Source organism: Asterias rubens, chromosome 3 (assembly GCF_902459465.1).
Source record: "Asterias rubens chromosome 3, eAstRub1.3, whole genome shotgun sequence".
Lineage (NCBI taxonomy): Eukaryota > Metazoa > Echinodermata > Asteroidea > Forcipulatida > Asteriidae > Asterias > Asterias rubens.
This window is the reverse complement of record NC_047064.1, coordinates 1,859,684-1,919,541: the sequence shown is the minus strand read 5'-3', so window position 1 is coordinate 1,919,541 and position 59,858 is coordinate 1,859,684. Positions and strand designations below refer to the sequence as shown.

Sequence of the window (59,858 nt, the reverse complement as noted above, 5' to 3'; positions counted from 1 at the left end):
TTTATCACACGGCAACGCCTGCCGGTTTTAAACGGCCGTTTAAGAATTCGTCGCTACCCTTTTATTCCCTTATTATATATTACTCAACAGAGAATGAGGTGAAACTCAACACCCATGGTGTGGTGCAGTACTAGGTTGTTGAAATCTTAAAAGACAGGATTGTGTACACTTCCGTCCTATATGACAGCAAACATACGGGGTATACAAATCCGACCCATACTTCCACGATTCAAGACTACAAACGAATACCTCAAAGTATAAAGACTAGTAAGGTCTGAGGTGAAATCAAAGTCTCATTTTAATATTTCTCAACAGCTTCCTAAATGAACCGTTTGTCTCCATCATCGAGCGAGCTGAGAGCGGCTGCTAAGTTCACAACTTGACCTCGAGCTGCAAACGGATACCCGAGCATGTAACCCCACTGCACATGACCCGCAAGATTTACCCACAAATACAAACCTAACAGGAACGAGTGTCTGACTGAATCAAATTATGGACGGGATTATTTGGGTAACATATAATGCCAACGATAGAGAGTGAGATAAAGAATTATAAATCTTCCTTCTATTTAAACCTTTGTTTTGTACACTCAAGATTACGTTGAATGCTCTGGTCGTATAGTGCAAGTTATGTAGCGCCACCTACGATATGAATCCCTCAATTTTGTGATCAGTTTTCAAAGAATTGACGTTGGCTTTCTTTAGCACCAACAACAAAAACCGTACAAGTCGGGAAAGAGACACAACACAGGCTTACATGAACCTTTCTTTGTGATGCAAAGTCTTGTACCATTTGCAGGAATGTCATATAAACAAATGTATGTTGTCTAAGAATTGCTATACCCGGCATCGTACAGACATCCAAATACATATTTCGGAAAAAAATATGAGTTTGTTAAAGGTTAATTTGTGATTAATTCATAAGTTGATTGTTTTAACCAGTTCCTAAAATGTAGTTTCAATAGATCCAAGTAATGTCAATTATACTTACAAATGGGTAGTGCGTCCTGACATACCCCACAAGGTATATCCCAACAAACTTGAACAAGAAATCAACCATGGGTTCAAGAGGTAGCACGTGACTGGCGGGGTATCTCTGCTTGTTTAACAAGCGACCAATTATAAACAAATTATAAAATGCAATGTTTTGACATCTTCCTGGGGGCATGGTCAAGTTTTCTCTTGAAAACATGTTTGTTGCTTTTTGTGGAGAACGAACATGTTGTTAAGCAGCTCTATAAAAATGAACCCCGGTTGGATTTATTCCAATGAATTAACAATAATGTGTGAAGTAGGTGGCCCTCTGTGTTTGCAACTCTCGTGCATTTTATGTATCACATGCGACTGGGACTGCGCCTTCCTTAGAACCAGGCCCAGCAATTTATCATCACCCCTCCCCCATCCCCTCGATGAAAGAAGCTGACCCAGATCGTCCCTTTCATTCAACTTTATTTTTAGTTGAACACATTCTATAATGTTCTGTCTCTGAATCTGGTCTGCTTAAGTTGCCCCGGTCGTAATTGTTTAAAATAATACCAATACCAATACCAACAAAAGCAAAGGAAGAAATTCATGCTCCTCACTAATTTGTTTGTTCAAGTTCAAACAATGTTTACTGTTCATATTTCCTTAAATGATATAATATTTTCACAAGGCTTACATTTTTTTTTTACAAGCACAATTTCTCATCCGTCATTGCCTCGACGCATGACTTCTTACGGTCTGATTTCATTAATGAAACGCGTCGTGTACTTCACGCTTCATCGAACCAGAAGTACGTTGCACTAAATTGCAAAATGCAAAATGATTAAAATTATCCTAGCGCAGATGGTTAAAGGGTTGCACATAACATTGTAGGTTTTTCGGGGAGCGGGGGTTAAATTAATTCAAAGTGCTTTCTTTTGAAGAACCAATATTAATTTCATCCTGTGAGAGTTGTTTTTTTGGAAAAGATGGTCGTGTATTATTAGTATCTATTAGATAATTAATTATTTAACTGCATTATAAATGAGGAGATACGAAGTCAGATTCATCACAAAAGTAAAGTTTCTCGAGTTTTTTTTTTTTTTTTTTAACGTGCACCATCAGTTAGCTTCATGAATTACCAAATAGTATGTTTTATTTTCTCCAAACATAAGCGAAAACACTAAAGGTATAATGGAAGAATATAGTTTGTGTTGAAAGTGTATGCTTTCTTTAATTTAACTGTCTATATCCGGCCGGAGCGGTGTGTAATGGTAACAATGACTTATGGATGTTTCGTCCGGACTGGACATTGTTTTAGTTGGTGGTCAATTGGGATTTACATCCCATTAAAACATGAGCATAAAACACAACAATACAATTAATCTGAAGTTTTGTGGTAAGCACCACGTGTAAATCTCTTCTGAGTATACTGGATCTGAGAAGTTGTCAACCACTGGTTCTTCTTAGAATGAACACTACTCAAAAGAGTTTTACACATAGTGCTACGGCAAAACATCACCTGATTACACTCCCACCAACGTTTAAATTCCTACTTAAGAATATAGTTGTGTTCATTATAGTGTGGAAGTTTGTTAAAGGGACACACCGGCTGAATTGGGCTATTTGGGCTACACATTAGACTAATGCATGATTTTAAAGGACTTCCTGTAATGGAGAAGAACAGGGCCCAATTTCATGGCTCTGCTTACCGTAAACACGGAATCGGCGCTTACGGAAGCAGGGAATTCTGTGCTTACGGCAAGCGTATTTCACGGGTTAGCGGCAAATTTGGGCTTCTGCTCGTGCGTACTCCACGTTACTAGGCATTCTACGCTTACAAGGCTAGCGCAGAAATTCGGCGCTTGCACGTAAGCGGGGAATCGTGATCGTAAGCGCAGAATTCGGCGGTAAGCAGGGCCATTAAATTGGGCCCAGTCTTTTTTTTAATAAAATTTAGCCATTTTCGAGCACTAACAACTACTCATCCGTGGTGGCTGTATACTCTAACAACATACATGTCGTGCAGTACCGTAGAAGGGATAGAACCGCGCCTACCCCGGGTCACGATTCCGTTAATTCAAGTAAAGCACCAGCCTATAAAATGGATTAGCATAATATTAGCGAGTAGCTTCACTTTGTAATGATTAAACTCATAAATATGGTATTACATAAATATGCACTATTTAGATCGCTAAGCTTGGACAAAAAGACTTTGAAATTAATATGTTTGAGTAGACGAACTGCCTGGTAAACAAATGTAGGACCAAGGGTTACTTCTCGTTAATTCTATTACATGTCCATTGTGGTAGTGGGATTTGGAGAAGTTTCAGTTTAGTAATACTTTAAAATTAAAGCAAATAGCACAAGTATGTTTTCTTGGCATTATACCTTAAATGGACACGTTTCCTTGGATCGGTCGAGTTGGTCTTTGAAAAGCGTTTGTAACCGTTTGTTATAAAATGCATATTGTAAGAAAGATGTTTTAAAAGTAGAATACAATGATCCACACAAATTTGCCTCGAAGTTGCGTGGTTTTCCTTTTACTTTGCGAACTAACACGGTCGTCCATTTATGGGAGTCAAACATTTGACTCCCATAAATAGACCAACTCGACCGATCCAATGCAACATGTTCCTTCAACGATATTCCCCTATCCTACAAGACCATGTTTATTCTTTTACATTACATGACATGTCATGGCAGACGAGATACTACACTGGTCATAAAAGTATGGGACCTGTTACATGTTGTGTCATAATTTCAAAAATTCAAGAGTTGTAAAATTAACGACTATAAACCCGTATTGTAATTGGCCCCCTGTCTTCATACGTAAACCGGTCATTTAGCGTCACTGCTCCCACTCTCTGGAACAATCGCCAACATCACCTCATTTAAAACATACAGATGTGCCCTGAAAACCCGCCTTTTCTCTATACAACATTAACTCAGTCAATGGTACATAATTTAACAGGTTATTCGTTTGAGTTAATTGTAAAACGCTTAGAGATAACTGTATCATATATAGGCGCTGCGATAAATCGCTGATATTATTATTTATTACTATTCATATCAAAGTTAACCACACGGTGCAATCTCCGTTCAATTTAGTATGATGTGATGCATACTCTTCCGTGAGATGTACAGGAAGTATCCCCCCCTTAAAAAAAATTATAATAACAAAAATATGTTAAAAAGTAAATAAAATAAAAAACGAAAAATCACCATCTTCATTCATCATGATTTCATTCATCATTATAATAACGTGATACTGGTAGCAGCAGGTGTTTCCCCAACCCACGATGAGACCCCGTATAGGTGGAATCAGCTTAATCCATGTTGGTATCGGGAGTTCCCCATCTTGACAATGATACTAGTTTCCGTATAAAAGACACCCGTTCCGGGCGGCGTGCGGTGGGGTTCCGGCTCCCACACACTGACTGTTCTGGGCGTGATGTTGGGTTCCGTGTAGAATAGACCCCATCTGACACATGCAGCTGAGCACCATAGGTTCCGGGCGTGTGGCGGAGTTCCGTATAACAAACACCCCACATGCGATGAGCACAATTATGTTCCATACGTTAATGAGACCTTTCAGAGAATTGTTTGCAACCAGTGAACGAAATTTGCATCACAATATTATTATACTTGCTAATATTTGGAGACCTTATTTTATTTAACGGTTTCTTATCAATGCCAGTGCATTACTTTTTTTTGAAACTACCCGTAAATCTGTTAACCTTTATTTTGTTAAGATTTGTTAAAAACCAACGTTATTTTACCCACTTTCTGTTTTGTGGTAAAATAATTCAAAACTGGGTCACCACAATGTGTCCGTGTGGTAGGCCGTACTATAAGCCCGGTGGACCTGCCCATGGTTTGGGTGAAGACAAGTATGTCTACGTTGACAGAAGGCTATCACCTGTGTATATAGTAACTCTTTACTTAGGAAATTCCAACGCAACAGTGATGGTAGTGTACGGTTTATTCGAAAACGATCTGCAAAAGTTTACATGCACTTATGTTTCAAATCTTGCGTTTTTTTTATTATACATAAAGTTAATACTGTACTGGAATTACAACGGATTTTATTTGGGGTGGGGGTGATGGGGCAAGTTCCCAAAACTGATGTGAGTATGCGCCTTCCTCCCCGGTGCCCGACAATTTGAAAAGAACATTATTGGCTTTTAATTTCAAAGTTACATGAGTGTTTGTGTGTGAACCAGAAACACCGGGTTAACCCCTACTCTTCGATAATAATAATAAGTGATCCGTGTTCTTGATATGCACCGTAATTTCAGTTACTGTGGCAGCCCTTTTCACACGACAACGTCAAACTAGGGTCCTTGGTCCCCGGTGCCAGTAGTCTTGGCCAAGGACGTTGGTCAAACTCAAACAGGACCTTTCACACGGCGCAGAAACCAACGTCCCGTGTCTCAGAACATTCGTCTTTTGTTGTGCTAAAGGTCAACATTGTTAATTGTCCATTTCACTGATCCGCATCGCCAACGTACATGTATGTACCAAACATTTTCCTGCATTGTCGTGAATCGACGGCCCCTAAAAAAAAGATTTGTTTTTGGACGAAGAATGAACGGGTAGTTGTGATATCTCAACGATTTCATGCTAAACACTGAAAACTTGCTCTCTTGAAGGAGTCGTGCACACACGTTCTCATGAACATGCTCAAAGGTTTAAGCATGAACATGCTCAAAGGTTTAACGTTAATCTTTATTTTCTTGCACAACGTGTTTCTTCTTGCGCGCATGCGTGGTAGCTCCAGCCACACCAGGGTCCTTCGTTACCCAAGCAATGTTCATTCACACAGCACACACGGACGATCGTGGTATAATTTTCACAACTTTGTGTTTTTAAGACGGGGGTCTGGACCTTGGTCTTAAAAGGACCAGGGACCCGTGCCTATTTAAGCTGAGGTACCTTTCACACGATGTGGATTAAACAACGTTGTGTTCTTAAGACCAAGGACCCCTGCTTATTTTCCTCGTGTGAAAATGCCTTTAATATACCCTTCGAAGGACAAACAGTTGTGGGATCACAAATTGCTTATTGACAAAGTTGTGAAGACCGAAATTAAAACCCACACCCTGCTCAACAAAATACTATAGAGCTTGAGTCCGATGCCCTTAGCCAAGTACACCTTTATGCAGGTACACTGGACAACATTATTATTGTACACAACATATATATAGAATATACGAAATAAAAACTCTGAAAAATAAATCCCCCCCCACCCAATTTGACTATTAATAGCATTGATACAAAGACGTCATCACATCAGGGACATTTAGAGAAATAAAGATTGATGGGTCATAAAGGCCACCTTCATTTCCGATTCGTTCCTTGTATTATTCCCTTCTATCTTGGCACGGTCAGTAGCCATTAAGAAACCCTTAATGTCCTTGGGGATGTATTCTTCACATCGATGACACTCTTCGGACTCCTTATCTTCGCAACGAAGCTGTCGAGATGCTGTTTGAAATCGGTGGGATCTGTGCTCAATTCAATGTCTGATGACTCGATGATGTTTGTTTCGTCTTCTTTCCTTTTCTTGTTAGCCTTTTTTATTTCGTCTGTTTCGAGTTTCTCTTATAGTACTTTACACATTTCATTAAATTCACTGTCTTTTTTTTTTTTTTAGTGGGTAAATTTGCCAAACTCAAAGTTGTTTGTTTCGTCTTCTTCAATGTTCATGTTTTTTTTTCTCTTTCTAAACTTACCTATTCTTAGTTTCTCTAGGCCTATGTAAATATTTTTGTTTTCCCTTTTTTCCCATTCAATTCATTTTATTTGCTTGTATATCCTCAGTTAAGGGAAGATACACGTATGGTAATTACTCAAAACAAATATTAACTTAAAAACTGACTTGGTAACGAGCATTGGAGAGCTGTTGATAGTATAAAACATTGTGGGAAACGACTCCCTCTGAAGTAACGTAGTTTTTGAGAAAGAGGTAATTTCTTACTAAAATAATAAACGACTTCTAGTCTTTTATTCTTATCTGAAAGCACACAAATTCGTCCAACAAGGGTGTTTTTTCTTTTATAATTTTCTTGCAACTTCGATGACAGATGGAGCCCAAATTTTCACAGGCTTGTTATTTTATGGTTATGATGGGATACACCAAGTGAGAAGACTGGTCTTTAGCAATTACCAGACGTGTACCTTCCTTTAAAGATGTAATGTCATTCATTTCATTTTAAAATTGGTTTGGAAATGTAAATAACAAAAGTAACAACAATATTCTCCCCTGTCTTCTTATCCTTCTAAAAGGGTGACAAAATAAAGAGTGCATACCTGTGTCGACAACTTGTTTACTTTTCAAGCTCAAACCAGATTACGTGTTTTGTTGCACATTGTTCAACAACATCTGCTAAGAGGAAACGACTCAAACAATTAATCGTAAATATTTAATTTAAAACTAGGATATTTTTGTTTTAACTGTATTATTGTCTGTGAGATAATGGTCTGTCTCATCACGGAACTTAGATCAGTGCGTACTTCCAATTTCTCATCATTAAAAAAAATCAAACAAGCCAGAACAAAACTTAAAGAGAGGTACAGTTTATGTATGTTCTTCGAACAGTTGAAACTACGAGAACTTTTGCACAGAGGACACCCAGGTTCGTAACACCAAAGCTACCCTATTTGAGGGTTTGAGGGGGGCGGGGGGCAACCCATGCTCCCTTGTAGCCAATCAAACCTGTATAATGTCAGGTTTTCAGCAAACCTTTCTCATTCATCCACATTATTCAACTCTGACAAAAGAAGAAAAAAACACCACAAAAACGAGGTCAGATATATCGCTTCATCCGCATTCAGTTTAAGGCCCCCAGGCAAAACAATATTACAATATTGAGTGGATGAAATATTGCCGGGTCATAATAATGATAGCGTATAATCTGGATAATAGCTACGGGCGCTGCGAGCCGATCGCCCCGTCCCTGATTGGCCTTGGCGACGACTATCCCGTCACGGGTGAATTATCCACTAAGACATACAGAGGACCTCCCGGAGTAGCGGACCTCTAGCTCATCACAGCTACACGGGAAGTACGTCTCGCCTCTAAACGCCAACTTCATCCAGCCCACCGCTCCGATAACCTACTGTATTTCTCTTTTTCTTCGTGACAAGGCGTCGGAGGTTAAAAAATTCATTGCCTGAGCCTTGACGCCAGTACTTCTTTCTATAAAAAAAAACCTCATCTATCTACGGTGTAGACTAAAACAAAAAAAAATTAGAGAGAAAGAAGAGACGTACACGGGAAGCCATCAACAGCTTCGGTTCGTTTAAGTGAAATTATCCACGCTCTGATGCCGAAAGCCACACCGTGTAAAAACCCTGCCAAAATCTTCACCGAGTGACCAGGACAAAGGTGTGAAACTTCTCGCATTGGGTTCATATTCCGAGTCCGATGGGATTTTTCTTTTTTCTCCTCTCCCCACTTCAGTGACTTGGAATTTATTCACGACTTTTTCCTAGACACTGTCTCTTGACATACTTGAGTCTCTAATACGTTGCTTATTGTAATGAAGGGATTCCCAGTGGTATAGACGGGTGAAGAAATGTCCCCTTCGCACCGTCAAACATTTTGTTCGGTTCGTAAAATCTTCACAGATTTGGAGAGCTGAACTATTGGACCGTTAACAGATTTGGGGAGCTGAACTATTGGACCGTTAACAACAAATGTTGGTTTGGAATGATTGTTTTTGCTGGAAATGTTATTCAGATTTGATAATCAATAAAAGTTGAGACTATGAGGTGTCAGACGAGCACTTGACCTGTTAATAAATATTGTTTTAAAGCAGGTTATTATTTTTTTTTCAAATGAATATTTATTTCATATGAATACCTGAAAGTTTTTACTAGGAAAGTTTAGCAAACCGTTGTTCACTGCCACAGTGCTTTGATAACACTTTCTGTGAGAGATTTCCCATTGTGTGTTTTCGAAATTAAGGAACGGACACAGGTTTGTCTCGTGGAACTACGATTCATACAAATCAAACTTGAACTTCTTTTACAATTTTGTCGCAATGTCACTTTTTTTTTAGGCATTGGACACTATTGGTAAGTACTCAGAGTAATTGCTATTTTCTAAGCAAACAACTTACATGGTAACGAGCAATGGGGAGCTGTTGATAGTTTTAAACATTGTGAAAAACGGCTCCCTCTGAAGTAACGTATCTTCTCGCTCAAATAATAAAATACTTCAGGCCTGGAGCCCTTTTATAGGCATCTGAAAGCGCACGAATTGATTTTGCAACAGGTTCAATTTTATAATATCTTGCAGTTTCCGATGAGCAATTGGGAAAGCCTGACAAAACACCGCTGTAATTTCTCAGTAGACATCGTTGATTCGTTCAAACCTGTACTCAAGTGGCCGCCTACAAACCAGCACTCTGCCGTGTTGATCATAACGGTCACCAACGTGTAGATGGTGTCACTTTGGGATAATGTGTAAACGGCGCGTGTCTGCCCAGCAGGCATTGTGTACCCATTGCACATGACTTGGTTCTGATCAAATCAAACATGAAATGTGTTTCCCCCGTGGGTGTTCCAGTGTCAATAATGTATTAGTACGCCTGATTTGCGATTTAAAATTCGTAACAAGATCCATATTATTTTCGCTTGTTTGGTTTTTATATTGACAGCAAGTTTTATTTCTCAGTTTCCGAGAAGCAAGCTGGATTGTTATTATGCTGACAATGTTGCGTGGGTTTCACTGTTATCTCCTGACCCACTTAACGTATTTAAGCCATTTTTTTCTTTCACAGTTTTGCTGTTGTTATGTAATAAATTTAATCAAACATAAGATGAACACTATCTGCAACTATTTTGTGTCAGCTCAACCAATCTTCATCATCAAAGCTTACATATTTACAATAAAGAACATATTTTATCCACCAATATTCAAAACGAAAGTTGGCTCTTATCAAAAATACTGCATTACTGTTATTCAGAAGACGCAGTTAGCAATTATATTATTGATCCCAATCAATACCAAATGCTTAACAATAAAATGCACGGATTCGGGCGAAATGAGCCGATGACCAAGCGGAAGCGAACTATAACCGATACACGCGCTTCTACCCCCGGGCTAAGTTAGAGCAGTCGTGCCGACTCTTTGGTGGAGAAGAGGGTGTGCGTGTGCGTGGGTTGGGGGTGTGTGTGGGGGGGGGGGGGGGGGGTAACGTTGCCCAAAGTTCTGACAACCGAGTGTCCATGTGGGTATACTTGGTCACCTGTGGTCCACTGTGGACAGCATCAATTAGACAACTTGCCGACGGACGATGCTCGGGGAGCAGCTACACCACAATAAGAACGGTTGGTGTGAGTGAGAAAATTATTAGAACAAATAATTTATAACACTTTGTGAGGAAAGCCATGGGCCGACTGTTATGATTGCTCGGCATTCGTGAAACAACCATTAAACTACAAAAGAAATATAAATATAAATTATTATAAAAACAATGCCATTCTGCAAAAACAAAATAAAGTTGTAGAGTTGTGTCCTCTCATAATTATGTCTGAGTCCGCTCATATGCCTTACACAAGTCTTTTTGTTCTCAGATTTAAGACAAATTGATAACAATTTCTAAAGAAGGTCGGGGCCCGACTGTACAACAAATAAACTACAAAGGAAGTATACATATAATATATATAGGGCAATTATAATGTACATGTCACTGGGGTTCACTCAAACTTTGGTCCTGGTGTGGATTTCACAAAGAGTTAGGACTAGTCCTAACTCTTTGTGAAATCGACCCCTGGTGTGAAACCTAAAGTCCATCTACATTTGTTGTGTAGGTGAAAGAGAATCAAACGAAATCAGCAAAGGGTGTAAACAAAGTTGGCTATCAATTGAATAAATCAACAAATCATAAAAATGGTACTAACAAAATATATATATAATATTGTGCTAAGACAAAACATCAGGTGATGCAACTTTGAGGAGATTAGGTTTGTTAAAGCCATTGGACACTTTCGGAACATAATTTGTTTTTTAAGTTCACAGATTTACAAATAATGTACAGGGTTTACAGAAGGTAATGGTGAAAGACTTCTCTTGGAATATTATTCCATGAAATGCTTTACTTTTTGAGAAAACATTAAAACAATATCAATTATCGGTATCGATAATTACGGATTTATTTTAAACACATGTCATGACACGGCGAAACGTGCGACAACAAGGGTGGGTTTTCCCGTTATTTTATCCCGACTCCGATGACCGATAATATACACGAAGTGTGGGCCTTGGACAAAACTGTTTAGATAAAGTGTCAAATGAGTTTTAATTACCTTGTCTCCGCATTTTGTTTAAATGATGGAAAGTAAGTTTAAAACAATTGTTTTAAAACATGCCTCTCACTACCAGTATGAAAGGGGAAGGTAGACATGGAACAGTGTGAAAGAAAAAATACTGCAATTTCCCTTTTTAACATACACATGACAACGATTAATTTATTTTCACAGACTTTGGTGACGACATGATGACGAAAATTTACAACTTTGTACTTGATCAACTGTTTATAACAGTTACATTCAAATGAAATAATGAATGATATGTATATAATTATATTATAATATATTACATCAAATGACTTGTTTAAGTTATGTACAATTTCAGGTTATATTACCGTTGGACATGTTTTAGTAAAATATTCAGTTGGATCGGGAAAACGTGAATAGATCTAGGACTAATTCATTTGAATTATTAAGCATGGTTTAAAGTGAAGGTATACGTAGTGTAATCGCTGTTAAAATAAACGGCAATAAAAACTGTCGCTTAGCAGCCTTCAAAAATAAAGGCATTTTGGGAAATGTTAAACTTCAAAGTAATGTTCTTATGTAAACAAGATATAGTCTTTATGCCTCAGAATTTGAATATGAATCCATAATTTGAAAACACATGTAAAAGCCATGGATACAGGTACCACTCCACATGATAAATGGATACTTTCAATTTGATCAATTAACATTTTGATGACTTACAAAATCGACATGGCTTCCATGAACTGATGGGTACACCTTTGGTAACTGTCACAGACCATTCTCACTTTGCCTACAATGACCAATCTCGGACAATTTTGTGCCCAATTGGTCATTGAAGTTACAAGAAAATAACGAAAGAACAACCCTTGTTTCATAACTATATGTGCTTTCTGAGAAAGGCTTTGTGTCTATAAAGACTTTCCCGTATTCAAATTTTGGGGTGAAAGTGATCCCTTTCTCAAAATTTTAAAGAAATGTGTAGTTTCAACCAAACACCACATTACCTCAAAGTGGGTTGTCTCTAGCAATGTTTGTTGACATTACCAGCTCTCTAGAGCTCTTGATCAAGTAAGTTATCATAGTCAGTAATGTATGAGACTATGTGCCCTCTTCCAATACATTGGTGCAATCAAAATCAGCCCAATGTGATATTGACTCTCCAAATCTTTTCACACAATAGTTACATCTTGTTTTATGAAGCACATCAAGCAGAACAACAAATGAATAAATTAAGGATGTACAAAATTGGGCAGATGGAATCTATTCTTTCAAAATACATGGAGGTTTTTTATTGAAATTGATGAAGCACATTATGTACCGTCTCTTTCACGTAGTTAATCATAACTGTTCATACATCATAAAGTTTGCTCATTATTGTCAATATTGATTTCAGTTTTCAACAAGTGATATGGAAACGGGTTGGTTTGTATTATGTTAAAATACATTTACTTGGTGATTATAACAAGTTAACAGACTACACTAAGAGGTATTGCACCACTGAAGATGAATAATTTTAAACCGGTTAAATGTAAAACATGTTGGTTGGCTTCTGCTAATAGCATACCTTCTATTTAAAGACAGTGGACACTATTGGTAATTTTTGTCAAAGACCAGTGTTCTCACTTGGTGTATCTCAACATATGCATAATATAACAAACTTGTGAACATTTGAGATTAATTGGTAGTCAAAGTTGCGAGATAATAATCAAAGAAAAAACACCCTTGTCACACGAAGTTATGTGCTTTCAGATGCTTGATTTCGAGACCTAAAAATCTAATTCTGAGGTCTCGAAATCAAATTCGTAGAAAATTACTTCTTTTTCGAAAACCAAGTCACTTCAGAAGGAGCCGTTTCTCACAATGCTTAATACTGTCAACCTCTCCCCATAACTCGCTACCAAGTAAGGATTTATGCTAATACTAATTTTTGGATAACTACCAATAGTGTCCACTGCCTTTAACCATGATAGGAAACACGGAATATTATTTGAAAAGGCGAATGAGACGGAAATATCAGCTAAGTTTATCAAATGTACGATTGTAGGACAATTTATTGAGATGAAAAGAGCTCAAATGACACCTTTGAAAGACACCACATTTTCCGAATTTAAATATGTTTTGAAAAGATGTGTGTGTTTGAAAGAAATTTAACTGTGTTTTGGTTGGAGAACATCAATCTCAGAATTTTTTTTTTAGATTAGTTAACAAACATAACAAGTTGATGTTGTTGCTGATGTGGTAGTATGTTGTTGATGTTGTTGTTGTTTGCGTTGCTGTTGTGATAGTTGTTGGTGATGATGTTGATGTTGTTGTTATAATTATTGTTGATGTTTTTGTTGTTGATGTTGGTGTTGCTTTGGTGTTGTTGTTGCTGTTGTTGTTAGTTTGCTTACCTTGATAACACATCATAAAGTATTTATTCTGATGAGGTGGTTTCGAATGTCTTTGTCGTGACAGGTGGTTCCGAATGTCTTTGTCGTGACAACGTTAAAACAATATTTAACGTAGATATTCACTGATTATTGGAAAGAGATAAAAGTAGTTAGCAATTCGAGGAATTCTTTGTGGGAAAAGACCAATGGAAACCTATATTGTCATCGTGATAAGTCAATGGCATCGTTTCTTTTTATGTTTATCATTGGGTACAGCAAAGCCATTCCTTAAACTATCCCCCCAAACATTTAATCAACCCTAAAAACCAAATCGTAAAATAACACGATGACGTTATTGAAGATAATGTCCAATACGTCCATTTCATAAAATTAAACTACAATTATTATGATTCTGTCAAATGACAAAACACGACAGTAAAATACCGGAAACGACACCTAGCCAAAGTCACGATGAGTCGCTGCTCATGCTCTCGGGTGTGTCTTGCTTGATGTCCACTACCGGGTTAGCTTCGAAGTTTGCCGGGCCAGCTGGGCGTGTACCGGCATGGGTGGTGGTACCGGCTCGCGGCTTGGTGTTCGGTAGGTTGTGGTCCTTCTTCCACTTCATCCGTCGGTTCTGAAACCAGATCTTAATCTGCCTCTCCGAGAGACCGAGTGACTGGGCGATCTCGATGCGTCTCCTACGGGTAAGGTACCGATTGAAGTGGAACTCTTTCTCTAGCTCGAGTAACTGCTGACGAGTATAGGAAGTCCGGGTTCGCTTGCTGTCCATACCGGACGCAGTTAAGCGACTGCCGACCGCTGAAAGAAAAACACGGTGGGAGACTTCAAGATGTGCACGCTTAAACCTCGTACATTCTATACCCACACACTATGCGACCCATATTGCTCCTGGTCAAACTAGATAATTAATGAATGTATTGCGATCATTTGTCACACGTGGATCTGATGAAAGAGATGTGCAGTTTAACTATAGTGTGTGCTGAAATATGCACTTTTCATAAAGTACTCAATTTGTTCTGAGAAATGTTTCCAATAAATGATAGTTTCTGACGTTTGTTATAGGAAACCAAGTAGCTGTTGGTTCATACGATTTTGTCCGGGATGTTTGATAAGTTTAAAATTCAAATGTTTTTGTTTATAACTTACACTATCATAACCGGACGAGAAGTTCAGGGATTGTTTTGTGCATTAATTTATATAGGCCTACCAGCACTTAATGGGCTGTTGACTTATAAACAAATACTTGGTTGTTTTGTCAAAGTTTCAATATGTTGTGGGTTTCTTTGAATGACTTTCACTACATATCTTTTGAAGATCGAAATGTAGACATTACATCAAACTTAAATGGATAGATTCCCTAGCATTTTAACAACACATATTGGGTCGATTGTGGCATGGAACAACACGTATGAAGACAGAAGGAAGTGTGAGTAACACAAGTCGAAATTTACATAAATTTGCATTAAGGTTCAACTCTAACGTCTTGAGAATTATTCAAAACGTCTAAAGCTTGAAAATGGCTTAGTATTCACCTAATAACAAATTTAAGAAAATAAGTGAGAATTTGCTAAATAAAAATACACTCTGCTTCGAGAAAAAAAACGTAGAAAATAGAATTAGCTGTTGCAAACTGCTTGTAAACAACACAAACGACTGTGCACAAGAACGGTCTGACGTTTCGACTCTAGCTGAGTTGTTTCGAATGCCCAACAGTTGCAAGACAATAAATTATAATCAAAGAGCAACACCACACACCTTGTGTGTCTTTTAAAACAAAACCTTGAATCGTTGGCCTATTTCGCTTATAGCAGAGGCATAATATTCACACAATTTTAACAAAATAATGCATCGCTCCCTATTTGTTTCCAAAGAAAAGTGTGACTTTCAGAAAGTTGTAAAGTGGAATTTTAAACTTTAGCATAGTGAAAAAAGCTTTGTCGGTATCACTGTTATAACTTGGGGTTGTCTTTGAAAATACCTCGTGGTGAAAACTCGACGTTTTGAACGTACACCGTGGCTGGTCTTCAATGGTTTATGAAACTCACTGATAAATAGTTTGGTTTGTTTGGTTAAGAAGAGGTGGGGAAGTTGAGAACAAAAACTTACCCGGATTGACGTGTATCCTCTTCATCCATGGGTATAACGGTAACTGCTGTGCTGGCATTTGAGTATTGCTACTAAGTTTTCCACTTCCCCTTTGTTTATACAAACAGGGACTACTCGTTCCAATATTCGTCCAGCCATTGTCTCTGTCCCCGGTAGTTTGGTACTCTCCCCAGGTATCCGTGTTCCCCTCGCCTGCCAGAGCCGCCGTGAAACTGCTGAAGTTATGCGATAAGTTCCCGGCAGTTCGGTTCTGGTCGCACTCGGTGAAGTTTGCCCGGTATTTCTCGTAGTCCAGATGGAACTGCGAGGAGGCGATACCGGTGGAGGAATTGGTTTCAGCGAATCTGTGGTTATCGTTTGAGAAGTGTGAGCCCGCATTATAACAGCCGTTTGTTGGAATGTAACTGGACTGTGCGTACTCCTCCAACGGGGGAAATTTGGGATCGACGCCGCAAGCTGTTGCAGTGGCAGTCATCATCTCACGGTGCTTCTAAACTAACTAATTGTCAAATTTGAACTGTTTTTGTTTTGTTATATGGGTTGAGTTTGATACGGTTCATGCAAAGCGTACAGTCAGTCCGTAGCAATACATTACTCATCCGTGGCGTTCACTTTCCCCCCGTCTGAAGCACGTGACCTTGATCATCCAATAACTGACGTGCTGACAGGCGCAAATGGGATCATATAGAGGCATTTTTTTTTTTTTTTTTTTTTTGCTTTAGGAGGGAGACGAGTTTTGGCCGTGGTTGGATGCTTGGCTTAATTGGTCTCCGATTGTGAAACCCCGGCGCCAAAAGATAATTTTCCGCAGGAACGCTGAAAGAGAATTTGTGCTTCTTGGTTATGCATGATCAGCCCCGTGCCCCCTTCACCAGCTCACCGTCTAAGCCCCGGGTTGTTCGTTGAGTTTGGCCCGGCGTGGATGGACCCATCAACCCGGTGTTCCTGATGGGAGTCCTTGGTTGTCAAATCCCCCCAATATCACCGACCAGACGTCAGGGCTCACTTTGTCTCCATCTAAATGGACAAGGCCCCGATTTCTGAGTTTATTATGGAAGATTATGATATCCATCGGGGAATTGAATAAAGCCAAAAAGATCATCAATATTTTAAAAAGATTGATTTGATATGCAAATGAGGAGACACTGTCAAATTCCAAGGGGGAGAAATCTATATCGATGAGTATGTTATAGATATTGTGTTTCCAGGTTTTCGGAGATTTAAAATGATTAAAATGGAAAAATGACAATTAGCGTAAAGAGTGCAGCCCCCCCCCTCTTTTCCCGCTGTAAAGGGTGTAACAACTTCACTTAAAGTTATTTTCATTACCGAATAGTCAATATTACTTTCAAAATTTGAATTGGTCGTTAACACCAGGAGGTAATGACTTGAATGAAATTATAAAGGAATGTAGCCCCGAGTTCGAGTTTTACAAAAACGTCGTCAAGACAAATTGCTGGGTATAAAGTGAAGAGTTGAACGTATACACAAAGTACAACCAACTTCCGAAACGGCCTGACGGTGGATGATATCCAATTAAGAAAACTTAATTCTTAGATGAAATACTCATCTTACAGGGTGTATAAGATGCTTCTTTGATGCAACAAACTTTTCATTTGACTCAGTTTAACTATGATGTTGAAGACATGGTGTCTCTGTTGATAACAGGATGCATATTATATATGTCAACATTATTACCATTGGTAATCAAACATGTTTCAAGCAACAATCACCGTGAACGAAATATACTGCATTCATGCCTTAATCCTTAGACTGGGTACGTGTTTGCTTTCTTAACAAACATTTTTTTTTTTATACTGTAACTTTCATCGACAGCCTTATTTTGGCAGATTTAAATATGTGCATATCATTATGATGTAAACTGTTCAAATCATTGGCATAGCTCTTTTATAACGATTCTTACAAATAATAACTTTTTTCAAATTGTTCCAACAATTGATCTTAAAATGGATATTTCGAAAAATGAAGGATTCATTTTATACTTTCTGCATCTCTAGGCAAACGTTTTGGTAGCAATAGTTTGTCAAAATGTGTGAGATGCAAAGCTAGTTAAGGTTGGTTTGGTGGGGATGTGGTCGTAAATGCCAATACTAGGAATGAGTGCGATTCAATACTTTGTGGAGATGCACCTGTACACAAGTCTGAAGAATAAATGTTACAACTGACACGTTGGGTGTCTTCACTTATAAAGCTACACAACAACAATCAAAATTCACAACAAAGGGTGTAAAAATAACCCCTAGTCTCTACCAACGCAACTGCATTTGTGTTGTGTTTACTTTCTTTATGGTGATCAATTTGATTTCTTATTGGATATCTATCATACTTTACAACATACATGTTGTCAATTTTGACAGCCCCGTTTGTGCAATGCATCTTGCGCAATTGCTTTAGGTAACACATTACTGAACACCATGCTTTGGTCTCAAGAATTCCGAAATCTACTCCGCGGCATTAAATAAATTACCAACAAGTTCTCAAAGAATTCATCCAGTCAGAACAAAGTACATAACAATTGTTTACTTTACTGTGTAGATGTCTGTCACTATCACAAACTTAAAATCTGTAATCATTATACAGTTGTCATTTAGGTCTCAAGCATGCTTGCAGTACTTTTACATGAATGTTGCATTATGGTGTCCACGTGTACAGGTCGAGATGGTCACCCCCATGCGGGTAGCAAAAGTCATGGCTGGTGCGCCGACCGAGAACAACATGTTACGCATCACAAACACACCCATATGTAGCTTCAGACAGACTGTGCCACTAAACAAAAATATGGGGTTAAAAAAAAAATGGTGAGAAATTACTTAGGTATTTAGAATGAATCTAAATTCTACGGGAACCTGATGTAATCGTCCTGTGTAATGCAAACGTATGGTCAGTGTACTGGGCTTATTGTTTATGGTTAATACAAATTATGGATTTGCAACGAGCCATTTACAAAATAACAACCAATTATAGAGCACTTTTTAAACAGTTGTTTCCACCAACATAATTTCCCTATCTGGAAGTTATGTTTTATCTTTTTCGTAGCAGGGGAGGGGGGGGGGGCACATTTTTGTTGATGACAATACTTTGACCTTGCCTTTCTCTGGGTGACCTCTGCTCGTAATAATTGTATTTTCCTAATAATTAAAATACAATAAAAACATAAATAAAATCTTAGTATATCAAGGCAATGTACAATAATCTCACCAGCATATTAAAACCAATTGGTACTTGGTTATTTCATATTTACTGATATTTAAACTTTCCCTTTAAAGGGGCTGGACACTATAATATTGATAATTATTTAAACAATTAACCCAATCAAAATATTTGGTAGCGGGTAATGGAGAGCGGTTGATATAACACATTGTGAGAAACGGCTCCCTCTGAAGTAACGTAGTTTTGAGAAAGGGGTAATTTTCACGCAAATATTTAATGACTTCAGGCCAACAAGGGTGTTTTTCTTTCATTATTCTCTTGCAACTTCGATGACCAATTGGGTCAAAATTTTCACATGTATTTTATTTGATGCATGTGTTGGGATACACCAAGTGAGAACACTCGTCTTTAACAATTACCAAACTTGTCCAATGCCTTTAAAAGGTTGAAAGTCAGGGATAAAACTCGCCCCTCCATGAGCAACCGTGGAGGCGGATTGGAACAAAGGCTCGGTCCCGATGAAGGATGATCGTACTCACCGCCTAAGCGTTAGTGTTAAAGACCATTCTCATGTAAATAAACGCCGGCGATACCAGCATTTGCCTCCAGAAAGTAGCACAGTATCAACTTTCAGTAAGTAGTTTCTCTGTCCTTACTCTATGGTTACTCACACAGGGGGCTGATATTGGTCGTGAATGTAGACTAGTAAATGAGGCATACTACAGTAAGGACATGGGCCCGATTTATGGGTTGTTTAAGCAGCAGAAATTGCCTAACAAACTTCTGCTTAGCAGAAATGAGCATCCAGTCGCAAATTGTACATGTGACATGGTAATTTGGTTGGTAACCTTAAAATTGTAAGCATCATTGTGGTGTGCTTAGCTAGTTTGTTTGTGCTTAAGCAGCTCTAAGAAGTTGGGCCCAGTAGCTTCTTGAGAAAACAAGCCTAGTTTTAAAGCCATTATACACTTTTGGTACAGAAACAAAATTAAAAGTTCACAGATTTACAAATAATTTACAGGGTTTACAGAAGGTACTGGTGAAAGACTTATCTTGAAATATTATTCCATGAAATGCTTTACTTTTTGAGAAAACATTAAAACAATATCAATTCTCGATAGCGAGAATTAGCGAGATTTATTTTAAACACATGTCATGACACGGTGAAACGTGGAGAAACAAGGGTGGGTTTTCCCGTTATTTTCTCCCGACTCCGATGACCGATTGAGCCTAAATTTGTACAGGTTTGTTATTTTACATATAAGTTGTGGTACACGATTTGTGGGCCTTGGACAACACTGTTTACCGAAAGTGTTCAATGGCTTTAAAAAAAAAAGAATCATATTTTGTTGTTGAAAGCCTTAGTAGCACAATTTGCTTTGATTCTGAGGTCGTTGGTTTAATTCCCGCTGCAGTAAACTGTATTTTGTGCAACCCCAAAATCATTTAAATTTACCTAGTTTGTTTCCCCTGTAATTTATCATTTAATACCATTAGTTTACCAAATAATTTTGCTTTGAATAGAGATAGGGCGGGACTTGAACCCGCGACTTTTGATTAATGTGTCGCGCTTAACCAACTGAGCTTGCTATTAGCTCTTATGTTGGCGGTCACACACTAGCGCGCTAATCCGGAGGGGTTCAAGTTCAAGTCAATATATGTTTTTGTTCACAAACAATTATGTTGTTATCTATCAAATTTCCCTCCACGGTTTAGTGCTTAATAAGTATTGAATTAATTTTCAAATACTTTGAAGATGATTTTTAAGGCTATTTTTTAAATGTAAGATTGGTCATAATGATAATGACTCTGGTAAATTTTTATTTTTATATTTAACAAATAAAATAAAAAATCCCATATTGAATGAAAAGAGTTTAAAGTTTAAACAACAACTAGGACAAATCACCATTGATACAAAACAAATATCTAAATATATATATATATATAATGAATAGGGTAGATGGCCTTAGCTTTCGATCCAATCCGGACCTTCTTCAGAGGCATAAAACAAGTACAAACAAATACATATCCATTTATAGAAAAAGAGAGGGGGAAAGGGATTAAGGAAAGGATCCAGAAAGAAGCGGGGAAATAACAGCCAATCAAAGTTCCTATTGCAGAAACAATATTGGTGGCTATGAACCAATAGGAGTGAAGTGGCGAGGACAAGGGATGTTTAGAATGAAAGGAAGGGTTACTGGACCATAAAAGTGGTAAATGTATTGTTCGACAACAATGCAGGGAGACATGAAAGGGTAGGATTAGAGAGCAAGTTGCATCATGATGCAACTAACGTTGGTCAATTAATAAGAATAGCAAGATCAAAGGTATGATGATTTTAAAAATAGGTATGAGGGACCTGTGGAAAAAGGGGGGGGGGGTTACTTACATCAGATAGTTACAGTGATGAATTTATAAAAACAACTTTAAACTAGGTTAATTTATACTTTATGTACAGAATATAATTATACAACATTTAAGTTCTTAGGCAGAAGTGAAGTGGAGGGTAATGAGAAGTTATTTAACACCAGTGTTTATGTTAAGTCCAAAGGGTCAGACATCCAATACAATTGAGCTTCAGGAGGCAATGTTTCAAATTGTTTTCTTTCAATCATTTTTTCTCTTGTTAACATTTGAAAACTGAATTTCAATTTTCAGTCTTTGTTTTCATCCACCCGCACACAATGTTCGACATTTAAAATCTAAAAATGAAATATAAAACTTTGATCACAGTTTAAAGTATGCAACTGGTTAATTCATCAAAAGAAGAAAACTATTCATTTTATAAATCAAAAACTCACTGGCTGCAAGGTTTATAAAATAATTTTAAAAGGTAAAAAGAACAAAGACTTCTGTCAACAATACCCACACACATCGATTTTCGAGAAAATAGATTTTCTATTGCACTGCACAGTTGCACAGTGAGTTGCTTTTAACTTGATGGTGCATAGTAACATGTCATATTACTATGTTAGTAATTTATAAGGGGTAAAGTTGCGAGTGAACGATACTCTTTGTTAAAGTCCATAAATGTTTGTATACAAAACTGCAAAACTTCATACTGTATGATCCCCTATAATAACATATTCCGCTGGGCTCTTGAACATAACTTAGTAAACACCAAGTACTTTGGGCAGTGAGTAAACAGCCATACGCCGCTATCGGCAGATGTTGCTACCGAATGTACGCAGTGCGATTGTTGACGTTGACAACTGTAACCATGGGAACAATTTCACATTCATGTTTTGAGTTAGACTTGTAGCCCTGGTAGTCATGGGTAAACAAGGTAAATCAATATATATATATATATATTTTCAAAGCCTCATTAATAACCAACAAAATAAAAATAAACTATATCTGCAAACTGATAATTCTGTCAAAGAAGGTTGATTACTCATCCAAACTTTATATGAATTTAAATTGTTGTTTTAAGTGTAGGCGTTTCAGTATTGAAACCCCCCAAATGTGCCAATTTAGTTTGTCAGAGGCAATAACTAGACCAACTTTAATTCCGTGATTGCATTGAAAAGTAATCCCATTAGACCCAAATTATACATGGAACTAAACCAGCCAGAGTCGGGTGAAATTCGATCTTGATGTAACGTTTAGATTTCCCAACACAAAGTACAAATTGATGTTGCGATTTAAAAACATAGACAAAGCGCCTTGGAATCCTCCACGGACATGAATTGAGATACTTAAATTATTCATGAAAACTCAGACCCAATAAGCAAACTGGCTGGCTTAACGGGAAGGTAATCTAGAAACTTACGTGGTTATAGAAGTATAGCAGATTCCGATAATATAAAGCATTTCTAGATTGGGAGTGACGTGTATGGACAAAGCTGTTAGTTTTTATCCCAATTTTTGTTTTAAACTGAGATGCGTTTCTCGGAATATGTTTTTACAATTTGCGGATTATTCATCCAGTGCATGGACATAACCTCTCCGAATTCCTTCGACGATATCTCAAGAACTCGACCTCTCTTTGAATCGAAATTTTCACAGGTTAGCTGTATTGTATAAGTTCACATTCAAGCAGGAATAAAACAGCCAAACGGTAAAAACAAAATGAATACGTGCCCTTTAAAGGATGTATGTTTGATCGTACATCCATCATAAATAAAGGTCACACGTAAAGTAAAGTATATAGCGTTGCTTTTAAAAACGGCACAACCATTTTTGTTATTCTTTAAACAGATTGTTACTGCCTTCGACAATGATTTATATTTTACATTTTATTTGTTTAAATGGTACCTGCTGAGAAACGTTCATATATAAATACATGTTAATATTGTCATATTAATATTGTGTTTTTGTTCATTGATGGAAACTTCATTGAAAGCAAAACGTATTTCCAACAAGTGGTAATACTGCTGCCTAGCGGTGTCCTGCGAACGTTCATAGTTCAAAATATGAAATTTGCAAAATTAAGAAATCTTTAGTAAGGTGTTTTGATTTTTTAAAGTTCATACAAGGATTTTTTTACTCTGTTACGTTGAGAATATTTTACGGATTAACCCTTTTTGTTGTGCTCGTGATAGTAAATTTCAGTTTGTGTAATATTTTTAAAGACCTGTATTCCTTGTTATTTTTGGTTGAGTAAAACAAACAAATGTATATTTGGAAAATAACCAAAGCACTCAATTTTTGTCATTGCGATCCATGGCTTAATAATATTAGCAGGCAGTCATTGCGATTTGTTTAGAGGCAGAGCACGAACAGCTAGAAGAAACATTTAGTTTCTTCACTTTCAAGCCGAATTATTGACGTTTTTATCCATACAAATATTGTTATACAAGTTTTTTAAACGTACTGTCTTAATTAAGAACACCCCAAAATGCTTGAAACATTGGTTGTGAAACTGTTTGTCGTATATTTTAAATAAATTGGGTCAATAACTTAGAGTCCGCCTTCTTTCAATTCTGAAATTAAAAAACAACATGATATTATTTTATTTAGAAATAGTACAAAAGGCCAGCTACTATAGTCAATGGATTGGAAGTCAATGTACTTTGCGTGTTGCCAAGTCTGCTATGCAGTGTATGACGTGTATCCAGTCGGTACAGTTTAATTCAGAACACAACAAAGTCCCCTACTGTTTATCTTGAGAATAGGGACATGTCATCACTAGTGTTATTCACTGACAAGTGAAAATAAATGCAATCAGAACTATTTATTTGCACAGGCCATTATAATAAATCAGCGCGGTTAGGAGGCGATAGACCCGCCGTAATATGCGCCTTTACCCCCGGCGAGGGTACGCCTTCTTTCGGCTTGTCGCCCGGTTTGTCAAAATGTTTTCCGTTGCGACGTCCGAGCCGATAATATTTATCACTCGGTTAAACAAAATTCGCAGTTTTTGTCTGGTTGGATATCATTGCTGTCTTGGTGAATTAACCGTGGTGGTGTATGACTGCTTAATTTGGACAAGCAGTAGCGGAGGAAATCAGGGTCGCCATAACGGAGAGGCTTAGCCGGCCGAGTTGTACCGTGGAGTCGGCTGAAATGACGGCGCGACGCGTCACCGGTGATGCTTTCTTGGTTAAACGATGATCAGATATTGCTACATCGGCGAAGTTGTAGGTCGTAGACACGCTCACTGAAAATAGGGGGGGGGTGCACAGGGAGTATTTAAACATCAATGAGTCATCTTGACAAAGCTTGTTTTCATCTAATAAGGAGAGGACCAGCATATGCTGATATCAACAATCTAGCGACGGCACTTCACTCAGACTCGAGCCGATTGAAAGAGCACTATCTTAATAAACACAGGCTTTTCAATCCATATTGTTCCAACCTTTGACACGGACAAATTTATCAAATTTTGGCGAAACTAACTTCTGACTTCATTCACAAACACACAGTTTGGGTTACGATGTATATACAGTTTATTTTGTGTAGGTGTAGTGACGCGGAGAGGATGTTTAATTCTTTGGAGACAAATCGTCATTGGAAACAACAAGTCCTAAACAAGGGCAGTCACAAAATCTGTTTACTTGTTCCACCCAAAATCGTGTGAAAAAAAAAAAGAAAAAAAAAAAAAAAAACATTTTTGTATTTTTTAGTTTTGCTGTGTTGTTCATCATCAGAGTAACCCATGCATCATACTAGTTGGCATTGTTCATTATAACACGATACGATCACAAGAGGGCACATCACCGTCGACTTCCCGCCCATTTTTAGATGTTCCGTCTTATTCTTGTGTTCCTTCCTCCCCCCCCCCATTATTCGGTCTTAAATTGATTAAATTTCTTATTCTTTTTGTTTATAATTTTACAATTTTAATGAGCAAAGATATTTATAAAATTAAACCTCAAAGAAAAATGGTTTCGGAATAGCTGGTCCGAAAACTGCATAATGTATTTTCAAGCAAAATGCAATGGAAAGGTTTTGCTGCCGTCCAAGATTGTGGGATGAGGAGGGAGGCCTGGAGATCGGGAGATTGAGAGCGGATCCACGGGAATCTTCAACGAGATTAGCGGCGAATATATCATGTATCAGCTCGTGCTTTCTTTGAAACCCCAAAAAAGCCTGAAACTTGTCTCTCGAGTGGCGAGAATACAACATTATAAACCAGGGGGAAAAAAACGATGAAATTGAAAATAGCAAATCGTACGCAAACAGGAAATTCAAGATGCATCGAAGAACACGTTCTCAATCTGCGTCAACTCCGCGAGGTGGAATTGAGAATCTGGAGTGCGCCCTCTTGATAGTTTCATACATATTTTCTTATATTTTTATTTAAATAGAGGTAGGAACTATAAAGCATTATGTGACACAACAGACAAGTTTTAGATATGTATTTTTTTAAATGTTTTTATAAGTTTTGTTTGTTGAATAAACTCCACTCGAAGAAAAAGGGGGGAAAAAAACGGTTGAATGTTGGTAGTACGATGGTAGTACAAAGCCAACGTGAATCGACCGGTGTGAATCAGCACCCTGACTGTGGGAATCATCACAAGAGAAGGGTAGTGAGGGTTGGGGGGGGGGAGGGGGGTGTTACAACCCACGAATTTCACTACAAGTTCGGCAACAAAACAATGTCTCCTTGTGATGCAATACTCTGCATCGTTGTGTATAAAATATATAACCTTTCGTAATTTAGTACGTACATCGTATGAACCTCGAATCGATCCGAGGGCACGTTACCCTTACCTGGATGTTTAAAAACTAAATCTGTAACAAAACGTGTGTTCGTTATTTTTACACCAAAGTATTCCAAACACTGTTGACTCAGCAATATACCTTCCGCATCAGAGGGAAATTACATGCAACTTCTCGGGTGGGATTCGAAACCACGAACCAATATGTAAATTAGTACCGCCATTGTTCCGTTAGTAGTGTTGGCTTTGCTGTTATTAATAAAATTATTTTCGACATGCTTCTGCACTATGCCATTTCGCGTTAATAACACAATCCTGTCAATGAGTTTCGTTGAAAACGAAGTTTTGAAGTCTTAAGTTTGAACACAAATTGTAAAATTTGCTAAGTCTGTCTTCTAAAAAAAAATGTTTCAGTCGAGAATCTAAAAATAGAAACACTTGACGTGAATGTCATACTTCTCACCAAGGTATCCTTCTCCCCATGCTGTCTGATCGTAGAGAAACCTGAGAGAAACCCCGTGCATGGTCCAGTGGTCCTCGTACTCACAAACCCAAACCCCGTGCCTGGTCCAGTGGTCCTCGTACTCACAAACCCAAACCCCGTGCCTGGTCCAGTGGTCCTCGTACTCACAAACCCAAACCCCGTGCCTGGTCCAGTGGTCCTCGTTCTCACAAACCCTCACCTCCCGTGGAGTCTTAAAAAAAAATGGTCATAGCGCCCTCTTGTATCATAAAACTTGTGATGATTTCACAATCTACGTTATCACTCAAAGTGTGTGTACGGCAGTCTCCTGACGATAACTATAGCAAGCTAGTCGAGAACTGACTCCGAGGTAGAACAGTTAATCACGATCCTACAAACCCTCACCTCCCGTGGAGTCTTCAAAGAAATGGTCATAGCGCCCTCTTGTATCATAAAACTTGTGATGATTTCACAATCTACGTTATCACTCAGTGTGTGTACGGCAGTCTCCTGACAATGACTATAGCAAGCTAGTCGAGATCTGACTCCGAGGTAGAACAGTTAATCACGATCCTATAAAGCTAAAGTAGTAGTTCTAGCCAATTTTATATATACCTTCCGCCCTGGTGTAGTTAAAAAGCAGGACAGTTCTTTTCAGAATTGAGAAGTCTCCCGAACATCCGCTAAATCTACTCCGCGGTAGTGTATAATAATTATGCATAACTCCTTCAAGAAAACGTTTGATGACGTCACAATCTAAGTTACCATTCTGATAAGTTGTGTTTACATATATAATAACTTCAAATAAATTGGTACGGGAGACGAGCAATCAAAACGTCAATCGTGAAAACAGTCATTCAATGACGCACTAAATGTTTTAGTATCATGCTTCAAAGCGAAGTTAAATAACAGGTGCATACGACGAGGCAAAATCATTTGAACATCATCCATTTATAAATGCAATGGATGATCATTTGCTGTAAATGACCCGGGAAAACTACTTTTATATATAATTTGAAATAAAAGCCGCATTCCTCTCCCGCTACTTTCCGGGTTGGGTCGAAAACTTGGGTGTGATTACTAGCAACACGCATGAATACTTTGATTCTGTTGAGTCTTAATAGATGTTAAATTTGCATCGAGGATAAAGAATATTAATTTTGGTTTTTACCCATACACCGATGTGTGTTAGCACTGTATACTCAGTACTTTCCGAGTCCTGTGAAAAAAATATATCAGGCATGTTACTCGGGTGGGATTCGAACCCACGACCTTTGCAATTATTGATTGTTGAGTCTTGCAATGTTGAGTCTTGTTGAGGAATACAATGGCCTTTAGGAACATGTTCTATTTCCTCTGACTGGCACCTCAAAGATAATGACAGCATTCGAGGACGGCTACCAACATGGGAGGGCTTAGAAGCTAAAGGTTACAGCGCCGGCACGTTTTAAATCCGGAGGTCCCAGGTTCGAAGTCCACTTGCAATAAAACTTTGTTCAAACCTAACTTATGTATAATTTACCTTGTAAGTTTCCAATGTGGTTTAAAGGCAGTGGACACTATTTGGGAATTACTCAAAATAACTATCATCATAAAACCTAACTTGGTAACGAGTAATAGGGTGATGTTGATGGTATAAAGCATTGTGAGAAACAGCTCCCTCTGAAGTAACGTTGTTTTCGAGAAAGAAGTAAATTTCAAAGAATTTGATTTCGATACCTCAGAAATAGATTTTGAGGTCTCGAAATCAAGCATCTGAAAGCACACAACTTCGTGTGACAAGGTTTTTCTTTCATTATTATCTCGCAACTTGGATGACCGTTTGAGCTCAAGTTTTCACAGGTTTGTTATTTGATGCATGTCGAGATACACCAAGTGAGAAGACTGGTCTTTGACAATTACCAATAGTGTCTCTATTTTGTAAACATAAACTAAACCGTGGCTATTATTTTTTTTTCAAGCCTATTTGACTTTTGTCTGGCAGTATCACCTCCATTTCTGACATACCAGTTTATTGGTCCTTGTCAGTGTCTGTGTCTGTGTCGTTGTCTTTGTCATTGTGGTTGACGTTGTCTTTGTCATTGTTGTTGTTGTCGTTGTCGTTGCCGGTGTCGGTGTCATTGTCGTTGTCGTTGCCGGTGTCGGTGTCGCTGTCGCTGTCATCGTCGTTGTGGTTGTCTCTGTGATTTTGGTTGTTGTTGTCGTTGTGGTTGTCGGTTTTTTTTCTGTTGGTGTTGTTGCTGTTGGTGTTGTTGTTGCGATTGTTGCTGATGTTGTTGATGTTGTTGTTGTTGTTGGTGATGTTGATGTTTTTTTTATGTGTAGTTGTTTGTTTCCAGAGAATGAATCGGCTGAAGTAGAACTGCTGTACTTTTTGCCTCATAGGTTGTCTACATACAATTGCATGCACTGCACGTGAGGGAGGGATACAAACCCAAACAAGTTTTCACCTCCCCAAAACAAAACTGAAGAAAAAACTGATGATAAACAAAATAAAAACAAACAAACAAACACCAAGCTTGGTTAGATGAACAAAGCCCCGCACTTGTGTCATCGCCCTCGGCATGTTCAGTGAACACAACACCAATCGTCTTGTATATAAATCCCCCTCGTCACGCTTTAGTTCACTTTTATATGAGATCCTCTAAATGGGCGTTTTAGAAGGGAAATTGCCAACAAATCATTTCAGACAACATCGTGCATTGCACACTCCTCATGCCACACGGTCTGTTTGCACCCAACCTGGTCTCTAATCCACTGTAACTCTGTTGTAGTTTTACGACCACCGTTTGGAGAAAATTTCAGCAACCTCAGATTTAATACCAAGTTAGCTCGCAGCGCTTTCACCAATTTAGGAATATTCATTTCATAAGAATCTCCGTTCATTCGCACGTTTTGTTTACGACAGTGGGCGCGTGTGTGTCACGTGACGTTGGTGTTTAGATCACGATTTGAAACAATCACATAGACACGTGGCGCACTCCCCTTGCCCGCCATACGCACTGTTGATGCAAATACTTTTTATTACACAGACCACCTGTCAAAATTAAGCGATACTATTGACATCAGATACAAAGAAACCACATTGACAAACTTCTTGTTTTCAAGTACAAGAAAGTTAGTTTTGCTTATGGGACGTAAGGTATTGTATGGTGAGGTATCAATAATGGTTTGCGGTAACACCATGTGTACTTATACTTATGCTGGGCAGATAGATGTTCGTTCTACTAGGTTGTAATTCGTACTATTTATTCAATACTTTGTAAATCAGTAGTGAATTTATATCAGGATTCACCCAGAATGCAAAACACACGCATTTGGGACATGCTTTAGCCCGACTCACAAAATCAAAGGAGAATGATGCCCGCATCTTTTATAACAATTAGTTGTCAACCGTGAATCTAACTTGCCTAGCGCCCTCTATGTTCATATCATATACTGAACTCTCGACACTTGGACTTCAAACTCCCCGCTCTTGACCTCTTAGTCATGGGGTTTCATAATGTCGTAAACGTAGCGTATTCTGGGGACATATTCAATCTTTCCTGTATTACAAATTACTCACGGGATCGATTTCACAAAGAGTAGGACAAGTTTTGTCTCGAGTTCGGTAAGGACGAGTTACTCGTCCTAACCTAGGGACTATTATTAAGTTGCGTATACCTCCTAGTTAGAATAGTCATAACTTTTTGTGAAATCGACAAAAGGTTGTTTTTAACTATAGCAGACATACAAACTATTAATAACATCCACAGAAACACAGATTTAACGTATGATATTTTGAATTTATTATTGATTCAATCACGGACGAATAATTTAGACTGAACTTGTTCTGTGGATACTGAATGCCAATTATCGAACGGAAATTGTTGAGTAGCAACTAATACATTTCGTGCAGCATTTCCCTAGATACATGGGGAATCGTTCACTGAGAATGAGCACAAACATCAGTAAGCCTTTAATGAGTATTATTAATTTGTCTGCCTTCAGCTTTGATGACATTGTCTTTGCTGTCGTATAAAATATGGACTACGAACTGAGATTAGCAAAATATGTATGCATGCTTAATTTCATTGGCTAAGCCATGTGTTTTTGCGACTTTAGTTGTGCTTCGCCACTGACGAAATTGTTCAAACCAATCTTCGACTGAGTTTATACCTCGTTTGGCCATGTTTTCAAGATGGTGGATTCCACAATTGTTTCCACGGAATTTATTTCAAATACGCTAGTCAGAACATTATACTATGTTTGTTTATAAACAAGCTCCAAATTCGTAAAATTAAATTATTTTTCAAATTTCAAAAACGTAAATTTTCAAGATAATTTAATTAAACACGTTTAAATTGTCCCTAAACCTTCCCATCGCCATGTCAAGGTTGTAAATCTTACCTGGTAACCAGATCGCCCGATAATAATTTTCTCTTAACACTGATCAAACAAAGTACCATCCATTGACCTGACCCAGGTCATCCTCATTCACACAAGGGTTTGGTTTGCTCGAACCCAGCAGTGTTTATTCAATGGCAGAAGCCGTAAACACGAAATCCGTTTATACCCCGGCATCGACTAAACCTGAATAGTAGATATTTACGAAGCGTGTTGACAACATAACCTTAGTTTGACCTTGCAACTACATGAACAGAGAGCTAAAGCAGAGACACGCTTGCAGAAACGACTGATTAAACAAAGCTATTGCTTTGCTCTGAAAAACTCACACCAACACGCGGCCAGCCTCCATAATCAGACAAAAATATTTCAATTGTGTTTCTGATGGAGAATGTCAATACAGGAAATTTGTCCTCATAGAGTATTTGCAGTCGAGGATGAATGGGTGACTGGATGAAGAGCTTTTTTTTGCGCACAAATCTTTAGCATTGCTCGGTTATACTGTACGCACAAAGGATAATAATAAAACCGCAATAAATGATTTAAAAACAAACAAATATGTATGCACCAAATTACTATGAAAACGAATGTCCACAGGTATTTATGAGGTTTATTTCCAAACTTAATTATGATAATATTACTGTACATCTACCTTCGTTTAACGTACAATATTTAATGTATAAATCATTCGCTCCCCTTTTTGCTATAAATGAATATGCTTTTGTGTGTGTACTTGTTTATGCATCCGACGAGGGTCCGGTTTGGATCAAAACTTAAGGCTATATCAGCTGCTACTTATGTTATTTTCTACAAATACCAAGTTAAAATAATTTAATGTAATTTAGGGTCTACACAAAGTAAATTAGAGGAACTTGTGTTTAAATGTCCATTCATCTCTGCCATTATTATAGACCCTGGACACTATTGGTAATATTGTCAAAGACCAGCCATTTCACTTGGTGTATCTCAATATATGCATACAATTACAAACCTGTGAATATTTGAGCTCAATCGGTCGTCGAAGTTGTGAGATAAAAATAAAAGAATGAAACACCCTTGTCACACGAAGTTGTTTTATTTTAGATGCTTGGTTTTGAGACCTCAAATTCTAAATCTGAGGTCTCGAAATCAAAACCGTGGAAAGTTTTTTGTTTCTCGAAAACTACATTACTTCAGAGGGAGCCGTTTCTCAGAATGTTTTATGATAACAACCCCTCCCCACTACTCGTTACAAAGTAAGGTTTTATGCTAATAATTATTTTGAGTAATTACCAACAGTGTCCACTGCCTTTAATGACCATAATATCTTAATTGACTTATGGTTGCAGATAGATCCCTTGAAAAACGATTCCCTTTAATGAAAAAAAAAAATGCTTTTTCAGCAATATCTAAAAAACGCTACCACATTTTGAAATTAATGTTCACATACTTTTATTGTGTGTACAAAAGTACATCGGATTAAAAAAAAAAAAAAAAAAAAAACATGCAACCACACATGCGAAAACAAACGAGTGTGTTAAATTATTAGTGTGTTGGTTGAAATTATGCAGAGACAAAATTAATAGTAAAGCTGTATCTATCGTAAATAAACGGCAACATGACCATATACAAAAGTTATCAGCAACGAATATCAGTACGGGTAGCATTTAATTATTATAATTCAAACTAGAAATTTAACAACCTTTATTTTCCCCAATCTTTCCTGGTTTCAAGAAGGCTGTTTTTATCACCAGAGTGGCTTGAACAAACACAGGAACTGCACGGCCGCAGTTCCCACGATTAGCAGGTCAGAATTCAACGGGTGTTGAGGCTCCTTGACACGGGGACAGGGTACAGATAAACACGGTAAACATTTCGCTTCCTGATACGATTCAGAACACAGTGCCACAGTTTCAGATAACAAACAAATTATTGGTTGATATTCATATCGCAAAAAGGGGCGTAACAACCATTTATTATTTAACATATTGTACTCAGGTTAATTTGGTTTTATCCTTTGATATCATATCGTTTTGACGAAGAGTTCATTCTTGATTTAGAAAGAAAAAAAAAACTATAGTGTTAAAATTATAATGAAACGCCCACTGTGGACATAATTACTCAATGCAGTTTTAAAGCACAGTAATTTTGTTTTGTAAATTTTTAGTTTTTGAAGTTGTGCTTAGCAATTTAATGTTCACAGAGCTCTGGTTCAGGGTTATACAAAAACAAACATAAAACATAAACAAAATGCTTGCAAACCAGCTGCAAGATTTGCAATAAAATTGTGTATTTTGTCACAAAGAACCGATAATCTGTGGCAAATAAAGCAGCCCTGGCATTGCTTATAATAAATCAGTCTTTTCTTTGGTTGTGACATTAGGCTTCAAATAGCCCCATTTAACGACATAGGTGCACCTTCATAAAAGGCCGGTAAAGCTTACCCACAACAAGTTGGAAACTTAATGTATGTAACTCGAACAGTCTCAGCCACCCTAAATCGTAGTGCAAAAAAAAAAAAAAAACTTAACATAGACGCATATAGAGTATGCCCCAGTCCTCTCAGCTGAATGGTGACATACATATGCCTTATTGTAAACCCTTTGGAATCGAAAACAGAACAATTAGTTACGCCAGTCTAGGGGAGAGAAATAAGGAAACCATGTTGTCATGTAAATAACACGATTGCAATGAGTGGACAATAAAACAACAATTTTAAAAATCACACAAGCAAAGCAAACAATAAGTTCTCGTTGTCTGAAAACACAACTTTGTTTAAGATACCGTAGCCAGTCCAAACTAATGTCGGTAAGGAAATTAAAATATCCCATTCGGAAAGAAGAAAACAAATACTTACTTCGATGAATAACGAACTCAAATAGACAAAAAAAGGTTCTAATCAGGAGGTGAAACAATGAGTCATTAAAAAATAGTATTAACTAAATAGAACGAATAAGGCAAGTCAACATTAATTGAACAGCGTTCTTATAATTGAAATGCATGAACATACACACATATAAACCTGTAGGATTTTATTTTAGCGATCCATCAAAGAAAAAACCATGATGAACAATGGAATTTATTGAAACTACTGTTAACCAACAATCAAACATAACAAGAAAACGTGCATGTATAATAATCATTATAAAATCCCCATCATATTTTTTACATGAACTTCAAGCAAACACAACTCTAGCATGTCAATAATGTGTCCAGTGTCTCACCATGGACTCACCAATCATCGGCTGGCTAATAAACAATCTACGGCATAAATGTCACAAGGTTTTACCCGTAGATGAAGCGAGCTATAATGCCATACTTTGTTTACATTTGAAACTGACCTGAGCTTGTGGATGCTGCATAAACAGCGTAATGGCGCGGTTGGTATTTCCATGGAGGAAGAAAATAGCAGTGCATTGAATGAACTGGTTGGATATACACCCCCCCCCCCCCCCCCCAAAAAAAAAAAAAAAAAAATAAAAAAAAAAAAAAAAAAAAAAAAAAAAAAAATAAGCAATGGGAAATGAAATTTAAAAAATGCTGGCTCACGTATTATGTTAGACCTTTATTTTATTATATACGCCATATTTCTGGTGCATGGACAATTTGATTTAATGGCACTGGACACTATATATTGGTAATTACACTAATTGTTAGCACAAACTTACTTGGTAACAAGCACTGGAGAGCTCTTGATATTATAAAATATCGTGAGAAACGGCTCCCCCTGAAGTAACGTAGTTTTCGAGAAATAAGTAATGTTCCCGCTTAAATATTTGAATTTGATTTCAAAACCTCAGAATTAGATTTGGAGGTCCCGAAATCAAGCACCTAAAAGCACTCAACTTCGTGTGAACAGGTTTTTTTTAATTTTCTTCCATTACTATCTCGCAACTTTGACGACCAATTGAGTTCAAATTTTCCCAGGTTTGTTATTTTTATTGTGTGCATAATGTTGAGATACACCAAGTGAGAAGACTGGTCTTGGACAATTACCAAAGGTGTCAAGTGCCTATAAGCATTTCAGTAATTTGGTTAAAATTACATATCAGAACGTTCAGAACAAGACAATTAAGTATTAACTTATAAAATAGTCCAAACCAAAAGTACCATCATGTATTTCAATTCATATGCAAATGCATAATAATGCAATCCTTTATACAGAAAGCATACCATGTTGATTAAATAAAAGGGACTTATATTTTGCAAACATTATCGAAATGTTACAGAGTGAACAAGTTTTTTTTTATTCAGATTAACCACGTAGGCCTATATATTACCGTCAAAATGGTGTTCAGTAAAAAAAAAAAAAACATGTTGTTCAAATTGTATTCATTTTTTTTGTTAATTGTTTCCTAGAATTATTTCTGACTATTGGGTGATGAAACTGATACATGAGTAGTTGGAAAGTTGACACTATAGATGGTCGGTAATCACACAAACAGTTATAGTATTGGTATAAATGATGAACAACATTATTTAGTCTACAAGCTCACTGATTATGAAGTTTTTATACCAGAACCATTGTTTTCCTGTGAGATATTTTCCTCTGAAATTAAATCATGTTCGAAACAGCTGATTTCGTTTGTCACAACCAAAATGAAGGACAGTGTGTTAAGCATACTGGAAATACTGTGCAAGTTTTCTCATATTTTTTTTTATCCTGACCCACATAATGGATTAAGCACACATTTTCACAGGTTTGGTATTTCATGAATAATGAAGACCTTGATCACAAATATTAAATGAACCAGTATATTGCACTTTATTTAAAACATAATAACCCCTAAAATTGTATAAATTAATTATTTGTCCATTTTATTTCTTGGATTCCCTCCTTCGTTTTAAAATTTCACTGCACCATAATCACCAAAAGTGTGAATTAGGCCTTTAAAACTCTGAACCCCAAATATCCTCTACAAACCAAATTAAGAAAGTATGAACGTTTACGATATCACAATTAGTTTTCATTGCGGTTATATTTCTGGAGAAACAAAACATATTTCAAAATCAGTTTTGCTTTGTATCTTAGCAAAGTATTGGCTAGACTATAATATGCAGGTCCTATACGTTTTACAGTATCAACATTATTCCAAACCAGCACACAACATAGTGTGTATCTCTCTCTCTCTCAAAAAAAAAATTAAAATAAAATGGTAGTCTGAAATGAAACAAGCTTGAATTGTTGATCAATAACACATTATACAATTTTCCCATATAGACAAAACTTATTGGTATTGAATTAAATAGTAAGAGAGTTACTTTGCAACCGTTATTTTATGTGTGAAGAGGTAATCAAATCTGATGATGCTGCTTGTTTGGGTCTTGGCAATTAGGGTTGTCGAATTCGAATATTTGTTTTTCTCAAAGATCTGCAACCAAGATCTGAGGCAATCAATAATCAATATTTGACTTGAGCTTCAGTATAAACAGATGACTCAACATTATGCGGGTCTAATAAGGAAACGGGGTGTTGAATGACACGAAACAGCATCTGTATTTTGACATCAGATGGTAAGAGGATTTATATTATTTGTGTTTATTCGTTTTTTGTATCTGTTTGAAACGGTCTAATATTATTAACTTAATGGTTGGAACTTCAAGTAGGCACATTATAAACACTAAAAGGCAATGGAAACTATTAGTAATTGTCAAAAACTAGCCTTCACAGTTGGTGCACAAAATACCAAACCTGTGAAAATTTGAGCTCAATTAGTCATCGAACTTGCGAGATAATAATGAAAGAAAAGAAAAAAAACACCCTTGTCACACGAAGTTGTGTGCGTTTAGATGGTTGATTTCAAGACCTCAAGTTCTAAATCTGAGGTCTAGAAATCAAAATCGAGGAAAATTACTTCTTTCTCGAAAACTATGGCACTTCAGGTCGAGCCGATTCTCACAATGTTTTATACCATCAACCTCTCCCCATTACTCGTCACAAAGAAAGGTTTTATGCTAATGAGTAATTACCAATAGTGTTCACTGCCTTTAATTAACTATAAGTGAAAAAGTTAATTTAGTGAAAGACAAATTAAAAATGTAAAACCTTCGATTTTAAACAACACAAATTAATAACAAAATAATATAATATCATACAAAAAATCAAGAATGGATCACCTGTTTTTCATGACATCTTTCTCTGTGACCGAACCTCGAGATGTAAGGGAAGGGTGGTAGAGAAGAAATTGCAGACTCATACGCACCTTCCAACCTACAAGTCGCTCACATGACGTAGACGTGACGTCATCAATCGTCCCACGATGTTACATTCTACACTACAGTTACCCAGTGATCCAAATTTGTGAGAGAATTTAAAACCTTACACAAATTCGGATCTACAGGGTTAGTGTTGAGCAGATAAATACACTGGAGAAAAACTGGAGTCCCATTTTTTGTTTTTACGAGGAAGGAGTTGCGTTCCAAGACGACAGGCTACATGAGCTATGTTTATGAGGTCGATTCCGAGGCAAGGGCTGGGTTGTGGCAAGAGGAGAGTTCACGCTAAAATCTGTCACAATTTACTGACACCACATCTAGAGGCAAAACCTGTAATCATAAGTAGTGGCAGTTATAGTGTAAATAAATGATCAGGGGTAGACTAGACAGTGTGCTGCAGCTATGGGCTGCGAGTGGTAATTTATGGGCAGAGAGATCAGCCACCCATGTCCCGGTTGAACCCCGTCGAACACAGGGGCAAACCAGGACATAATTATGCTCAAAACTAAATTCCCTTCGGAGACATCTCGACATAAAATAAATGCATGGAAATTACACTCAAATTTGAACTAACAAACAAATTAAATAATTTTGTCTGGTAACTGACATTTTCTCGAGAGCAATGGGAAATGTCCTTCATGTCATGTTTATGTATTGAACTGAATGGATGAGTGGTTTTTCCCCAGAAAAAAAAACCTTCAATTTTGTTGTACGTCTCGACGTGACAAAACACAATTCTGTATGCCCTCTTCCTTACACAAAGAGGATTGTAAACTAATAACGCCATCAGTGACAATAGTTCTTTCAAAGCTAACGTATTACACTGTTACCTCCGTTTTATTCTTCATTTTTGTTTGTCCCAGATAATATGTGGTTGGACCGTTGGGTTGCAGGTAACGAAAACAGCTGTGTGTTTGTTAAGCTAAAAATGGCAAAGTTGTGTTTTGAAATGGTCTCGAATGAAGTTGGATCTGCTGATCATATCAATTGCCATCCGCCTCTCTCATTTAGTTCATTTTAGTTTGTTTCTTCTTTTTAATTTCACTTAATTCTTGTTGTGAAGCCAATGACTCTCATAAAAGCGAACTTAAATCACCAGCCAATAACCTGATGAAAAGATGACAAGGAAGGAAGTTTCAGTTTTAGATGTGGAAGGAAAACCCCTAAAGAATTATTACATGGAAAACCCATGCAGTCAGAAAGGGACTAAAAACCCAATCCACATAGTGCCCCTGGTGGGATTTGAATAGGGGTTCCAGAAGTTGAAGGCAAAACAGGGTACCACTACGCCATCTCCATAAGCTAATGTTCGAGTTGACCAAACATTTTGCAGACTTCAGCACCATGTGAGGCACATTGCAGGAAAACACTCAGTGGATCAGAAACTTGGATTGGCCACTCGTTTCGTCATTCTACCTTCGTCAGAACCTTAAAGTGTTTCCTTGTTTCGTGTGAAGAATACCATTATAAAAAAAAATCAATTATATATATATATATAAAGTTTAGAATGATAATTATGTTATTTTACTTCTTTTTGTAATTACTACTTTGAGTACAAAATTCACACTAAGCCTTTTTGTTTAAATTGTTGATTGAATGAGTCAATGTTTACCGACGCTGCGAAATTTCCGAATTAGTTGGAAATGTGTCATTGTTTGGTTTTACCGTTCCACGCCCATCAAGTATCAAACGCGGTTTAAACAATTCCATTTATTCAAAATGAGTTTTGAAAGGGTACTTTTGGCTGCTTACGTATTTTATTCAAATTTGTTTGCAATAGTAATGTATATTCGAACAATTAATTGTGTTTCACATGTAATTGGTAAATTGAGGTGCATCAACTCTGCAATCACGTAAGCGATTACGCCGTTCTTCGAATGGAGTCCCACTTTCTTTCGTTTTAAAACTCGTTTAGAAAAATGTTACTTATCTAGCAAGACTTTATCTTTAGGTTAGTATCATGATTGACGTTACTGGACATTTGAATAATAAGTGAATTGGTGGATGAAACTTGATGAGATTTTTTTTTTTTTTTTTTGACTGGCCATTATGCTACGGGAAAAAGGCAAATCATTACCTGTAATTATGTCACCTTACTATAATTTTGTTGGTATGTTGTAGTGTCCTAATAATAAAAATAAAGTTGGTGTAAAAATAATATTACCAATAATAAGATAAATATTTTAAGTATGATTGTGCGTTCCATCTGTGTGGCAAATCTTTCATTTTTAATTAAATAGTAAAATTCAACAAGTAAATCGTGAGGGAAAGAAGTTGACAACTGAGTTGAAATTGAAAACAAATGTTGTTTCAAATGCCTTTTTCTTTTGGAGAAACAGTGTACGCAATGTTCTAGTACCACAACGCCATTCACACTCACCATCTGGTTACCGCCATTTCCCTCAGTCGATGCCTTTTATGAATGGCTATAGTTGCCATCAGTAACAAATAATGCACTCACCGACACCGACGCCATCATAGTCGCTCTATCTGTTGATTTGATACCTCGTCGCACCAAGATGGCACATCATAAGATCTAGGCTTCCACCCAGAGAGAAGAGAGCAGCCGAAAACCCGTGTCCTCACCCGCCCTGCCCTGACTGGAGACTGATCTTGACCTTACTGAGGTAACGAGCAGTACGGGACAAGCCCGAAGCTTATCTCTACAACTAAACCCGAGATAGGGAGACAAGCCCTGGGTTAAACATTAACCCGCTCGTTCAAACCTGGTTTGGAGGTTGTGAAATGTTTACACCGTTTTAAAACAGCTATCGGAGGTCGCTTTGCAGGTAGGCTGTTACTGCATGGTGGACTTATTCCCACCCCGTTTGGGACCATCACCTCATCTGGTGCTGAAAGGCGGGTCTTTCCAATGAACCGATGGGTAAAAAAAACATGTTGCGGTTTTGTGAGCAGAGTTAAGATGGCGGGTACCTTGACCTAGCCATGGAGTTGAACCATACGCTGATGTTGACCTTTATCATCTCTCTTCGTTGACATAACCGGGGCGTTGTTTGCTGCTCAAAAACAATCACTTTTAATAACGAAAGATTTGCTCTGTCATTTATCAGCAACCTCGAACTGAATTATATATTTTGTTAGTTCAAGATTATTCACATTATCACAATGCCCCCAAAAAATTATAGATCATACGTTTTTCTCTTATTGTTGTTGAATCGTACAATGTGTTGTTGCTTTTGAATGGGCAAATTTGCTTTGTCGTGTTCGTTGAATTTTCCCCTCAAAAACATATATATATTTTTTTTCAAACGACTTGCGTCTATGGACTCTGTTTGATTGTATCGGTTGAACGATCACCAAAAGAGTCAAATTCATGATTTTGTTCAGTTTAAAAGGTTGATAAATGATGGTTGTTGGTGTGAACTAAAGACTCTATAGATGTCATGATACAATTAGCATAATGTTTCCAGTATAGTAGTCCATTATGGCTGACAACGAGGCGAATGTACATGTGCTGCAAATAGAGTTGGGTGGAAAGTGTTGCGGTCCTCACAACATGACAAATTCAACAAAAGTGAACTCTTCTTACCGTATGCATAGATTATACAAATTTATGTTATAATACTTGTATACAATTATTTTTTACAATTATTTTAAAAAGAAATGAATATTTATATTTTAATGTTCAAATATATTGGTTTGATGTATGAATAACGTTTGCCATGGTTAATACGTTGTTTGCAAGATACATTTTAAGGGAAGCTTTCTACCATCATTGTCTTCAAACTCAGTAAGTTTAATGTAAATCCGTGGACATTATGTTTTGTGTTTAAAAAAGAAGAACCGAAACCCTTCAATAGTCATTTATACTGCACTAGACAATGGGTCGAGCTGGTTCAACACTAAATTTGCTCAAACTTAAAGACAGTGGAAACTATTGGCAATTGTCAAAGACTAGCCTTCACAGTTGGTGTATCTCCACATATGCATAAAATAACAAACCTGTGAAAATTTGAGCTCAATCGGTCAGCGAAGTTGCGAGATAATAATGAAAGAAAAACAACCCTTGCAACACGAAGTTGTGTACGTTTAGATGGTTGATTTCTAGACCTCAAGTTCTAAACTTGAGGTCCCGAAATCAAATTCGTGGAAAATTACTTCTTTCTCGAAAACTATGGCACTTCAGAGGGAGCCGTTTCTCACCATGTTTTATACCATCAACCTCTCCCCACTGCAATTAAAGTCAGTTTTAGTTTGGTAAAATTGAAATTTTGGTAAATAATTTAGTCTGTGTCGAAACCAATAACTTACCTGTTTAATTTGTTTAAAAAAGATGTTTGCATTTTTACTGGCTCAATATATTTAATTCCAGTTACTCATTTGGTGTGTTTTATCCATTATTGTATAATTGTTGTATTTAAAGACACTGGACACTTTCGGTAATTGTCAAAGACCAGTCTTCTCACTTGTTGTATCCCAACGTATGCATAAATAACCAACCCGTGGAAATATTGTCACACGAAGTTGTGTGCGTTTAGATGGTTGATTTCGAGACATCAAGTTCTAAATCTCAGGTATCGAAATCAAATTCGTGGAAAATTACTTATTTCTTAAAAACTAAGGCACTTCAGAGGGAGCCGTTTCTCACAATGTTTTATACCATCAACATCTCCCCATTACTCGTCACCAAGAAAGGTTTTATGCTAATAATTATTTTAAGTAATTACCAATAGTGTCCAGTGCCTTTAGTTTATTTATTTAATTCAGTTACTCATTTTGTATATAATTGTTTTATTTAAAGACACTGGATTTTTTTGGTAAATGTTCAATACCAGTCTTCTCACTTGGTGTATCTCAACGTAGTCATACAATAGCAAACCTGTAAAAAAATGAGCTCAAATGATTTGGATACCTCTAAGTTTAATTATGAGGTCTCGAAATCAAATTCGTTGAAGTTTACTTCTTTCTCGAAATTATGCATTTCAGAGGGAGCCGTTTCTCGCAAAATGTTATATACTGTCAACCTCTCCCCATTACTCGGTACCAAGTGAGGTTTTATGCTAATAATTATTTTGAGAAACAACCAATAGTGTCCACTGCCTTTAAGACCGACGACATTCACACATATTATATTGAAAGTAAAACAACATTGGTATGGTTAAACTTTCATGTTGTTTTATTACATACTTTTCATTCCTGAAACATTAGTAACTTAGCTTGTGTGCATAAGTTGATTTGAACTTGACACGGGAAATTCATGTAGTCCTACACAAACTGGTATTGCATCATCCTCTTTTCCAACACCCATGCAATTCAAAATAACTGCCCCGGAATAAGAATCAAATATGTATCAATTAATTAATAATAGGTTGGAGTCAGAAATAAAGCACTCATTATTAATAATCAGGGTTCAATCTGATGGACCGCTTAAACACACAAAGTAAAGCTAAGCACAACTAAATGTTGCTTACCAGATTAAAGGAACACGTTGCCTTGGATCGGACGAGTTGGTCTATACAGGGCGTTTGTAACCGTTTTTTTTAAATAAATGTATATGGTTGGAAAGATGTTTTCAAAGTAGAATGCGATGATCCACACAAGTTTGCCTCGAAATTGCGTGGTTTTCCTTTCACTGTGCGAACTAACACGGTCGGGACCGTGTTAGTCGACGAGGCACGTTTGTGTGGATCATTGTATTCTACTTTTACAACATCTTTCTACCCATGTGCATTTTATAACAAACGGTTACAAACGCTTTTTAAAGACCAACTCGACCGATCCAAGGCAACGTGTTCCTTTAAGGTTACCAGTCCAATCACATTATTTACCAGCACTGGTACTCTGCTCATTATGCTCAGTAGAACTTAGTTAAGCAACATTTGCTGCTTAAGGTCTGAGTTCTACGAACTTTGCCACAGGAATAGTTTAATTTCTAAAGCTGTTAATCTGAGGACACGTTTATGCGATTCCTACGCATGCGCAGCTAGCTATCGGACGACCTGGCACTATGATCTCTGTTTGATGACATGGTACGGGGCGGTTACATTTTGACCCAAAGCGGATGCAGGGTAAACAAAGTCTACCATAAATAAGCATATTTATAACCAGCAAAGTGATATTTTTCATTCATCCAACGGTCTCTTTAGATATAAACTGCTGATAAAGATCTCCCCGTGATCACTTGAGAATCCATGGAGTGGGGTCTATAGGGGGCGGTTTCTACTTAAGGGATCCATTTTGATAAACAAGTTCACGGTTGCTGAAACGTCTGGTAACGAGTTTCTTATCAACATGTCTTGTTGATCCAGACTTTTTAAAAATAGTCTTAAGATAACAAACTGATGGGGTGTGTGATTAAGGTAATTACTTTTAAAGTAACTTCATTATTAATTGAACTAAAGTATTCGTTTACAGTATTCGAGAAAATAGAATTAGATGTTGCAAACTGCTTACCATTCGACATGACCCATGGAAGTGCACAAAATATGTTAGTATTGGCATGACGTTTCGTCCCTATAGTAGATTCATTTTAGCCTTCGATAAAGACTCTATGCTAGGGTCGAAACGTCAGGCAGTTTTTGTCTCTAAAATATAATTATGTGTTTTGATGAGTGAAATATGAATAAACAGTAACTAAGGTTCTGAAAAATTAGTTTCCATTTTAATTACAAATTTAAAAGTAGGCCCGAGCCGACAGGGCGCTGTTCGTGACGTCAATCTAGGCGCGATATTTGAAGAGAAAATGTGTAGTCTGGCCCCGTACACTACATCTAGGTACGTGATCGGTATGATGCCTACGTATAGAGATACATTCACGGAGCAGACTGCACGCACTGTATGGCTGCTGTGCGGACGGTCCACTCGGATTACCCATCAGCACGGTGAATCGCATGCAGTGCCAACACAAGATAGTGACGCTTGGCGCCAGCTAAAAACATGCCCTCAAAGTTGAAACAATACCCGATTTGTTTTCACGTTAGGCAAATGCTCCTTAGATTCGTCACGTCTTTCATGTACCTTTTTCGATTTCCCTCTAGCTGGAAATATTGTTGGGATGGCGTCATGTTTTAGAAAATAACTTTTCTCTTTATGTCAAAAAATGTGGTGTATTCCGGATTTTCGAAGCACGACGGCTCGAAGTGTTTGCTGCACAGCGCTGGAAAAGACGTCGGACCGAACCCCATCTTTAGTTGTTTTGCTGCATCCAGCAGCTACACAACTGGTCGACATTGCCGGACAAATGCAAGAAAAAAACGTCGAAACGTATAAACTCACGACTTACATGTACTTGCACGTACGTGTGTTCGATGTTCGATCGAAGCAAAGTCTGCCTCGATTGACATCATTAATGGGGTAGGCGGAGTCACCCCCAAACAACTTTATATATATTTTAAACATACCAACGTTACAAACAATTACTAAAAATATGTATGTTATTGTTCATAAACATATACTCTAATGTTTGAAGAAAGAAGCATTATACCTCCAGGTGACTTTACGGCCGTTTAAAACCTTGCAGGGTCGTTGCATTCGGCTCGGGCCTTTATCACACGGCAAACGACCATGCCTGTTTTAAACGGCCGTGAAAGAACTAGTAGCTACCATTTTATTCCCTTATTAAAGCAAATTGGTAAGTGATGTTCAAAGCTTTGCATTGTGCAAAATGATATGAACAACTATTGTCTTAATCGGTAAACATGTGGGTGCAAACATTTTGTAAGTTTTCATTGGGAAGGAGTATTGGCTCTGAAAAGAGCCGTTGTAATATCGACAGTTTGATCAGTTTACTTAGATTGTATTTATGTTAAGTCTTTGATGAAATTAAAATCAACGGCTCCCTCTGAAGTGTCATAGTTTTCGAGAAACCAATAATTTTCCACGAATTTGATTTCGAGACCTCGGATTTAGAATTTGAGGTCCCGAAATCAAGCATCTGAATGCACACAACTTCGTGTGACAAGGGTGTTTTTTCTTTCATTATTATCTCACAACTTCGACGACCAATTGAGTTCAATTGTTCACAGGTTAGTTATTTTATGCATATGCTGAGATACCCCAACTGTGAAGGCTAGTCTTTGACAATTACCAATAGTGTCCACTGGCTTTAACAAATATATACACTTTCTAGTCCCTGTACCGAAATCAAAAGGTTCGATTTTGGACAAACATGGAAGCATGAATCATCAACTTTACAAGCACGTCTCTGTTGCGCAATCGGTCAGCGCGTTTGGCTGTTAACCGAATGGTTGGTGGTTCAAGTCTACCCAGGGACGAAACAATTTTGTTAAACAATTATTTTGTTTGTAAAATCAGGCTGTACGTGCGTATATTATGAACATTAGCGAACAAAATAATAACTTACAAGCAAGTCTCTGTGGCGCAATCGGTCAGCGCGTTCGGCTGTTAACCGAAAGGTTGGTGGTTCAAATCCACCCAGGGACGGAGTAACATTTTGAACAATTTTCTTTTTTGTTTAATCGAGCTGTAAAAGCTTATAATATGAACATTAACAAACAAAATAATAACTATAAGCACGTCTCTGTGGCGCAATCGGTCAGCGCGTTCGGCTGTTAACCGAAAGGTTGGTGGTTCAAGTCTACCCAGGGACGGAGTAACATTTTGAACAATTTTCTTTTTTGTTTAATCGAGCTGTAAAAGCTTATAATATGAACATTAACAAACAAAATAATAACTTACAAGCACGTCTCTGTGGCGCAATCGGTCAGCGCGTTCGGCTGTTAACCGAAAGGTTGGTGGTTCAAATCCACCCAGGGACGGAATTGTTTTATTGTATAAGGGTAAGATCATAGATTGGTAAGTACAAATAAATCAACTTAAATGCAAACTTACTTGGCTATAACCTAATGGTGATGATAATATACAAATTTTATTTCAGAAAGGATTTCCTTTTTAGTGAGTTGGTTTGGATATTGTTCATCCCGAAGAAATATTGTAATTGGCGAAACGAGTCTTGCTTCACAGATTATTTATCATATTTCCAAGGGCTGGTGTCTATTAACGAATGATGCGACTAGCGATGTGGTTGGTACCCACTGCCACCTCCCTCAACATGGATGGATTCGCTATCTTGCTAACACAAATGCCCTGACAAGTTGTCTTGCAGTAGACACCGTATTCAGCTCATTTTACATGTGACTGTTATTGTTTTCTGTTTGATAAGTTTGCCTACCAATGACTGTATACTATTACCTTTACACTATCCAATATGTGAGCTTACATTTGCTCCATCGTGCTATGCAACAAGATTTACTTTAGTATTAAAAACAAAACTTTCAGTCGACCAATATTACAAGTTACTATAAACCTTTCAGATCGGCCTCAGAGCAAATTTGGTTTTGTACGAAAATAAAATAAAAGCTTATCAAGTAAGTCTCTGTGGCGCAATCGGTCAGCGCGTTCGGCTGTTAACCGAAAGGTTGGTGGTTCAAATCCACCCAGGGACGGAGGTAACATTTTGAACAATTTTGTTGTTTGTATAATCGAGCTGTAAAAGCGTATAATATGAACATTAACAAACAAAATAATAACTTACAAGCACGTCTCTGTGGCGCAATCGGTCAGCGCTTTCGGCTGTTAACCGAAAGGTTGGTGGTTCAAATCCACCCAGGGACGAACACTTATTTTGAACTATTATTGTTTGTTATTTGATCAAGTTTTCGAGCGGCAAAAATGTAAAAAATAAAGTAACAAAAGTATCAACACAGTAAGTCTCTGTGGCGCAATCGGTCAGCGCGTTCGGCTGTTAACCGAAAGGTTGGTGGTTCAAATCCACCCAGGGACGGTATAGTTTTTTATTTTATTAGTTAGAACAAGGTTTTCCAAAAAACCAACGGGGGGGGGGCACATATGAATCCCATTTTATTTTAAGAATTTAAATCCCAGAAATTATGTATTTGTTTACTTGGTTAATACGGAGTAAAATTATGGCTGGGCCGTGAAATAATTTATAATTCAAACTGAAATAGAAAAAAACTATAGAGATCAATAAAAAACAACACAATAATAATGATAATAATAATAGTAATAATAACAACACATTTGTTTTGCGCACAAACAATAGCAGAAAGAATCCGCCTCAAGGTGCTGGAAAACACAACAATAATAGTCTGGACCAGACAACATTTATTCAAAGCAAAGTATTACACAGTAAAATAGTTTAAGGAATCAAGATACAGAAACCTGGCAAAAAGGTAAAATTAATGTTGAACAACCAGTTTAAAAAGATGAGATTTTCAAAAGTTAAAAAACACTGCCAATGATAGCCAATGATTAAATTAGCCAATGATTACATTGTCACCTTTCATTTCCATGCAACCCCCCCCCCCCCCCCCCTTGTTCAGAACATGAAACATGTGATGTCATCAAACAGTTGAGGGCGCCCCATTCCGGATTTTGCCCAAGCCGATTCTGTTGCATCGTAAGGAAGGCCGTATCCGAAGTTGCGGTTTCGGCTATGGTTACAGCTGGACCGCCTCGTCACTAAGTACCAAAGTTTATGACGTCCTTAACATCATCCGTAGATGCAGTCGTAGCCGTAGCCGTAGCTGCCAAATCGGATACCAGTTCCTAGACTGATCAACCCAACGTAGATCTTTAGAATGTAGGCTTATACACATACATAACATAGGATTATCCAACACAGTGGGGTTGGGTGTGGGTGGGGTCAGAATGCTGTTTTGGTCACCAAGATGCAAACTCGGAGCCCCATTCTGCAGAAACAAAACAATTGTACACAGACTGATTTGAAGGTTATCCCCAAATCATCTGCCAAATTGGGGAAAACTATTGAACTGCTTTTCACAACCAAAGAGACTGTTTCAAACAATAGCAAACAGGATTATGTCCACACATGTTAACCCTTGTACAGAAGGCTAACTCAGAGGACATGAATTCACAGAACAAAGTCCCTGCATAATGAAAATGAGGTTGTTTTTTCCCGGAGGTTTAATACAATGTTTTGCATTTCCAATAAACACGAGAGGGCGCTCGAAACGTCGGGCAGTTTTTTTTTTACAACACATTACGTTGAAGTCATAATCTGTCAGCCCTTAACGAAACAAATACGTTTGATAATGAGACTGGCGGCAGCACTCTTCCACATAAAGAGAGTGGAATCAGCCCCCCCCCCCCCCCCCACACACACACTCTCTGTATTAATTGGGAAACTGCCGACAGCAGAAAAGCGGGACGATGAAAACATAAACAGTTTCTAGGGGTGATGGGCCGAGTCCGAACTGGCGAACACGGCTAGCTAGATTTCTGCGTCATCATGCGTTGAGGTATAGGATGTCCTTATCAACGAATAATAATAATAATAATAACCCGTTATTAATATCAGCACGGCCGTCAACATGGCAAAACAATGCAACTCGAAAATGAGCATTTTAAGAAAAAGTGCTTCAAAGATTCATCGTCTGCCATTTTTTAATGTATTTCTCTAAAACTGTTACAGAATATTTGATAGTTGTTGATATATCAGCCAGAAAAAAATCGTTTGAAAAGAACAAATGGTTTTGTTGTATTAATATTTAAGCGAAGTTACATTGTTTTACCAAACAAAATTGTCTAATTTGCCACTTTTGTTATTTCATTGACAATAATGCAACTTATGTTACTAATATTAAATAATGTATTTTTATGGCAAAACAATGTATCAAACATTAATTTAAAAATCATTAGTAATGTTCTTCCCGAAATTTCATGGCAAAACAAAGTATCTTATCTTACTTCCCATAAATTGTCCGCTTTCCCAAAACATTTCCTACCAAAACAATGTAAACGATTTTAAAGGTTTAACACAAACGTCAATTTATGGCAGAACAACGTATCTAATTGTACGATCCTATTAAACTGTTTAAAACAATTTTTTTTAAACAGTTGTATCACAAGTATTAATTTATCAACCAAAAACGTTGATTGTCAAAATTTGAATATCCCGTTTTAGAAAGAAACATGCGGCGAAGAAGTAATTTTCGATTGATTCAAATTTAAATTTTGTTTATTATGACTTTACAAATTTGGTCAACATTATTCACATTTATGAACTTTATCGAACAACAACACATCAATAAATACAACTCAACTTACAATATGTAGTATGAAAACATCACTAAGGCAGTTTTGATCTCATTAATCAACCGAAACAAGAAATCTTGTTTTCGAACTGGTTTGAATCTACTATTTTTTTAATTTTTTTTTTAATAAGTGATTTGGGGAACTGGGGAGAAACACAAATTTAGTTGACAGCTCATTACGGTGAGGTTTTAAAGAGTATTTGAAGGATTTTGTAAAAACAAAATTTATGTTTTGCGGTACAAATTTATAATTATTTTGATTAGTGTATTGAACTTGCACCATACTAAACAGTAAACTTACACCTACAAAACAGTAAACTTGCACCTACAAAACAGTAAACTTACACCTACAAAACAGTAAACTTGCACCATACAAAACAGTAAACTTGCACCATACAAAACAGTAAACTTGCACCATACAAAACAGTAAACTTACACCTACAAAACAGTAAACTTGCACCATACAAAACAGTAAACTTACACCTACAAAACAGTAAACTTGCACCATACAAAACAGTAAACTTGCACCATACAAAACAGTAAACTTGCACCATACAAAACAGTAAACTTGCACCATACAAAACAGTAAACTTACACCTACAAAACAGTAAACTTGCACCATACAAAACAGTAAACTTACACCTACAAAAAATGTGTACATGTAGATGTATGGCAATTCACAGCTTGAGTTCATGACATTACAATTCATAACATTAGTGACTGGGTTCGAAGGATGCCTATGTCTAGTACAGCATGAGCAGTTCATGCTCATTAAAACTTACTGTTTTTGTAATGGTTTCTATTTTCTCATTCATTTTAGTTGAACTAAAAGGCTACATGTTGTTGCAGTTGGTGCTGTAGCATTGCGCATAGCATGCTGTTAGATGGTCTAGATCTAGCCATGAGATCATACTGTCATGCACATACCACCATATCTGGCAAAACAAAACACTGCTTCACATGTATTACATTGTACGAGTCCTTTACACATTAAAAGATAGGGAGTAATGAAGCATCTTGTAGATACATTGTTTTGCCATGTAAAAAGTCTAACATAGAATGAAACATTTCTGAATTTCTTTGTTGGCAAAAACGGTGTATCATACAGATAAGGCGTTTTGCCATGTGAACACTACCGTAGTGGTAAAAATTTACTAAAGCCAAAACACTACATCATAATGAAAGCCTCTTCTACCAGATAAACACTGACGTGCTGAACACATAGCTACAGTCAAGCAGAAGACTGCTTCTTATAAATGGACCGTTTTGCCATAAAACAAAGTGCAGAACAAAGTATCTAAGTCAACATAATGCGTTTTGCCATACCAAAACACACAAAAAGGCAAAAATACCACAATTTGTATAGTTGTATCTTGATAATGGAGCCACGTGCGAAAACGAGACCGGGCTATATGAAAAGAGCGCCCCCAACTTACCCAGACAACTGTTTTGCTCAAAAACACCACAAAATGAGTTGCACTGTTTTGCCATATGAACTCGTATTTTACTATGAAGTTTTCTTGGGGGCGGTGTGCTATCAATATGAATCGCAGCAAAGTGTGCTGCGTAACACAGGCCGGTGTGGCAGGAGACTCTGTCCCTAAGAGATTCTGTCCCCAACACGGTAAATAATGTGTACACACTTATTCATATAGCGCCCTCTTGTGAATCATCCTCCTCCGGCCCGTGTTAGTTTCCCAATGCTTTTTTTTTTTTATGGATACAAAACATTCGGCGGACAGATTTCACTGGGACTCCGGGATCAAACCAAGTGTTATTATTTTGTTAAGGTAGTTACTTTTGTTGGGTAGTTGCCCCAAAAGACTCACTTGGTGTATCTCAACATTATGCATAAAATAACAAACCTGAAAATTTGTGCTCAATATTTGTCGTCGAAGTTGCAAGAGGATAATGCAAGAAAAAACACCATTGTCGCACAAGTTGTGCGCTTTCAGATGCTTGAATTCGAGACCTCAGCTGAGGTCTCGAATTCTATTCAAATTATTATTTGAGTGAGACATTACTTGTTTCTTAAAACTCCGTTCCAACAGAGGGAGCCGTTTCTCGCCAATGTGTTACGATCAACAGCTCTCCATTGCTCGTTGCCAAGTAAGTCGTTATGCTAAAAAGAAATTTCAGTATGTAACACATTTCTGTCTGCATGTACCCGATCAGTTCTAGTTTAAAGCAACTTCAATTTTAAAAGAATACCTGCAGTTCGCTGAGGCGTAAAGAGCGTAGCGTGGAGCAATACCGCATTGTATTGGCATTGCAGCTCAACTCAAAGTTGCTCAACTCCCGTCTCAGAAGCTGTAGAGTCGTTTGTTAATGTCTCTTTCTGAATGTAGTCCAAGCCACAACCCTAGAAGACTTGCCTTTCACCATTCGAAGTTCCAGTAAGTTACAATGAATTATTGAATTAATGTTATGGCATATATTTATTGTAAAACATGCTGAGAGTACGGACATTCGATCTTCATCAGATGTCTAGATTCAGTCAAGCTTAAACATTCCATGGACAGGTACAAACATGCTTTCAGTAAAACAGGCATACTTCTTTTAGACATGTTATTTTAGATAAGCAGGAATAAAATAATGTTTAATGTGCTTCACTTGGGTTTTGATTGTCAGTTGTTGTTGTTAAATCAGAAATTTCGATCAACCTTCATTTTGACTCACGCTGTATGCGCTAGATAATGCACAGGTGAAGTACCTCTGCAGCAAAACCAATATGCACACTCACTCACTAAAAAAGACAACTGTTTCCCCCAAAAGGCAATTCGTAATACTTACTGAACAGTGATTAAAATAGAAACATATTTGCATGGTTTAGGGTCTCCACGTTAAATGATATGCTTGGGAAAAATGGCCAACGTTTAAAAATCACCTCTTCTTGAAAACAGTGACGATGTTTGCGTCATAAAAAAAAAAATAAAATAAAAAAATCAATAAAAAAAGCCAGTTCCACTGTATGATCAATTAATCATCTGATAAGAGCCTTCGTCATTTCAATTTGAGCCCGATTAATGTTTTCAGCCATGTTATGATAGTATCAATGTTACTGCAATGGGCCTTTACACGGCACAAGAGGGCGCTATTTACTAATCCTTTAACCTATGTTGTTTACTGAACATCACGCTTTTGATTTTCAGTTTCATTGATATAAATCATTCATTTTAGTTTGCATCAACTTTAAAATAAGCGCACCAAACTCAAGCTACGGTGTTTCTGTTCAGCAGAGTGTGTGTTTGAATCCCGGTCGTGACACTTGTGTCCCCTAGCAAGACACTTTACTATAATTGCTTCTCTCCAACCAGGGGTAAATGGGTACCTGTTAGGGCAGAGATGTTTTGTGTGCTTGATTTAGCCGAGTAGCGCATAGTAATGTTGCAAAAACTGTATACTCCCCCGGGAGCTGAGATGGTTTACGGAATGAATTAACGCTATAATAAAAAAATGTAAATAAATGTGAATGAATTCAATAACTTTTTAAGGTTCTTGGTTTGCAAACACAAAGTTAACTTGTATGTTTTCTGGCATCAATAGAGTTTCTGAAATATCCTTTTACCTTTTATCGGGGGGGGGGGGGGGGTGTACTTTAAGAGGCTCATGAGGGCGGGCTTCCATCAATGTTCTACGTAATTATAACACACGAGCCAGATCGTGCTCAAACGCAGCTTTAATACAATTGCTGTAGCGACGGTTGTAACCCAGTTAACTTCGCCAAGTTAACAATGACATGTGCGTGGTTTAGTGATGTTTCGATTTAAATGAATAAAAACAGTTTGAATGCATTATAATTTCCAACTGACAACACAACATACAAAATGTCAACAGAGGGCGGTAAACCAGCGCTTGTTTGTGGGTGCATCAAACCAAACTTTTCATAGTAACTAATGCTAACTGATACACAATGAAAACAAATACTGGATAAATACTAAAATCACACGGCCTTTTAAAGTAAATTACCCATGAAAATAACTCTACCGTAAACAAACCGTACAACAATGCGCTTTTGTCTTAAACTTACTTACTGCTATGGTTTCATAAAGCATCCCACCACTTCGTCCCAAGCCAAATAATGACAAAATTGCCTAAATTAAAATATTTGTCCCAAACTGTTAAAATACAGAACAATTACACAATCCATGAATTGCATGCCACTTAAAAGTCAGTATTGGAAAAACAAAGGTTTGAGTTTACAAAGTATAATAATCAGTTGCTCACGAATTTCGGCAAAATGATTTTGTAGTGCACCCTTGAGCACTACACATACCGGTAGTGGATGATAAATGCGCAATAAATGACGAACAAATCGACCTACGTAAATGGACAGTGTGGCTAAAACTGTAATGTGAATCTCATCATGCAAAGCAAACCCATACCCAATAGTTGCGTAAATCAAAGAGTCATTGCTTTCACGGATTTGTTGCATAAAGTCAAATATCATATCTATCATGTGAGTTAGCCGAAAGTACAAACGACAAAGGCTGGCCTGTTTTTTTTAAGAGCTTGGTTCATAAAGCCACTCTGGTGAAACTCCGAAACATTAATAGTAACCAACATGTACTTATGGTGGTTAACGTGTTCATCGTTGAACTTGTGCATCTTGACTATATTATTATTAATTTTGGATGGATACAAGGCTTGTATCGTTGAGTCAGAGGCGAAACAAGACAACATTTGATATTAGAACAGTTGTTGCTTAGAAAATAGCTGGATGTTGTATGAATCGAATTCCGGGTCCCGAGTCATCAATGCTAACACAACAAAGTGAGTGCGCCCTCTCAGTCGAACTAACGACCTTCACAGTTGGTACGAAACAAGTCGAGTATGAATACGCTTGCTCATTGGACCATTTCGATTGACTTACCAACCCAACCAGTAACCTATTCCCGTTAACGAAAGTTTTGATCTATTTCATGAATAATATAGCTCAAAGTGAAAATTCATTTGAAATTATTCTGTCGTCAGTATTTGCATTGTATACTAAAAATTAGCTCTATTGCTTTATTGAATTAAAGGTGTATTTTGTCTTGCAACTTTTTGTAGTAAACATAGCTTACTACGGTTTAAATCACATACATTGTGTGTACGTGCAAACGCCCCCATTATAAATAACTGAACCCCGAACAAGAACTTAATCTCATCAGCCCCTCCCATCTATATTTGATGAGACTGCTGGGGCCCAGCAACATTTCAAATCTTTCTTGAAGTTAAATGTAGTTTAAGGCAAGGGGGTAATTTTCCACATCAAATGTTGGAATGAATCTGATAAAAGCTTCGGTCATGAAGCCATTTTCAGGAAACTAAAAGCATACATTCCGTCCAGCAAGGGTGATTTTTAATTGTTACTATTTTCTGGCAACTTCGAATTCCCATTGCTAAAATTTACACAGATTGCTATATTGTGCATGTTGGGTAACACACCAAGTGAGGATACTGGTATTTCACAATAATTACCCAAAGTGTACCCTGCCTTTAAGTATCATCTTTAGGCACTTTTTCTACACTTTTCCCGGATAACTTGCGGAAAGGGTTTCCCGGAGCTAATTTGTTATCCCTCAACAAAATATTGTGCATTCTGTATAAACTCCATGAACAGTTTTCAAGAAAGTTCTATGGGCCATTTGTTTAATATTGGTAAAACCGCACACACTTAGATTTTGCTATCTACTGGGAGCCAGCAGTTGTTCCCAAATGGTTCCGGGAAAACCCTTTCACAAGTTGTCCGGGGAAAGTTTTGATAAGGTGCCTTATTGTTCTTGCATATTTATTTTGTAAAGGTATTCTCGGTCAATTTCAACAACAGATCCATTCAGTTTCGTTTATAAATGAATGTTGTAGTGAATCAACATTGATTGGTCAAAAGCAGCAACTCAATATTTTACCTGGTCAGAATCCAATGTTTTTTTACCAAATTGAATGAGTCTTGATGGCTTATGAATTGGAATGGTCTTATTTGACCAATTGAATGCTGTGGTGAAATTCAAACTGCTCCTTGACTGACGAATGATGATACAATGGAGGATTTATTTTGAAACGAAATCGAAAGATCCGGATGATTAACATTATCTATTTGTATTTTATTTTACAATAACTCGAAGACTTGTTGTTGGATTTTAAATCACAATTCTAAACAAAAAAAAGAGTTGTATTCTTTGAGCTTTAGTTCACAAGCATTTGATTGTGGTATTAATCATCAATAAAATCAAAACATTGATTTTGATGTATGCTATCTTTCGATTATTTTTAGCCACGCTCTAAAAAAAAATTGTATGTGTGGGCGAATTATACAAATAAAGTGCCTTTGTTAGCGTCTTGAAGATAGTCTTTTTATCTTCATCACTTTTCCCTTATTTCATTAAGAATGTTGGTTACATATCTCGTCCAGTACCCAATTGGGGGGGGGGGGGGTCATGACTTCTGTATAGGCCTAAGGCACGCAGCGGACCTATAACCTTGACCAGGCACTTTGCTGCACAAAGTCTAAAAGTAGGATGCTACTTTTTCGGGGTCATTTATTTTGTTTTGTCTGGAAGTTATCATTAATAAATTCAGTTCGATTGGTTGTCATTTGTCATTTTTAATGACTCTTTTGCATCATCTGATCAGGAATGAAAAATTGACATCGACATAATGAGAATCGTCGTGGTCCTATGGGTATACTGTTGCGAACACTGAACAGGTTAAACAAAAGTTTTTTTTGTTTTTTTGCCAGTAATGTTTTAATTGGGATGATTTTTATACATTTTGTGTTATATTTTATTAATTTGTATTTGTTCGGATACGGCTCATCAAGCTGCTGTTTGGGTGGCTTTTAAGCCCATAGATATGTTCTAAATAATACATAAAATCGAGAAATGGACAGATACAAAAGCATTAGAACAAAATGCAAATTAAATAATTTAGTTTGTCTTCCAAACTGAAGCCTTGTCTCTTTTGTTTAGAAAACAATAACAACACAGATGGCTGATGGGGGACGTCGTCTTCATCCTGGTGCTAGTTGTCTGTCTAGAGTTGTCCTCACAAGGCAATTTTACCCAACCCAGTTTCACCCCAACCTCTATTACAAACCATCTCTATTCATAAAAATAGCACTTTTCCCACAAAAAGGACAGCAAAAAAAGCTTGTGCAGTTTGATCTATTGCCATTTTGTTCGTAGACAATACAATCGACTGAACTTCATGGCAACTAATGGCATTATTAATCATTTCGGACTCTTATTGTCCCATTATCAAACTTGACGTTTCACTGAAACGTTTTCCCTTTCAAATCTAGCGTTGTTACAATAATTATACTCTATACCAGGGTCAGATAATAAAACAAAAAAAACAATAATCTTTTGATACTTGAAGCGCGTACACATTGCTGCCAAACAATTACGACAGTGGTTTCATTTTTTTGTATGAGGTAACCCCCAAATAAAATCTCTAAAAACAAACTTTATTTCTTCAGCTTTTCAGACGGAATAACGCCCTCTGTTGTCGTAATTGTGTGAAGTTTATACAGAGACAATCTTCACCAATTATTCATCTAAAACCAACAGACAAACCGGTATTACACTAACTTGCGTTGTCGCGGTGTTTTATTCTGAAGTGTAAAAAGGGAGGGTAAACGTTTTGTAAGCACTCTTACAAGTAATGACAATACTAACTTACTTTTTAAAGACAGTGGACACTATTGGTAATTGTCAAAGACTAGCCTTCACAGTTGGTGTATATCAACATGCATAGGAACAAACCTGTGAAAATTTGAGCTCAATCGGTTGTCGAAGTTGCGAGATATTAATGAAAGAAACAAATACCTGGTCACACAGAGTTGTGTACTTTCAGATACTTGATTTCGAGACCTCAAATTCTAAACTTGAGGTCTCGAAATCAAGTTCGTGGAAAATTACTTCTTTCTCAAAATCTACGTCACTTCAGAGGGAGCTGTTTCTCACAATGTTTTATACTGTCAACCTCTCCCATTACTCGTTACTAAGTAAGGTTTTATGCTAATAATTATTTTGAGTAATTACCAATAGTGTCCACTGCCTTTAAAGCTGTTTTACTACTTAAAAGTAGTACAACAGCTTTTGATATTATAAAGCATTTTTAAAAATCATTTCACTTTGAAGTTATGTGGTCTTAGACAAAAATACAATTGTTTGTTGTCCTAACAAGGTATGTATCAGAAAAACGTTACTGTCAGATCCGTTTCTCAGATGGTGTATTCCAACTACGGACATAACTGCATTTAGCTGATAATTATCTTTAAAGGCAGTGGGCACTGTTGGTAATTACTCAAAATAGTTTGCAGCATACAAACTTACTTGGTTACTAGTAATGAAGAGTTGTTAATAGTATAAAACATTGTGAGAAACGGCTCCCTCTGAAGTAACGATAGTTTTCGAGAAGAAAGTAATTTTCCACGAATTTGATTTAGAATTTGATGTTTCGAAATCAAGCATCTGAAAGCACACGACTTCGTTTAACAAGGGCGTTTTTTATTTCATTATTATCTCCCAACTTCGACGACCAATCGAGCTCAAATTGTCACAGGTTTATTTATTGTATGCATATATTGAGATTCACCATTGATAAGACTGGTCTTTGACAATGACCAAGGGTGTCAAGTGCCGCTACTACCTCTTGATATGAAACGTTCACATGTTACTTTATTGTATGTATACGTTTCCTTTAAAGGTTGACAAAGGGCGAAGAACAAAACTAAATAAGTTTAATTTCACGTTTTCACATGTGTGTCCCCTCCCCCCGCATTTATAATTCGAATTCCATCTAGTAAGTGGCTTTCACCAAAGTTGGTGCTGCTTGTTTTGTCTTATAATTTTTTGAGTGTGTGTTCCTCTTTTTTGTTATCAGACTGTACTTTATCACTAAACATGATGGATTCTTATTCATTATTGTCGTTTGTTTTTTATATTTATTTTGGGTTTATAATCGAAGGCCAACAACTTCCACTGCAGATAGTGTTGTTCAGTTTTATTTTTGTTTACAGTATACAATTTAATATTACTGTCGAAATAGTACAAAATATGAACCTGTCTCTAACTTTCTGACTAATACTATAAAAGGGTTAAAGTAGTCCTTAATGGTTGATATAAAAATACATATTTAATAAAAACCGATTTGTTGGCAATTTGTACAATTAAGACGTTCGGGTAGGTTTACCACACGGTTGAATGCATACACGCTGCACGCTTCCGTGCAGCTTTTTTTTTCTTTTCTTTTTTTCCAAACGTGAAGTTTGAGTTTCTCTTTGAAAGTCTTCGTTGCTTTTAAATTTTGAAACATTAGAATGTTATTTATGTATTTTTGATAAATGTTTAATCGAGGAGTAACTCATTAACATTCACATGTTCTGAAGTTATTGCACTTTTCCCCTGAAGTAGTGGACGATATAAGTTTTTTGTAAAACGTTAAATTAATGTTTGGGAAAAGTAGTCAACAATCAGCTTATAAAGTGTACGTTTGGTTTTGGATGAATTTTAATCTTTATTTACTTGCAAATATAAAGTAAAGAACAAAATCACTGTAATCAAAATACAAGCACTTTGACTTGTGAGAACATACACCTTGCCAACACTAAAAACATGTCTTAAAATAATACAAATTATCAAGTTTATGATTTTTTTTATTTTATATAAAAGCAATTACTGTAACGCGTGGCTTGTTTCTTTTTTCATCAAAATAGGCAAAGGTACCTCTAAACATATAGAAAATAACTCAACCGTATAATTATGATTAAGTGTTGAATATGTTGTCTTTCTGCTTCTTGGTCATCAGCAAAACTACCAGATGAATGTGTTTGATTATACGGATTTTGCATCGTGCACCCCCCCCCCCCCGGAACAAAGCCACACCCTGATCAGCAGACTTCCAGCTAACATTTTTTCCCGCCAAGAAGAAAAAACAAAACAAAAAACATAACAGTCGCACATCAGACCTGTGCGGTGAACATCAAAAGCTAGCCGATAAAACATTGTTGTGGTCTCAGTATACAGCAAAGGGAGACGGGCCGACAAAACTGCCCCAGGGCAATGTAAGGCTTCACTGAATAACTCTACTGCCGAGCGTGTCTCTACCCGAGATGCTATACCGTCTGCTGATCATCTTTCACGGCTGCAATCTCTACTGCAAGAGCCATGAGACCCGGCGCAGCTGATGCACGTTGTTCATCACGCTGTTCCAACCGGACGCAATTGAAACATCACAACGAGCGACTTTTACGCATAAACTAAAAACTGCAATACAATGATTTTCAATCTAAATAATGTTTCAGTTCTATTTTTTTTTTTTTTGTCTTTATTCGAATGAGAACATCTGTAAAAACGGGACTGGATGTGCTGGATGTAAATAAATTCAAGGAGTGGTTTCAAATCGGTCATTTATATGACAGAACAATAGTGGAGGACATGGGGTGATCAATGAGAATGTTTTAATTCCATATAAATAATAAAAGTGAGATGGTAGTTCAAACATTTAGCCTAAATTCCCGGCGGAAATATAAATAATTCAAATTCAAAAAATTACAAACACCGATGTACAATGGTTTGATTCATAATAAATTGAAAACATTAAAACAAATTATTCTCAACATACAATTGTATTTCAAACGTACTATTGTCTTACGAGATAATCCATTCCAACAGCATACGTATTCTTAAATGATAAGCATTAAAATACATTAATCGATGGCCTACAATGGACACTGATCT

General features: G+C 37.1%; 1 protein-coding gene and 6 non-coding genes across 7 annotated transcripts; 6 read left to right on the top strand and 1 right to left on the bottom strand.

Annotated features, from left to right (window-relative positions):
• Positions 1-13,939: 13,939 nt before the first annotated feature.
• On the bottom strand, positions 13,940-16,232 carry LOC117288269 (homeobox protein Hox-B4-like). The gene is made up of 2 exons (XM_033769053.1): positions 15,758-16,232; positions 13,940-14,449 (listed from the first exon to the last, which is right to left on the bottom strand). The coding sequence occupies exons 1-2, from the start codon at positions 16,230-16,232 to the stop codon at positions 14,094-14,096; spliced, it is 831 nt and encodes a 276-aa protein (XP_033624944.1). The 3' UTR covers positions 13,940-14,093.
• A 29,175-nt stretch (positions 16,233-45,407) lies between these two features.
• On the top strand, positions 45,408-45,481 carry Trnan-guu. Its single transcript has one exon. It is a non-coding gene; the product is annotated as a tRNA-Asn (tRNA).
• Positions 45,482-45,574: 93 nt separating this feature from the next.
• On the top strand, positions 45,575-45,648 carry Trnan-guu. Its single transcript has one exon. It is a non-coding gene; the product is annotated as a tRNA-Asn (tRNA).
• A 94-nt stretch (positions 45,649-45,742) lies between these two features.
• On the top strand, positions 45,743-45,816 carry Trnan-guu. Its single transcript has one exon. It is a non-coding gene; the product is annotated as a tRNA-Asn (tRNA).
• Positions 45,817-46,429: 613 nt separating this feature from the next.
• Positions 46,430-46,503, top strand: Trnan-guu. Its single transcript has one exon. It is a non-coding gene; the product is annotated as a tRNA-Asn (tRNA).
• Positions 46,504-46,598: 95 nt separating this feature from the next.
• Positions 46,599-46,672, top strand: Trnan-guu. The gene has a single exon. It is a non-coding gene; the product is annotated as a tRNA-Asn (tRNA).
• Positions 46,673-46,767: 95 nt separating this feature from the next.
• Trnan-guu lies at positions 46,768-46,841 on the top strand. Its single transcript has one exon. It is a non-coding gene; the product is annotated as a tRNA-Asn (tRNA).
• The last annotated feature ends 13,017 nt before the right edge of the window (positions 46,842-59,858 follow it).

What these genes read in the sequence shown, in the direction of transcription:
- LOC117288269 (XM_033769053.1), bottom strand. Translation starts at nt 16,232, where the DNA reads ATGACTGCCACTGCAACAGCTTGCGGCGTCGATCCCAAATTTCCCCCG. An exon ending in GAGGATACACGTCAATCCGG is followed by an intron (nt 14,450 to 15,757) that starts GTAAGTTTTTGT and finishes TTTTTCTTTCAG; the next exon opens with CGGTCGGCAGTCGCTTAACT.